This window comes from Salmo salar, chromosome 15 (assembly GCF_965601325.2).
Source record: "Salmo salar chromosome 15, fSalSal1, whole genome shotgun sequence".
Lineage (NCBI taxonomy): Eukaryota > Metazoa > Chordata > Actinopteri > Salmoniformes > Salmonidae > Salmo > Salmo salar.
In genome coordinates this window covers 78483080-78555168 of record NC_138305.1, presented here as the reverse complement: position 1 = coordinate 78555168, position 72089 = coordinate 78483080, and the positions used below count along the sequence as shown (strand labels likewise).

The 72089-nt window shown below is 44.1% G+C and overlaps 2 protein-coding genes and 2 pseudogenes across 4 annotated transcripts in view; 1 reads left to right on the top strand and 3 right to left on the bottom strand.

Moving 5' to 3' along the window:
• LOC106572145 (phosphatase and actin regulator 3) overlaps window positions 1-8681 on the bottom strand; it is a 57771-nt gene extending 49090 nt beyond the window's left edge. Inside the window, exon 1 of the mRNA XM_014146035.3 lies at window positions 8260-8681. Coding sequence (XP_014001510.2) covers window positions 8260-8371 — 112 coding nt within the window. The 5' untranslated portion in view covers window positions 8372-8681. The remainder of the gene's footprint in view (window positions 1-8259) is intronic.
• A 1222-nt stretch (window positions 8682-9903) lies between these two features.
• LOC106572291 (GPI-anchor transamidase component PIGT-like) lies at window positions 9904-17619 on the top strand (annotated as a pseudogene). The gene is made up of 9 exons (XR_014380540.1): window positions 9904-10258; window positions 11234-11411; window positions 11743-11871; window positions 12280-12390; window positions 12798-12871; window positions 13809-13896; window positions 15830-15927; window positions 16774-16933; window positions 17336-17619. The product of XR_014380540.1 is annotated as a GPI-anchor transamidase component PIGT-like (transcript).
• Window positions 17620-35653: 18034 nt separating this feature from the next.
• pwap (Perlwapin) lies at window positions 35654-40313 on the bottom strand. The gene is given in 5 exon segments (NM_001141474.1): window positions 35654-35966; window positions 37319-37455; window positions 38458-38595; window positions 39212-39343; window positions 40209-40313. Coding segments are annotated over 5 exon segments (492 nt in total). The 5' UTR covers window positions 40291-40313; the 3' UTR covers window positions 35654-35963.
• Window positions 40314-46406: 6093 nt separating this feature from the next.
• LOC106572149 (uncharacterized) lies at window positions 46407-69936 on the bottom strand (annotated as a pseudogene). The gene is made up of 6 exons (XR_014380667.1): window positions 69834-69936; window positions 69289-69404; window positions 67948-68094; window positions 49703-49834; window positions 48563-48699; window positions 46407-46755 (listed from the first exon to the last, which is right to left on the bottom strand). The product of XR_014380667.1 is annotated as an uncharacterized LOC106572149 (transcript).
• Window positions 69937-72089: the final 2153 nt, after the last annotated feature.

Sequence of the window (72089 nt, the reverse complement as noted above, 5' to 3'; positions counted from 1 at the left end):
CAAAACAGCTGAACAAAACAAAGCCAGATTTGACAGGCATGTCACAGAGTTCACCCTTGACGTTGTTGACAGAGTCCTTGTGAGAAATGTTAAACTGAGAGGGAAACATAAGTTGGCTGATAAGTAGGAAACCGACATTTATGTAGTCACCAAATGTTCAAGTGATATACCGGTGTATATACAGTCAAGCCTGAGAGCAAGGATGGTCCACTATGCACACTGCCCCATGACCTTTTACTGCCTTGTGAATTCTTGTCTGCGACTACACCTGAAAAACTTGTCACGTCGCAGCACATCTGAAAACCTCACACACACGCCTTCTTCCAGTTACTGAAGAAGATGAGACACATTCAGATTCTGATGATGACTTCTGGGTTGAAAACGCAAAAAGTCAAAAGCCTGTTAGGTTTACCAAGGTCTATGATAGGTCGTTCCAACGAGGCAGAGCCTGATGACGTTACAGCAGACCAAGAAGTCCTTGCAGAAGAAGTTAGAACAGTACATCAGACTGATAACTTACCTGAAGAACCTGAAACACCTGACAGTGAGACAAACAACTTACCTGAACATTCTGCAGATCCTCTCGAAGAAGTTTCTCTCATCATAGACAAAGAGTTACCCATTTTCCCTGACATGTCTGAAAGTGCTGAAGAGACATGACACAAGGGACAATGTCCCTATTGAACATGCTCCAGTTGACCCCCTCTGTGGAGGAAAATAATAGTAAGCAGCAACATGAGGAAACTGCCAGCGCTATCCGGCATTCTTTCAGGCAGTGAGAGAGACCAGAAAGGTACTCTGTCTGGAAACCCCCTAACCTTTGTTATTCAGTCCTTGTTCCAAGGGTTATGTGCAGCCCTCACAAGTTCACTGAATGGATTTGATCAATCAGAAGTTAAGTGTTTCCTGTGCAAGGTCATCCAGTGACCATATAGCCAACAAGATGCAACGGGACATGCGTACCTTCAAGAGGGGAGGTTGTAACGCAGGTCAACTAATGTTGAATATTAACATTACTTTTGAGATTCCAGTAACCAATCATATTGTGATCTGTTTAAGTTGACAGCTATTACAAATCAGCTGTCAGAAACTGCACGATGAGCAGTTTATTTTGAGCCAATCAAAACTCAATATTCTCTTAGTCCCTCTCCTAACCTCACGTTATACACCAGTTGGCGCCAACATGCTGAAAAAGAGCTAGAACAGAACGTGAAGAGCTACCGCTATTCCATAGAAGAAAAACAAACAAAGTTTCAAATTGTTGAGAAGTTGTATAAAACTGAACTAAAAAAAGAACTGGATATTAACACTCACTTATCTATACGAATGTGCTGTGAAGGGATTGAGGGAAAGATTGATGCTAGGATTTGGTGAGTTTTCGTATGGAGAACGAGCTGCTAGCGATTAGGCTAGCTAAGCTATTGCTAGCATTTTGTGCATGTTCATACTGAACCAAGCATACGCACAAGCCGTTAACATTTAGGCTAGCTCAGCTATCAATCAATTTAAATAGCAAATGTTAGTGATCATGCTAATCATGCAGGGAAAACTATTTTAGTGTGACTTTTATAAAATATGATTAGCTAGTACCATAATCCATTTTGGTACACTTATGTTTTATATTACTTTATAAGAAATTACATGTAGGTGTAAGCACTAGTACTTTTCATTTGCCCGGGCTAGTCTATTGTTCAGTCCACGTGAGCTTAGTGCTGTAGTTAAAGTGTAAAGCATTTTGACTAAGTTCTATTTTCTTAGTCCTGTAAGAGATTAAAGCTAAGCACTATATTAATGGTTATATGAAAGGAGATAGATAGATACTGCTCAAAAAAATAAAGGGAACACTTAAACAACACAATGTAACTCCAAGTCAATCACACTTCTGTGAAATCAAACTGTCCACTTAGGAAGCAACACTGAGACAATAAATTTCACATGCTGTTGTGCAAATGGAATAGACAACAGGTGGAAATTATAGGCAATTAGCAAGACACCCCCAATAAAGGAGTGGTTCTGCAGGTGGGGACCACAGACCACTTCTCATTTCCTATGCTTCCTGGCTGATGTTTTGGTCACTTTTGAATGCTGGCGGTGCTTTCACTCTAGTGGTAGCATGAGACGGAGTCTACAACCCACACAAGTGGCTCAGGTAGTGCAGCTCATCCAGGATGGCACAGCAATGCGAGCTGTGGCAAGAAGGTTTGCTGTGTCTGTCAGCATAGTGTCCAGAGAATGGAGGCGCTACCAGGAGACAGGCCAGTACATCAGGAGACGTGGAGGAGGCCGTAGGAGGGCAACAACCCAGCAGCAGGACCGCTACCTCCACCTTTGTGCAAGGAGGAGCAGGAGAAGCACTGCCAGAGCCCTGCAAAATGACCTCCAGCAGGCCACAAATGTGCATGTGTCTGCTCAAACGGTCAGAAACAGACTCCATGAGGGTGGCATGAGGGCACAACGTCCACAGGTGGGGGTTGTGCTTACAGCCCAACACCGTGCAGGACGTTTGGCATTTGCCAGAGAACACCAAGATTGGCAAATTCGCCACTGACGCCCTGTGCTCTTCACAGATGAAAGCAGGTTCACACTGAGCACGTGACAGACGTGACAGAGTCTGGAGACGCCGTGGAGAACGTTCTGCTGCCTGCAACATCCTCCAGCATGACCGGTTTGGCGATGGGTCAGTCATGGTGTGTGGTGGTATTTCTTTGGGGGGCCGCACAGCCCTCCATGTGCTCGCCAGAGGTAGCCTGACTGCCATTAGGTACCGAGATGAGATCCTCAGACCCCTTGTGAGACCATATGCTGGTGCGGTTGGCCCTGGGTTCCTCCTAATGCAAGACAATGCTAGACCTCATGTGGCTGGAGTGTGTCAGCAGTTCCTGCAAGAGGAAGGCATTGATGCTATGGACTGGCCCGTCCGTTCCCCAGACCTGAATCCAATTGAGCACATCTGGGACATCATGTCTCGCTCCATCCACCAACGCCACGTTGCACCACAGACTGTCCAGGAGTTGGCGGATGCTTTAGTCCAGGTCCTGGAGGAGATCCCTCAGGAGACCATCCGCCACCTCATCAGGAGCATGCCCAGGCGTTGTAGGGAGGTCATACAGGCACGTGGAGGCCACACACACACTACTGAGCCTCATTTTGACTTGTTTTAAGGACATTACGTCAAAGTTGGATCAGCCTGTAGTGTGGTTTTCCACTTTAATTTTGAGTGTGACTCCAAATCCAGACCTCCATGGGTTGATAAATTGGATTTCCATTGATTATTTGTGTGTGATTTTGTTGTCAGCACATTCAACTATGTAAAGAAAAAAAGTATTTAATAAGATTATTTCTTTCATTCAGATCTAGGATGTGTTGTTTAAGTGTTCCCTTTATTTTTTTGAGAATGTTAATATATTATATATATATATATATATGATCCTGTTTGTAAAACAGGTCAGGTTTTTTGAGTATGGATTCAGTTCCACCAAGGATGGCGAGCCGCCCGAACCCAGGACATCAATAAGGTTTGCATGCAAAGATTTATTTTCCTTGGAGAACACTGAATTTAGGATATAGGATTTTTGTAGGATTTTTCTTGAAAGAGATCATTGCATCATACATTGCAGTGGGACTGTTATAAGCAACTTAGTGTTTATTGACAGGCATAGTCACTCACATCTGATTCCATGTCATAGTGGTTTATACGTCAGTATTTGTGAATTGGGTTGTGTTTTTCTGAGGATTCATGTTTATTGTATTGCTACTGAACTTTGAAATCTGAGAGACCCTCAGATAGAGTTGGGTGCACCCTAGTAAACTATAGGCAGAATATTTGGCCAATATAAGTCGATTGTACTACTGATGTATTTTGCATTCATTTTGAGCTCAATGTACAAATTTCACTATTTCAATATTTACTAAAGGTGATTCATTTTTTGTAAGTATACTGCTCAAAAAATAAAGGGAACACTAAAATAACACATCCTAGATCTGAATGAATGAAATAATCTTATTAAATACTTTTTTCTAATACTTTTTTTCTAATTGCCTATAATTTCCACCTGTTGTCTATTCCACTTGCACAACAGCATGTGAAATGTATTGTCAATCAGTGTTGCTTCCTAAGTGGACAGTTTGATTTCACAGAAGTGTGATTGACTTGGAGTTACATTGTGTTGTTTAAGTGTTCCCTTTATTTTTTTGAGCAGTGTATTTTTATTTACAAAATACAAGCCGGCATTCTTTCCTAAATTATTCAGTTGTGCGGTTTTCATTTCTCCCTACTGCTCCAGTAGTGAACCAAACTGGTCCAATAGAGTTTAAGCTTAAACATACAGTAGCCCATAGTGTTAAGCAATTGTTACAAACATTTCACTGCACCTTTTAAACCTGCTGTAAACTGTGTACATGACAAATAAACTTTTATTTGATTTGAGCTTCACCTTACACCAATCAAGTCCTTCCAGATCTGAGTGTACTAGGACTTAATTACAGTGTAGGGGATGTAGGTAGGGATCCATTCTCGACCGGAGCACTGAACGCGCCTCCTGAGCTTTTGTTAATCCTTACCCCCTACACAGTATTCTCCTAGGGTGCAAAGCATCCCATGCTTCGCTGCCTCAATGGTCAGATGCTGCTAATAGACTACAGTAAGTGAGACTTTGCGCTAGTGACTCAGTATTAGCAGGAGTGGGTAAAGGACTTGTGCCTGAACAAACTGATTGAACGGTAGGGGCTTTAGGAAACCATTACCGTGTCAACCATGTGTGGTATTACATATACATTCTAAGTGGCGTATTTAAGACCCTGTAGTGTTTTTCCCAAATGTCTTCAGACTGGGTGCAAAACCCTTCAAAGTAACATCCTGGCAACAACATCTCAGGCTGTAAGTATTTGTTTAAGCCCGTTCATATCACCCATTGTGCTTAAAATAAAATAAAAAGCCCTTAAAAATAATGCAAATGTAGTGGTACAGTGCATTGCCTCAGCAAGGATGAAGGGTCAAATTGCCTTGAACGCTCTACAGCTAATGCGGTGTCTTTGTCCTCTTGTTTTGTCTTCTCTCTATGGCGTTAACGAAGTGGATGAATACTGTGTCAGTCTCTGCAGCTGCAAAGGCCACTGCGTAAAAGGCTTAGTAATCCTTTGGCAGAGACCGCGGGCCGAGAGTTCTGCGACGCTTACACAGTGACGATAAACTGAGGACGGACCATGTGTACTTTTGGTCACCAGACACTGCTACTGTTCTCTTGAATGAACTGTGTTGACAGTATGCTCCATTAGCTGTGCCCTGGGAATGGACGTAAGTCACATGTGTAGGCACATTAAAGTATAAGACCAGGTTCTCATAGTCACTGCTTCAATCCCTGTTCATGTGTGATGTTGTTTACTAAGGTGTAACTAGAGGGCATACTGTTACATTATCACTTACAGGTTTGTGACAATTAGATTAGCCATAAGCGGAGCAGTTTCATAAAACATTTGCTGTATACGGTTGATGAATGAAGATGGTAGAGACAGTTGTAAAAGTGCAAAAAAATAATAATAATCGAAACAGATAGCTGGTTGAAATATGAATAGACTTCAGTGGTTTTGTGAATCATGCATACTTGACCACCATGCTTCTGGTGCGTGTGTGTGTGTGTGTGTGTGTGTGTGTGTAAGGGACCAGTAAATGTTGAAGAAGAACCCACTCAATCCATAAATATGCCATAAACATACTGTCTTCTTCAACAGACACGGGCTGGCACCAACACTAAACTGTCCAATGAAATATTTTATGCAACTGTGTTAAAAATAGGCCCATCATCATAACAAAATGCCATTAGGCCTGTTGCCGTTGTCTAAAAGCACTTGAGAATAAAAACGCTTGGTTGATAAACATTCTAGGGAATGAGGGCATGTCTGTTTATGATAGGAAAGTGATTAATCAGCCATATAGGTGAAAACAGCTGAGAGGTATGTTAACTGAAAGGGGAATAGCCTAATGATTACTCAAGGTGCCCCGTGCACGCCTGCATGGTCCACGCCACAGTGAATCGATGTTCTATAGGGCTGCACAGATGTGGAAGTCTTTGATCCTATACATCATGTGGAACGCAGGGTCATTGATCATAGGACTGTTTGATCTGCTCAGCATGGGAACCAATTGATGCTGTCAAACGCAATGGCTGAGTTGGGATGGGCAAGGGTCCATGGAATGAGTGTCCAATATAGGCTACTATCCGAAACCCAGTGTTATGCTTAAGGAAATTGTTCAAATAATCATAATACATACACTATGTATACAAAAGTATGTGGACACCCCTTCAAATTAGTGGATTCGGCTATTTCAGCCACACCCATTGCTGACAGATGTATAAAATCGAGCACACAGACAGGCAATCTCCATAGACAAACATTGGCAGTAGAATGGCCTTACTGAGGAGCTCGGTCAGTTCGTCAAATTTCTCCCCTGCAAGAGCAGCTCCGGTCAACTAAGTGCTGTTATTGTGAAGTGGAAACGTCTAGGAGCAACAACGGCTCAGCCTCGAAGTGGTAAGCCACACAAGCTCACAGAACGGGAGCGCCGAGCGCTGAAGTGTGTAGCGCATAAAAATTGTCTGTCTTCGGTTGCAACACTCGCTACTGAGTTCCAAACTGCCTCTGGAAGCAATGTCAGCACAAGAACCTGTTCGTCGGGAGCTTCATGAAATGGGTTTCAATGGCCGATCAACTGCACACAAGCCTAAGATCACCATGCACAATGCCAAGTGTTGGTTGGAGTGGTGTACAGCTCGCCGCCATTGGACTCTGGAGCAGTGGAAACGCATTCTCTGGAGTGATGAATCATGCTTCACCATCTGGCAGTCCGACGGACTAATCTGGGTTTGGCGGATGCCAAGAGAACGCTACCTGCCCGAATGCATAGTGCAAGCTGTAAAGTTTGGTGGAAGAGGAATAATGGTCTGGGTCTGTTCTTCATGGTTCGGGCTAGGCCCCTTAGTTCCAGTGAAGGGAAATCTTAACGCTACAGCATACCGTGACATTCTAGACAATTCTGTGCTTCCAACTTTGTGGCAACAGTTTGGGGAAGGCCCTTTCCTGTTTCAGCATGACAATGCCCCTGTGCACAAAGCGAGGTCCATATAGAAATAGTTTGTTGAGATCGGTGTGGAAGAACTTGACTGGCCTGCAAAGAGCCCTGACCTCAACCCTATCAAAAAAACCTTTGGGATGAATTGGAACGCCGACTGCGAGCCAGGCCCAACATCAGGCCCCGACCTCACTAATGCGCTTGTGGCTGAATGGAAGCAAGTCCCTGCAGCAATGTTCCAACATCTAGTGGAAAGCTTTCCCCGAAGAGTGGAGGCTGTTATAGCAGCCAAGGGGGGACCAACTCCATATTAAATGCACATGATTTTGGAATGAGATGTTAGAGGAGCAGGTGTCCACATACTTTTGGTCATGTAGTGTAGTAATATTTTTTTTTTAATCAACCTTGTTCCGACATCATTTCAACCAAACAGAATGTATGTGTTGGTTGAATCAACTTGGAAAACGGATCGGATTTGCAAAAAGTCATCAATAAGGGAATTTTCACCCAACTTCTTACCTAAATCCAATGACTGGGTCACATGTTTGGTTGATTTCACGTTAGTTGACAACTCAACCAAATGTAAATAAAAACTAGACGTTGAACTAACATTTGTGCACAGTGGGAGTGTCTGTGCGCTCAATGTAACGAATCAAAATATAACCTAGCGACGAAAAAAAGCGTCTAGACATTTCGCCTAAAATGATTGACCACACCACATGCGCTTTCTTCACTGTAGGCTGTCATCTTCGCGTCCAATCTTATTAGGCCAATAAATAAATGTAGCAATGATTCAATTATGATTTAAATACTATGGGTTTGTGTAAAATAGTCTTTGCAGTATAGTATAGGCTAGCCTACAGTTAATTTCTAATCAGCACATTTACTGCAAAACCATGCGCGCATACGGCTCCAAATATTACGCACAAATAGCGTATTTTGGGAGAGCATCCATTCATTTGAAATAGAACTGGATGAAAATGGCAAACGCGTCAGGATATTTCTCTCTCTGAATTCTCAGAGAATCACTTTTATGAAATGTTTTGCTGTCAAATGGAAGCATGGGGTGCTTATTATTCCGATGTGGTCCTCATATCCCATTTAGCAATACCAAAGCGATTAGACTTATAATAAAACGCCAATATCATAGCCTATAGAATATCCTGACAATAAAATATGTAGGCCTATCTTACCTGTGTTGTGCACTAGATCGATGCCGGATTCGGTGAGTAGGTTTGGGTCACTTTGAGATTTGCCTCGTTGCAAAAGACAGCCGTCTATTCCATTTCCATCGGATGTAGCCATAGGGATAGAGCACAGGAATTCTGAATAAAATATTGAAAACCCTACCAGAGGCAGGCAACTTCAGAAGTAAACAGCAGTAGTGCAGATATAATTCGTTATGACAACAGCGGCTTTGAGCATCTAATGGGGGGCCATGGGTGCTGAGCAGAAATTCCTTGTATGTTGGAGCGCGTGTGGACGTGGGAGCGGTGATACGGATGTGCCCATCTATATTCCTGCGTTCATAACCAAGTGGGAATGTGGTAAATATCAGTTGGATGGATTCAAGTGCTTTGCTCGCAACATTGGCTAGGTTTATATGCTGGTTTATACAGACAGACCCTTAAAAAAAAAAATCCCCACTAATTGGTCTTTTGACCAATCACATCAGATCTTGTTCAGCTCTGATTGGCCAAAAGACCAATTAGTGAGAAACAGATATCAAAATTGGGCTTCCTGTGTGAATGCAGCCATTGTAGCCAGCAACACACATTTAGGCCTACATACAACATCTGAATTTATTAAAGTACTTTCTGTCACCACATCAATGTCAACAAAGCATTTATGATTTCTGAAGCTGGTTTGGCCAAAATAGAATTATCCTAATATCCACATACTATGAGCATGGATGGTGATGAGGTTGAATAGAGCAGAACATCAATTATTATAAGATTTCCCTAATATCGGTTTGTGACACAACAAGCAATTAGAGTGTAGAGAAACATGGTAACATCTAAACTGCTGTGAAATATATTTTCCTTAACCAAAAATATTGTATTTTCAGCTGTTTGAAGCTGGTGTACCATACCGAAAGTAAAAGACGCAAAAACTAAACTAGCAAGCGAGAAGCATAGAAATAACTTACATACGTTCTGCTTCTTAAACTTGCTTTCAATGAGAATGACAGATCTATAACTACGGTTCTATGTGAATTTGGTTGGGTCACACAAAAAGTTGCATACTGCAGCTTTAAGAAAAAACAGCTGGATAGGCCTAGTGTTATTGGCTGAAAGGAAATCAGTAGCCAAGGCCTATTGTCCATAAGTAGAGAGAGTAATAACAGAAATGAAGGGAAAATGTAGTATATCCATCAGTAGTCTAATAGGCTATTGGTTTAAAGGCCTGAGAAGCCACAATATAAAGCGTCCTGCTCGGCTTGACTGTGTAGCTATGAAAAACACAGATACATGAATTTATTATATTCTGTTACATCAACATATGATATGTTAAATGTATCAAACAATGAATCCGATGTAAATATTGCTGGTAACAAAGCAAGTTTAGATCAGTCACTATGCGCATATTTTGCGCAGTGATGATTGTCCATAATAAACTCAATTATTTTATCCTATTGGTCAACATGACACGCCGTTAAGGAAGTAGGCGCCGCCATTCAGCAGTCGGGAAAAATGACAGCGCACAGGTGCAATATTTATATGCTGGCGTTCGTTCTTTATGGATTAGTATACGTGTTTGTTACAGTAGACGTTCAAGAAACAAATCAGGTGAAAGATGCCGAGGGCCAAACCCATGCCGCGGAAGAGGAGAGATAATGGGAGGCTACCGAGGTCGAAACGAATCTATCGTTAACAGATACTCCAAGCGACAACGAAGGTGACCATGTTCAAACCTATGACATCCCTCCACCACCTCCCGCAAAAAAACAAATCCAAGAGGCCGCGGAAGAGGAGAGGCTGGACTCCCTCGAAACGAATCTAGTAGATGTTCCAAGCGACAAAGTTGACCATGTCTCTGACACCAAGAAAACCCTAGACGTCCCTCCACCACCGCCCGCAAAAGACCAGTTTCAGGAAGAGTTGGTAATCAGACCATTGCATTCTGGGGATACTTACGCCAGCTTCCAGTTCCAAACCTTGTGGGATACGGACTTCTTGCGAGGAAGTAAAGGTAAAGAGTTTGATTTGAAATTATATTTGGGTCAATCACATCATGTTCTAGTCATCTATCTAGTAGCCACACTGGGACACTAGCCATCAGTGCATCTTCAGTCAAGGTCCTGTAGTGTAGACCCTCAGTGCAGGCTTTTGTTCCAACCCAGCACTAAACATATTTGATTCAACCAACCAATCAATGGCTTGATGAGTTGAATAGTTGAACAAGGTGTTAGTGCTGGCAGGCAATGTTGACTGTTGCTTAGTCTGTCTAATCAGGCTTGTAATACACAATTAATTGATATATACAGTCAAACTAATGCCTGTAAAATTGTGTAAATGTTCCTTACAAGCCAGAATGTTGAATAAAATTTTAGTTTTTAAACTTACTCTACCGGTCGTCTGTGCCATTTGTCCTTCAGCTGCTCGAAAATTGACACAAAATATCCACAGGAAAGTATTGTTTACCCAACTTTAGTTAGGTTCTCTCGTTAATTGCTATTGAAACAAGCATGCCGTGACAATGGTATATTCTGAATCAGGGTAGGACGGAGAACAATCAACACTTTTTTTTTTTGTGTGTGTGATTTTTATTTTTGAAATGTTTTATTCCAATTTAAAAATAAAATGTGTGGATTGTTCTCCCTCCTCCCCTGATACAGAATATACCATTGTCATGGCATGCTTGTTTCAATTGCTATTAACGAGAGAACCTAACTAAAGTTGGGTAAACAATTTCAATAAGTTGAAATGTAATTTTATTAAACATTCTGGCTTGTAAGGAATATTTATACAATTTTGCAGGCATTAGTTCCAGGCTGTATATACCAATTAATTGTCTATTGCGAGCTGATTAATCAGACTAACTTGCTGTGCATTCACTGTCATCAGTACATAGGCCCCATGCCTAATTTGTATGACAGCTATGTCCAAGTCAACATACTAGTGTTATATGCAACTCACTGTTTTTCCCCAAAATGTATATTTTCAGTCTACCACTACCAACTCTTCCCGAAGTCTCTGGGCCAGGTGATTTCGAAGTTCTCTGTGCGTGAGCTCCACATCTCCTTCACTCAGGGCTACTGGAGGACCATGCAGTGGGGCCAGCCTTTCCTACCGTCGCCCCCTGGTGCCGAACTGTGGGTATGGTTTCAGGACGCTGTCACTGAGTGAGTGTGTATATACTGTATATTTAGCCACACATGTTCACTTTCCTTACTGTTGAAGATAACATAGCAGCTTTATATCTGTCATCATGGTTAGTAGTCAAATATATCCATATATATATATGTGTGGCGCTAGTCTCACCCATTTTGTAATGACAGCCTGCACCACTATCATTTGGCCTATTGAGTCTTTGACTAAGAATGTGTCACAACATTTCACAGCCATGTCTTTTTGTCCCTGGTGGCAGATACTGCCATTTTACCCACTGCCATTTCTCTATATATTAGCATTGAAATTCTATTGAATTCTATCGTTTCGTCCTTTGTCTTGTAGTGTGGACGTTGCCTGGAAGGAGCTGACCAACGTCCTCTCGGGGATCTTCTGCGCCTCGCTGAATTTCATTGACTCCACCAAAGACGGTGCAGCCCAGTGCCTCCTTCAAGCCTCTAGGCGTGGGCAATGGTAAGGCTCCTCACACTCCGCACCCAAGTCTCTACAGTAGCTAGCTTGCCTCTGAACAGAGAGCAGGCTCGTATTCGTAAGGGATCAAATGGAAGAAAACAATCTGAAATGGGGAGGTATCATGTGTAATTATCCAATAAGAAACACTTTTCTATGGTTTGCCTTAATGAATAAGACCACGTGCCAACCAATGCTTTGCAAAATGCACTCAAAGGAATCATGACGCAGTTACGGAATTAGATAGTACAGTATTATTAAAAATGTGAAACAATACTGTGTTGATGTGTGATTCTCCATAATACTAAGTGTTATGTCTGGTTCTGTGTTGTGATGTGACAAAATGTGTTGATGTGGACCTGTGTGTCATGCACCTGTATGTGTGTCCTGTATACGTCCTCTGCTATACAGTAACTGACCAGCGCTTTCTCCGCTATGCTGTGTTGCCACGGGAGATCGTTTGTACTGAGAATCTGACGCCGTGGAAGAAACTCCTTCCCTGCGGCTCCAAGGTACCAGTCCGTCTTATGTTGGATGGTCTTATGAATGTCACATTTACCAAAAGCGTAGTATTGTAGTATACTAAATCTGAAAAAGGGTGCGGAGGTTTCCTTCTTCATGTTCATTAGGCACTAAACAGGGGAGGGGAAAAAAACAGACTGAAAGAGGGAAGGACTACCTGGACTAAAATGCCCGTTCTCTTCATTTATTTTGCTACGGTGTGCCCTACTAAACCCTGATTTGTGGTTAGGTGATTATTTTAAAACCATTAGCATGAAGTGTTGTTCTTTTATTGGAATGGACTTCAAGTCTGTGTGTGTGTACGTGCATGTGTGTGTGTACGTGCATGTGTGTGTGTACGTGCATGTGTGTGTGTGTACGTGCATGCGTGTGTGGTGATTAACCATGTTCTTCATGTTGCCTGGCAGTCCTAATGAACTCTGAGAAACTCTTCCACAGCAGATTCCACTCCCAGGCTCTACACATCAGACCTGTCTGTCAGGTGAGGTGTATGTATATACAGTCTGCAGATATATGTATTACTATACTATGGGTGACATTTTCATAGTGCAAAAGAATTGGGCAAAGTGCAAAAATTACCGTAAACCTCATCTGGCAGTGTGACTTCATTTAAAACTTTCCTTCAATAATGTGCGTTTCACTACACTCTAGATAAATAATAGCCTCCTTGTAACGCACATACAGTTGAAGTCGGAAGTTAACATACACCTTAGCCAAATACATTTAAACACAGTTTTTCACAATTCCTGACATTTAATCCTCGTAAAAATGCCCTGTCTTAGGTCAGTTAGGATCACCACTTTATTTAAAAAATGTGGATTGTCAGAATAATAGTTGACCCAATGATTTATTTCTGCTTTTATTTCTTTCATCACATTCCCAGTGGGTCAGAAGTTTACATACACTCAATTAGTATTTGTAAGCATTGCCTTTAAATTGTTTAACTTTGGTCGAATATTTCAGGTAGCCTTCCACAAGCTTCCCACAATAAGTTGGGTGAATTTTGGCCCATTCCTCCTGACAGAGCTGGTGTAACCCACGTCAGGTTTGTAGGCCTCCTTGTTCGCACACACTTTTTCAGTTCTGCCCACAAATTTTCTATAGGATTGAGGTCAGGGCTTTGTGATGGCCACACCAAAGCTGAGTTTAAATGTATTTGGCTAAAGTGTATGTAAACTTCTGACTTCAACTGTATATTATAGCTACATAGGTATGAGGAATACTATTACCTTTTATCATGTGGTCAGCCATATCAAAGAAAAATAACCATACATTTTTTTTGTGTTGGCTTTTTAAAGTAATCCTGTAGAAAATACCAAGCCACTGATTTCACCTTCCATCCTACTTGTAATCCCGTTTGAAAACCTGTCACTGTTCAGTCCCAGCCTTTATATGACACTCGGCAACTGTTGTTTCAGGACTGGCAGTGCAAGTCCACAGTGTGGGAGCTGAGACAGACACTGAACGTGGTGTTTGACCTGCACTCCTCTGGCCAGGGCAAACGAGGTGAGAGAGGCCTCTCCTCATTCAGTATTATACCCCTTTCACAATACTGAGCTGAGCCAAGCTGTACTGCGCTGGCCTGGTTATGCCTCCACCATATAGTTGCTGGAAACGTGGACAGCGTGAATGGAAAATATCTGAGCCAGTACAGTTTAGGTCGACCTTGATAGTGTGAAAAGGGTATAACAAAAAATATAAACGCAACAGGTTGGTTTCATGAGCTGAAATAAAAGATCCCGGACATTTTTTTTCTCTAAAATGTTGTGCACAAATTTGTTTACATCACTGTTAGTGAGAATTTATTCTTTGCCAAGATAATCCAGCCACCTGACAGGTGTGGCATATCAAGAACCTGACTAAACAGCATGATCATTGCACAGGTGCACCTTGCGCTGGGGACAATAAAAGGCCACTCTAAAATGGGCAGTTTTGTCACACAAGACAATGCCACAGATGTTTTGAGGGAGTGTGCAATTGGCATGCTGATTGCAGGAATGTCCACCAGAGCTGTTGCCAGAGAACTGAATGTTAATTTCTTTACCATAAGCCGCCTCCAAAGTTGATTTAGAGAATTTGGCATTATGCCTCACAACTGCAGAAACTGCAGAAACTTTACGTGACCACATGTAATCACTCCAGCCCAGGAACTCCACATCTGGCTTCTTCACCTGCTGGATCGTCTGAGACCAACCACCCGGAGAGCTGATGAAACTGGGTTTGCACAAGCGAAGGATTTCTGCACAAACTGTCAGGAACCGTCTCAGGGAAGCTCATCTGCATGCTCATTGTCCTCAACAGGGTCTTGAGCTGACTGCAGTTTGGCGTCGTAACCGACTTCAGTGGGCAAATGCTCACCTTCGATGGAGACTGACACGGTAGAGATGTCTACTCTTTACGGATGAATCCCAGTTTCAAATGGCAGACGGCGTGTACCGCGTTGTGTGGGCGAGAGATTTGCAGATGTCAACGTTGTGAACAAAGTGCCCTGTGGTGGTGGGGGGGTTATGGTATGGGCAGGCATAAGCTACGGACAACGAAGACAATTGCATTTTATCGATGGCAATTTGAATGCACAGAGATACCGTGACGCGATCTCATGTTTCAGTATGATAATGCATCGCCCCATGTCGCAAGGATCTATGCACAATTCCCGGAAGCTGAAAATGTCTGTTCTTCCATGGCCTGCATACTCACCAGACATGTCACCCATTTGAGCAAGTTACGGATGCTCTGGATTGACGTCTATGACAGGGTGTTCCAGTTCCCGCCAATATCCAGCAACTTCGCACAGCCATTGAAGAGGAGTGGGACAACATTCCACAGACCACAATCCACTCTATGCGAAGGAGATGTCGTGCTGCATGAGGCAAATGGTGGTCACACCAGATACAGAGTGGTTTTCTGATCCACACCCCTACTTTTTTGTTGTTGTTGTGTGTCTGTGACCAACAGATGCATATCTGTATTCCCAGTCAAGTGAAACGCATAGATTAGGGCCTAATGCATTTATTTCAATTGACTGATTTCCTTATATGAACTGTAACTCAGTAAAAATGTTGCGTTTATTTTTGTTCAGTGTAGTATCACCACACTATTGCTAAAACATGCTGGTATTGCCAAGATGTACAGTATCTTCCGCTCTGACACTGCTTCATGTAGGTGCATTTGCATGCTAGCTATATTTTGCAAAGCGAAAATGGCACATTTTTCAAATTACCTTTATTTTAAGTGAATTTCAAATTGCAACACTTTACAGTAAAACAATAAAATGAAGGAGATAATGAACATAACTTTTAATGGAAAAGTAATTTCTTTCTACTGTGGTGTACAGACATTGCCCTTCTAAGCTCCATGAAAAAGACAGGTCACTGCATTTAGAAACATCCAAAATGGAGGACATGAACATGATGTGTTGGGTTACTGGGTGTTTCCACAGAGTGGTCCCTGTTCAAGATGTTCTCTCCTACCCTGACTGAAGCCTGCCCCCTGGCCTCCTCCAGTAAAGTGTACGTGGACGTCACAGACAACCCTCAGGTAAGAAACTTTACGTGACTAACATTACATGACCGCATACTTTACACAACTTTACATTACCTCAAACTTTATATTAATCCAAATTCTATTTAGTTAGCAGATGCTCTTACTCAGTATGACTTAGTTACTTCATACAGTCAAGGAACAGAGCTTCAGCATCAATTTGAGTTTCAAAAGCAAATTATTTTGAAGTAAGAAGAAATGTCAGCAGTCAGCACCAATAATACGTACCGAAATTCAAACCACTATCAACACTCCATGGTCTTCCTACTGAAATGAGCCTTTCTCAGACTGACCTCTTTGTGCATGCCAAGCTTTAGTCCAATCACTAACATACCTGCTACAATGGTGCATCGTGAAAGTAGTTGGCTGAGCATCATGTGTGTGTGTGCGCCTGCGTGTTTTGTTTATACTAAAACACCAGTCAACACTACCTGTATGGAGTAGTGCAATGGGGACTTGCTCTCAAGCTGTAGGGTTCAAACAAATTCTCCAGCTGGTTGTCACCTACAAGGGATCAGAGATCCAGAGTGAGGTTCACGTCAGGGCTGCAACTACGGCAGATCATATGTAACACGGAACACTACAAAGACAGGCCAATACCATCATTAGTTAGGCTTTTAAGCAGAACCTAGATGGGGTAGTTGTTCAAATTAAAATATGAATGAGTTTCTATTTTAATCATGTTCATGTTCTTCTGTAAGCTGGACTGCAATTCAGTTTTCTTTATTGTAAACTGCCAATGAGCGCCATTGTGGTACATGTATTTGTGGAAATAAACCTATTTATCTCTATCAATCCTATGGTAGTTGTGCAGGAATAGATTGTTGTTTTTCCCCTTTAAAGGGGGAGCTGTTTGAGTTGAGCACAGCCACTCCCCTGTTGAGCCAGGCTGTGGTGCTGGGGGATCGGAGAACCTACTCGGTCTACGACCTCACCAACCAGGCAACGTTCGGACAGACGCGCTCCCTCAACATGCTGCTGCGCTGGAGAGCAGCCGAGAGTGGTGAGTGAGTGACACAGGGCAAGGACACGACTCTGTATGTGGGCTGCGTTTCATTCCAGAAAAGATGTTCACTTCCCGTACACAAGTGGAATAAGAAACAGTCCCTATTCCTCTTGTGTATTCTTTTTTTTTTTTTAAACGGCTCAATCCAATTACAATGTCGTTACTAAGGTACTAAGAAACAGCATGTTAATACAATGTTGTTGGTAATAGTATAATTTGCAGTTACTACGAAGTATGATCATGTAATGTACATTACAGAAAAGGGAAGCTTTTCTGATATTAATTCATTTTCATGTAGGGTGTCTGTATAGAAATGACCATATAGAAATATAATTTCTATTTTAGTAATTCTATTTCTATTATTGACCATATGTACGCTCCCTCCTTTCCTCCCACCAGGAGACATGCTGCGCCCACTACTTCATGGAGAGCGCTACGTGGCGGGCTACGGGCTGCAGACGGAGGAGATCCGTACCGTGGTGTACAATCACCACCCATACCGGTCCTTCCCTGTGCTCCTGCTGGACACCGTGCCCTGTTACCTGCACCTCTAAATTAATACGCTCACTGTCACCAGCGAGGGTCGCGACAACAAACCCAGTGAGTACTGCTGCTGCTCACCTGCTGACACTGTTTCACCTATGCCTGGGTCTTGTTCATTAGGCACCAAACCGAAGAAATAGGACTAAAACAGGGAGGGACTACCTGGCCTTGTCTAATATGAAACGATGGTTTTCCGTTGCAAAACATTTTCTGTTGGGTCCCTTACTGAACATGACCCAGGTTCCTTTTTGATCAACTAACTTTTAGATTTGTGCACTTTGAAGAAGTAGGGCCGAGTGTTGATATGGATGTCAGCTACCTGTTGATAGACATTTCCCTCAAGAGTTATCTGCCCAAATTGGTAGAACATGCTTCAGTATCATAAATGTGTAACTAATAGATACGCACACTACATGTTAATGTTTTTAAATGTATCTTCTCTGTGTAATGTCTTTATTTTTAAGCCTTGAGACAATTGAGACATGGGCAAGACAAAAACATTTAAGTGCCTTTGAACAGGGTATGGTAGTAGGTGCCAGGCGCACCGGTTTGTGTCAAGAACTGCAACTCTGCTGGGATTTTCACGCTCAACAGTTTCCCGTGTGTATCAAGAATGGTCCACCACCCAAAGGACATCCAGCCAACTTGACACAACTGTGGGAAGCATCCCTGTGAAACGCTTTCGACACCTTGTAGAGTTCATGCCCTGACGAATTCAGGCTGTTCTGGGGGGTGCAACTTAACATTAGGATCACCTTCATGATATTTTGCGTATATTCTTACTTACTTGCTTGTCTTTCCTGGATGTGCAAATAAATACACGTTTCCTCTCTTCTTCTTTACATCCACTACCAGCCATCCAAAGACTGCCTTTAGCCCCACCTGCTGGAGATGTTGGTCCCGCTGCCTCCTAACTCTGTGACCGAGGTCACCGTGCAGTTTGAGAGGGCACTCCTGAACTGGACGGAGTACACCCCCGACCCCAACCACGGCTTCTACCTCGGGTATAACTTTGACTTTATTGAAGTCAACAGTCTACAGAAACAGAAGATATGCATTTGTCTATGCTACAGGTCAAGTTCTGTTTTTGTCTAAAGAAATGCCAATTGTAATGGAAACTTAGACACTTAATGTACCCATTGTCATAACTTTGAAGTGTTGTTTGCCTATAATTGCTGTCATAGCTTTTAGATTTGTGCTTCAGAACTGGGTTCAAATACAATTAGGAATCTTTCAAATTCCTTTAGCAATTTGCAGTTTTTCCACTATTGGTTCCATTGTCCCAAGCAAGCTCAATCAAGCCCAGCAGGTATGAAATTATTTTAAATATTTGTCTTGACTTTTGATTCTGACTGAAGATGGGGCCTTGGCTAAATTTGAGATACCACTACACGGAGCCTCTGCTGGTGAACCTGCCCACCCCTGATTTCAGCATGCCCTACAACGTCATCTGCCTCACTTGCACCGTGGTGGCCGTGGGTTACGGCTCCCTCTACAACCTCCTGACCCGCACCTTCCAGGTGGAGGAGCCCAGCCCGGGCCTGGCCAAACGGCTAGCCAACATCATCCGCAGGCTCAGGGGTGTGCCACTGCTGTGATGGGCCAGAATGCTATCATGCTAAAGCTAACAACATTATCTAGCACATTTTTGCGGTGGGGCAATGAGGTTAGTGATTACACCACTTGGGAAACGTGAAGGTAAGTTTCAGGGAGATGCTACTTTAAACATTGGAAGCTTCTGCAATAAAAAACTAAATTCTCAGTTCTGTTTTGTGGAGAACAAAGAAGTTAAACATGAGACTTTGAAGTGCCATGGATTCAATGGACGTTTAAGGCATTTTCTAGTTTCTTCAGTGCACTACTACTGTTGGTGTAGTTGAACAGAGAATAAGGCCTTTTTAATGTTTGTAACGAAGGAACCAAAGTGTTTGCTGCAGGTTTCAGTGGGGAGAGTTGGCTGCCAGACGTGACAGCAGATCACAGCAAGCTCTATATCTGTAACTGGAAAAAGTAATTGCACTGTTTGTGAAGCCATTGTTCTAAAAAGATCTGATGCATCTCTTCAATCTAAACAGAAATAATATTTGTACTTTAAGTTGATGTTGAAAAGTTAAGTGCACTGACTTACAGAACTTTCATAACCAGTTAGTTGGATTTCTATAAACGTTTTGTTAATTGCTCACAGAACCAGTCAACATGGTTGCACTTGAAGAAAACCCAACCATCTCTACAAGAAACGGCCATTGATTTGACCAGATTTCTCTTAGCCATCCATTGTCTGTTTCTTATTGATGTTTTAGTGTTATCAAAATGGCGGTAACTTTGGTAAGCCTTTCTAGCACAGATACTCAACTTTAAGAAGTTTGCCATGCATTATTTAAGAACTGATTTACCAAGAAAAATAGACCCTTAATACATTTTACTTTTTAAGACTGCTCATTTTTTGTGTACTAATACTGCTGTTGATGCTTCACATTTTACTGAACAGCATGAGAATGTTTGAAGATATGGGGTAACCTGGGCTATTTGTCTTTTTAATAAAATTGGCAACTGTCCAAACATTTTATAATTTTTTTTAAGTCCTACAGCTTTATAAAAAGAAATACATGGAGGCTTGTGGAGAACATAGATCAGAACATATAAAAAATGATTGCACACTTGAAGAATGATGTGGACTCTCTCATCCCAGTCCAAAACAGTACTTTTGGACTGATAGAGAACTCCTGGAGGAACACTTGGCTGCTGAGCATGGATTGGATCAACTGTACCGTAATCCAGTTTAGGAGTCTTCACGACATAACATGTCATAAGCAGTCATAACAGCTGATGTAATTCTACGATGAGCCATACAGTATGGACCTATTCAGGCAGATGTAATTTTCAAAATGTATTTTACCTTTATTTAACTAGGCAAGTCAGTTAAGAACAAATTCTTATTTTCAATGACTGCCTAGGAAAAGTGGGTTAACTGCCTTGTTCAGGGGCAGAACAACAGATTTGTACCATGTCAGCTCGCGTATGCAATCTTGCAACCTTTTGGTTATTAGTCCAACGCTCTAACCACTAGGCTACCTGCCGCCATTACAGAACATTCAGATAGAAATGTATCATGAACAGATATCATGGTCTACTTTATCAGATACAATGGAGCAGACACTTTCCCTAGTCTATTTTAATACAACCCAGGACCAGTTCACTTTCTGTATCCCATCTCACTTGCCTCAGCTGTGGAAGTGTGTATGTGAAGGGGAGGGAGCGGATTATTCTTTTCTCTAATAACAAGTTTGGCCTCACTCCTGCCAAGTTCCAACAGAACACAGACACACAGAGGTCTCTTTCTTTGCAAGTCAGCAATTTCCTCTCGCACGTGTTTGGCACTCTAGAGTGGGGGGAAAAAAGCCCTCAGCATTCCAAATAAAAAGCCTTGTTTATACCTGCCGCTAACAGGCGTGCTGTGTCCTGATCTTGTCCACATTCAGATTGTGCCCACATTTTCAGACATCTGTCTACACGTGGTATTAAAATGTGTCTCCTATCTGTCCAATGTGTACATATTGTGACCAGAATTCCTGGTCTATCCCTGTATGCAAATTAATTGACTGATATTCTTTCAAAACAATGTTTATTTAAATGTACATATTGATGCCACAAGTCTATTGTGTCGCCTGTAAATGATAGAGGGCAGGATAATGATGATTTGAATGGTTTCACTGTCCAGATCCGTCTACAAAAGCGTGCCTGACTACCTCAGGCGGTGGGCAGGATCAGGACAAAGGATGCATGTTAGAACCAGGTATAAACAGGGCTAATGAGGGTCATGTCCGGTTTAATAGCTCTGCTAAACTCAGTCCATTTAGACAGGGAAGTGGGTATACATTGGCAGGGAACACAGAAACTTTGTGCAGAGTTGGGGGAGGTGTAGTAACACTAGAAACCTGAGCACTCCAGACAAATCACTGACCAAATAGAAGAATAAGCACTGAATCTGGTGGACAGACAGACGTGTACATACTTGAGCAATTTCCATTCTTGGTGTGTTCCATCATTTGTCGTTGTAGCTCAGCGCCGGCATAAAAAGGCACCCTGGAAACTAAATTTCCACCAACAAGGTAATACATGTACTGGAATGTATATAAAGGCTGCACAGATCGCTTTATTGATCGGAATACAAACAAGTACACCCAACCCCCCCAAAAAAACAACAAGCATTCCTCTTCTTGAAGAAAGAGAACTCTTCTTTTTTTATTGAAATGATGTGAGGAGTCTATGAGTGTTGTGACTCCTCTCCAGACCCAAACCTTGCTGTCCTATGAGCATGGCTCACTGCAGGCGTGGCCGCAAGTTGTCCGGCAACACTTCTGTTCCTCGGGGCACTGGCCGTCATGGTAACAGTACTCAGCACACATGGGGGTCCCCTTAGGCAGGGCACAGCGACCAGGTTTCACTAAGGTAACAGAAAAAAAGGTGTTCCGTTATAAAGTAGCAACATACTGTAGATTTATGGTAGCAACAGCCTACACTGACTATTCCCATTAAAGTTTTACAATTACAATGACTTGGAATCTTTCTTATTCTATAACTGGAATGCTCAGGGTCATATATATAGACTCTATGTGCCTGCATGGATCTTAGAAATGTTCTTAATTGAGTGTCTCAGCTCTAAAGAGAGTGTATGTGAAATATATTGATCTATGTGTATGAAATGTACATTACAAGATCCAGCTTTCTTGTTTCCAGAGTAATGCAGCAGTAATGAATGCAATAGATGGGTGTATCTGTCACTCTGGGACCATATCCTACCTGTGTAAGGTGCAATGCACTCATGCCCACATCCATTGTGGCAGCATTTTTCATCATTGGGGCAGTTACTGTCATTGGAACAGAACTCGGCACACATCCCTGAGCCCCATCGTCTGCGAGGGCACACTCCAGGCTTTGCTTTGGAAACACAATTTGCGGAGCAGACGTGTCAGGGAAACCAACTTACCACAAAGAGACATGAACCACTTTCTGAAAATCTGTCATATTTGTGACTAGATATTTGGTCCCCATCATCAATGTTTCCCTCAAGCCTATGTTCTCTCAGCCCTATGTTCCCTCAGTAATCACTGAAACAATTTCAATCAAAACTGGCACAAATGCTTATTGTTATGAGGTTTTAAAAAAATGCTGATTATTTCAGCATCTACACAAATAGTTAAGTAATAATAGTTAAGGGTATATGGGACCTATTGAATATGTGCAATCACTGTGACCTTGACCTTTTGTCAATATTACAGACAAATTGTATTTTCTAAGATAGATTATTATTCGTATTTGTTTTGCGTCTACTTAAGTAAAAATAACATGTAATGCCTTATCGGAGAAGTTCTATGCAAGGTACAAACACATGCATCTGATCTGTAATTGGTGGTTCTTATTTACTCATTCATGCAACATTGGATCAACTCACCAAAAGACCTGTGTACATCAAGGATGTGAAAAATATACACAATGTAAAATATTTGTTTTCACATAAAGTTTTTGTCTATGTCATCTCCTCATCTGAAACACAGGTACATTCCTTGCTCCTCCAAAAAATACTAGATATTGAGAGATTTTGAAAAAAGGTTACTCCTCTCATTTGTGTTGCCGACTCCTGGTTTAGAAGATAGAAAGAACTGAGGGAATTTAGGGCTGAGGGAACATAGGGCTGAAGGAACATAGGGCTGAGGGAACATAGGGCTGAGGAAACAGAGCTGAGGGAACATAGGGCTGAAGGAACATAGGGCTGAGGGAACATAGGGCTGAGGAAACATAGGGCTGAGGGAACATAGGGCTGAAGGAACATAGGGCTGAGGGAACATAGGGCTGAGGAAACAGAGCTGAGGGAACATAGGGCTGTGGGAACTGAAGGAACAAAGGGCTGTAGGAACAGACATGGTCCCATACCAACCATTAGTCTGTGCGATTAACGGGGGCTGTGTTTGAGAGACGAGGGCGGATCCTGAAAACGGTTCTTCTCACAAAAACGTCTGTAAACTCCGAACGGTTTGAGCTACAAACTATTATGAACCCCACTATAAAAAAAAACTGAGACGCTCACGAACACGCACTGTTTTGCTTTACGAAGCTCACAAGCCACACAAAAGTCGATAGAAAGCAAAGGTTCTTCTACATAAAAGATCATAGGACACCCCCGAACATATGTCTATAATACTGTAATAAGCTCACATTGTTGCTGTCACAAACTCTAAAGTCCACACAGTTGTCACTGACTAGTTGGACATGCATTTCCTACTAAGCAAACCATTTCTGTAAAAAAAAATGTTTTATCAGGTTATTGTTTGGTGGACCTCATTTTTGGTTTTTGACATTAGTCAATAATACTCACTAAGGCAACTAATTTGTCAAATTCTTTTTCATTACAGTTCTACTAATAATTTCATTGTACTGAAAAGAAAATCGTAAAACACTTAATTGTGAGGCTAAATATGAAGGCTGTACATATAGATCAATAAAAGTAGTGAAAAAACAGATTTTTGCTAGGTATCGCTGGGCCTGATGAGGTTTTAAGCCAGTCAGGTTCTTCTTACTGAAGGCAGGTGGGACACACACTGCGCCGCAGTCAAATACGCAGCATTTGTCATCTCCAGGACAGTCCTCATCGCAAAAGCATCCCTTGTGTGATGGCACCACGTTCAGAAGCCGCGGGCACTGACCTGCCTTTGGGAGGATTGGCACTGTGAGAGAGCAGGAGGAATCGTTGGAGTGAACTTGGGCGACCTCAAATCCAGTTAATTAAGCTGTAATTACAAAGTAGGCTACTCTAGCAACATTACGGCAATGGATTACAAAAACAGAAGCTTTTTCGTTCATTTTCGGTACCCTGCACATTCAGTGTAGGCTATGCGTAAAATGGCCAAGTGTAAGGCTGGATTGTTTCAACCAGCACATTTAAATCATAATGGCTGGCTTGTGTTTTTAGTAAGTAAAACAACACAAAATATGCAAAATAGCCTAAACACAATTAGGCCTATATAGGCTAGTCACTTGTGTCTCACATCACATAGGTAGGCGTACATGTCAAATGGCTACTTAAAATAACGAATCAAATTGCCTTACTTTGTTTCATGATAAATAGTGACAAATAATGCAAAGTAATTTTAACAACTCACCTGTAGAATTGCCTCCAGTTTCTGCAGCAGAGATTATTTTCAAATCAAATGCTAACAGGACAATAACCAAAGCACAAAGCGCTGACGAATTCATTTCCATGCTGACTTCAAGACTATACTTGTTGGAGCAAAAAGTCCAAATAAATGTCATCGAAGAGAGACCTGGGCCGCGTTCATTATGAAAAAACGTTGTGCATCGTTCAATTTAACGGAAACGGGGCTGTTCTAAACGACCAGTTGAAAAACGCGGAGGGGTTGGGTTGTTGTTTCAGGCCAGGGTTGGGGAACGCTGTCAGCATAACTGATATATATGAACGCCAGCATGGCCGCTGCCCTTTAAATACGTCACTCATTGCTTCATGCCACCACACCTTATTATACCTCAGTGAGTGACACCCGCCACACCCACCAAACGGAGCAAACATACGTCAAAGTCTGTTCAAGAACGCTGAAAAACGTTTTGGGGAAACGTGTCGTTCAGTACAAACCGTCCGGCAACGTAGCACACGTTTAGTCGAACTGAACGCACCCCAAAGGAGAGCCCAACGCAAGGGGAACAATAGGCCTGCAGGGTCCCTATGTCCCTCATTTTACATTCCTAGTTCGGATCGAACACTTCCTTAGGTCACATCTAATAACAATTATTAAAAAGGCAATATGGAACTTTTTACGTGGGTTGCTCTTGATCCAAAAAGGGTGCCCCAAAGTGACAGGAACATTGCCCAGAAATTAGAACAGATATTCATAATTGGACAAAAAGGGGAACACCTCCCTAAACCCATCAGCAAAAGCAAATATTGTTAGCCTAAAAATAAGGATTTGTATGGTTTTGGATAATAAATTGATGAATATTACATGAACCATACAGCCAACATTTACATGGGTGTCAGGTAGCCTAAGGGCTAGAGTGTTCGGCCAGTAACCGAAAGGTTGTGAGATCGAATCTACAAGCCTACAAGGTGAAGAATCTGTCGACGTGCCCTTGAGCAAGGCCCTTAACCTTAATTGCTCCCGGCTTGCTGTTGATAATAGCAGACCCTGGCTGTGACACCACTCTCTGAAGGTGTATCAGGGAGAGTTGTGATATACAAAAAACACATTTCCATTCACACATGCATATTAAAACACACTTGAACATGTGTGAAATAGGACAAATATAAGCACCACCAAATTGTTATTAATAACAAACAAAAACCCACAAATTCTGACAAACTCCAAGCATTGATTATGCAAGAATGGGCTGCCTTCAGTCAGGATGTGGCCCAGAAGTTAATTGACAGCACACTTCAAATATTGACTCTTTGCATCAACTTCATGTCATTGTCAATAAAAGCCTTTGACACTTATGAAATGCTTGTAATTATACTTCAGTATTCCATAGTAACATCTGACAAAAATATCTAAAGACACTGAAGCAGCAAACTTTGTGGAAATTAATATTTGTGTCATTCTCAAAACCTTTGGCCACGACTGTAGACTTTACAGTGAAATGCTTACTTACAAGCCCTTAACCATCAATGCAGTTTTAAGAAAATACCCCCCCCCCAAAAAAAAAGTAAGAGATAAGATGTCATGGGCGTCGTAAGGATTGGACCAAGGCGCAGCGGGTAAAGTGCTCATCTTCTTAATTTATTTAAATGAAACACTTAAACAAAATAAACAAACCACAATAACAGTTCCATAAGGCTCCCAGGCTATACAGAAAAGAACCACCCACAAAAAACAAGTGAAAACAAACCCAACTAAATATGGCCTCCAATTAGAGACAACGACAACCAGCTGCCTCTAATTGGAGGTCATTGCCAAAAACCCAACATAGAAATAGAAAACTAGATATACACATAGAATAGAAAATATAGAATATAAACCAAAAACACCGAACCACACAAAACAAACACCCCCTGCCACGCCCTGACCAAACTACCATGACAAATAACCCCTTTTACAGGTCAGGACGTGACAGTACCCCCCCCCCCAAAGCTGCAGTCCCCGAATGCACCTCAAAAACAAAAAAACCCACAAAAACAACCCCAAACTTAAAGGGAGGGAAGGGAGGGTGGCCACGGTCAACAACGGTCCCTGTGCTACACCCCCCCTTCCCAATCCTCCCACTACGGAGGTGGCTCTGGCGTTGGGCGGAGCTCCCGTTCAGAAGACCCTAGGCTGGGATGCGTCGCCGGAGGCTCCCGGCTGAGGAGCGTCGCCGGAAGCTCCCGGCTGAGGAGCGTCGCCGGAGGCTCCCGGCTGAGGAGCGTCGCCGGAGGCTCAGGGCTGAGGAGCGTCGCTGGAGGCCCAGGGCTGAGGAGCGTCGCTGGAGGCCGAGTGCTTACAGCAGGCACTGGCTGTACCGGGTTATGGAAGCTCACTGGAGGATGAGTGTGGGGAACAGGAACAGGACGTACTAATGGCAGAGTGCTCACAGCAGGCACTGGCTGTACCGGGTTTTGGAGGCGCACTGGAGGGTGAGTGCGCGGAGCAGGAACAGGACGTACTGGACTGGGCAGGCGCACTGGAAGCCTGGTGCTGGCTTTGGAGGCGCCAGACTAGTAACACGCACCTCAGGGCGAGTGCGGGGAGCAGGAACAGGACGTACTGGACTGGGCAGGCGCACTAGAGGCCTGATGCGTGGGGCTGGCTTAGGAGGCGCTAGACTAGTAACACGCACCTCAGGGCTAGTGCGGGGAGCAGGAACAGGACGTACTGGACTGGGCAGGCGCACTAGAGGCCTGATGCGTGGGGCTGGCTTAGGAGGCGCCAGACTAGTAACACGCACCTCAGGGCTAGTGCGGGGAGCAGGAACAGGACGTACTGGACAGGGCAGGCGCCCTAGAGGCCTGGTGCGTGGGGCTGGCTTTGGAGGCGCCAGACTAGTAACACGCACCTCAGGGCTAGGAAGCGGAGCAGGAACAGGACGTACTGGACTGGGCAGGCGCACTTAGAGGCCTGATGCGTGGGGCTGGCTTTGGAGGCGCCAGACTAGTAACACGCACCTTAGGGCTAGTGCAGGGAGCATGAACAGGGCAAACTGGACCGAGGAGATGCACTGGTGGCCAGATGCGCTGTGCCGGCGCGTTTCTCCCTGGCTGCCGGCCAACTCTCGCCCGGCAACGCTGCGGAGCCCTTATTGACCGCACCGGACTGTGCGTGCGTATGGGCGACACAGTGCGTATCTCCGCATAACAAGGTGCTTGCTTGATCCGTCGCTCCCCATAATAAGCACGGGGAGTTGGCTCCGGTCTCCATCCTGACTCTGCAAAACTCCCAGTGTGCAAACGACGATAACAGTTCCATAAGGCTCCCAAACAATACAGAAAATAACCACCCACAAAACACAAGTGAAAACAGACCCAATTAAATATGGCCTCCAATTAGAGACAATGAGAACCAGCTGCCTCTAATTGGACGTCATTGCCAAAAACCCAACATAGAAATAGAAAACTAGATATACACATAGAAAAAAATATATAGAACATAAACTAAAAACACTGAACCACACAAAACAAACACCCCCTGCCACGCCCTGACCAAACTACCATGACAAATAACCTCTTTTACTGGTCAGGACGTGACATAAGAATAACAAATAATGAATGAGCAGCAGTAAATAACAATAACGGGGCTATATACAGGGGGTACCGGTAGAGAGTCAATTTGCTGGGGCACCAGTGTCAAGGTAATTTAGGTAATATGTACTGTACATGTAGGTAGAGTTATTCAAGGGACTATGCATAGATAATAACAGAGAGTAGCAGCAGCGTAAAGAGGGGGGGGGGGAAATGTAAATAGTGTTGGTAGCCATTTGATTAGATGTTCAGGATTTTTATAGTGGTCTGATTGAAACATGTTGGTATTACAGACTCAGACAGGGAGAGGTTGAAAATGTCAGTGAAGACACTTGCCAGTTGGTCAGCGCATGCTCGAAGTACACCTCCTGGTAATCCGTCTGGCCCTGCGGCCTTGTGAATGTTGACCTGTTTGAAGGTCTTACTCACATCGGCTGCGGAGAGCGCGATCACACAGTCGTCTGGAACAGCTGAGGCTCTCATGCATGTTTCAGTGTTACCTGCCTCGAAGCGAGCATAGAAGTTATTTATCACTGGGCAGCCCGCGGCTGTGCTTCCCTTTGTAGTCTGTAATAGTTTGCAGGCCCTGCCTCATCTGACGAGTGTCGGAGCCGGTGTAGTATGATTTAATGTTAGTCCTGTATTGGCACTTTGCCTGTTTGATGGTTCGTCGGAGGGCATAGCGGGATTTCTTATAAGATCTCTGGCGCTCTAGGTCGACAGGTTCCCGCTCCTTAGCAGAGGTGACCAGTCCGCTCCTGATCCCCAGGATCGTCATCTTGGTTGCGGCTGGAGCCATGCGTCAGGGAGGGGGTACTGTCACTTGTGCTCCCTCTCCGGCCTCTAGGTCACCAGGCTGCTCGTTATGGCGCACACCTGTCACCATCGTTACGGTCATCAGCACGTTATGACACTCACCTGGACTCCATCCCCTCCTTGATTACCTGCCCTATATATGTCACTCGCTTTGGTTCCTTCCTCAGGCGTCATTGTTTCTGTTTCAGTTTTGTCTGTGCGGTGTTTGTGTTTCTTGTTTTCTACTATGTTTTGTTTATTGATTAAATCACTCACTCCCTGAACTTGCTTCCCAACTCTCAGCGCACATCTTTACACAAATATTTATAAGACCATTACATAGTATATGTAATATAGGTCTGTATAAACTACTTTATTAATCATCAGTCAAGTCTTTTTGCGTGGCCTCATCTAAAGTGTGGGCTGCTTATACTTAAATACTAAATACTTTCTAAACAATAAGCACACAGTATTCCAAAACGTTCATGCTGTAACGGTTGTCGTACGTAGTGGACCAAGGCACAGCGGGTTGAGTGCTCATAGTGACTTTATTAGAACACTAAATAAACAAAACAAGAAAACGATCGAACGAACAGGATTGCAGGCTAAACACACAGCTATGCAACCACAACTTCCCACAAAGGGACAGGTGAAACAGGGCTACCTACGTATGACTTTCAATCAGCAACAACAATGTACAGCTGTTCCTGATTGAGAGCCATACCAGGCCACCACAAAGAAATACACCACATAGAAAACCATAGAAATACAAAACAAGAACATTACCCAAAAACCCCGGAACACATAAATCAAACACCCCTCTTACATAAATACATATCCCATTAAACCCCGAACCACATAATACAAATACCCCCTGCCACGTCCTGACCAAACTACAATAACCAATAACCCCTTATACTGGTCAGGACGTGACAGTACCCCCCCCAAAGATGCAGACCCCGGATGCACCTCAACACAAAAATAAACACAAAATAAACCCCCCAAACTAAAGGGAGGAAAGGGAGGGTGGCTGCCGTCACCGACGGTTCTCGTGCCCCAATCCTCCTACTGTGGAGGTGGCTCAGGCTCTGGCCTTAGTCCACCACCTAACCTGTCCATCCCCGCTGAATACCTCTGGCTGAGGCACGTCGCTGTAGACCTCGAGCTGAGGCACGTCGCTGTAGACCTCGAGCTGAGGCACGTCGCTGTAGACCTCGAGCTGAGGCACGTCGCTGTAGACCTCGAGCTGAGGCACTTCGCTGTAGACCTCAGGCAGAAGAACGATTCTGGGAGCTCCGGACTGTGGGCCGTCTCACTCGGTTCCGGACTGTGGGCCGTCTCACTCGGTTCCGGACTGTGGGCCGTCTCACTCGGTTCCGGACTGTGGGCCGTCTCACTCGGTTCCGGACTGTGGGCCATCTCACTCGGTTCCGGACTGTGGGCCGTCTCTAGACGGGGCACTGTTGCCGGAAGCTCTGGACGGAGCACTGTCGTTGGAAGCTCTGGACGGGGTACTGTCGTCGGAAGCTCTGGACGGGGTACTGTCGTCGGAAGCTCTGGACGGGGTACTGTCGTCGGAAGCTCTGGACGGGGTACTGTCGTCGGAAGCTCTGGACGGAGTACTGTCGTCGGAAGCTCTGGACGGGGTACTGTCGTCGGAAGCTCTGGACGGGGTACTGTCGTCGGAAGCTCTGGACGGGGTACTGTCGTCGGAAGCTCTGGACGGGGTACTGTCGTCGGAAGCTCTGGACGGGGTACTGTCGTCGGAAGCTCTGGACGGGGACTGCGCACTGAAAGCCTGATGCGTGGGGCTGGTAGTGGAGGTACCAGACTGGAGACACGCACCCCAAGGCTAGTGCGAGGAGCAGGAACAGGACGAGTTGGACTGGGCTGACGCACTGGAGGCCTGGTGCGTGGGGCTGGTACTGGAAATGCCAGACTGGATACACGCACCCCAAGGCTAGTGCGGGGAGCAGGAACAGGACGAGTTGGACTGGGCTGACGCAATGGAGGCCTGGTGCGTGGTGCGTGGTGCTGGCTTTGGATGTGCCAGACTGGAAACACGCACCTCAGGGCTAGTGCGAGGAGCAGGAACAGGACGAGTTGGACTGAGCTGACGCACTGGAGGCCTGGTGTGTGGTGCTGGCTTAGGAGACGCCAGACTGGATACACGCACCTCAGGGCTAGTGCGAGGAGCGGGAACCAGATACACTGGGCCGTGAAGATGCACTGGCGGTCTTGAGCGCAGTACTGGTACCACCCTTACTGGCTGGATGCCCACTTCCCCCTGGCAAATGCGGGGCGCTGGCACCGCGCACACCGGCCTGTGAATGCGCGTCACCCCATAGCACGGGGCCTGACCAGTAACAAGCTGCCTCCGATAAGCATGGGGAGTTGGCTTGGGGCTTAACCCTGGCCCAGCCAAACTACCCGTGTGCCCCCCCCAAAAAATGTATTGGGGCTGCCTCTACGTTGGGCCCGCTCTTCGCTCCACTTTCGCTGTTCCTCCCTCGTTGTCTCCACCTGTTTCCATGTCAGGGTCTTGTCCCCTGCCATTACCTCCTCCCATGTCCAAAATGTCCTCCACTCCCTTCTCTCCCTGGCCCAGGATCCTTCCTGGGCCCGCTGCTTGGTCCGTTGGTGGTGGGAAGTTCTGTAACGGTCGTCGTACGTAGTGGACCAAGGGGCAGCGGGTTGAGTGGTCATAGTGACTTTATTAAAACACTCAATAAACAAAACAAGAAAACGATCGAATGAACAGGATTGCAGGCTAAACACACAGCTAAGCAACCACAACTTCCCACAAAGGGACAGGTGAAACAGGGCTACCTAAGTATGACTCTCAATCAGCAACAACGATGTACAGCTGTTCCTGATTGAGAGCCATACCAGGCCAACACAAAGAAATACACCACATAGAAAACCATAGAAATACAAAACAAGAACATTACCCAAAAACCCCGTAACACATAAATCAAACACCCCTCTTACATAAATACATATCCCATTAAACCCCGAACCACATAACAAATACCCCCTGCCACGTCCTGACCAAACTACAATAACCAATAACCCCTTATACTGGTCAGGACGTGAAACACGCAGTTGTAATACTGTAATGTGTAACTTCAGACAAACTCTGTTGAGTAACATAATGTTTTTAGTCCACAAATGCTTTTCTTAATTACATAAATGCTTCAAAATTCCCAAAAAGTGACATTAGCTGTCACGATTCTCTAAAGCTGAACTCAGAAGCAGACCAGGACAAGGTGAGTAAAATGAAGGTGAGTATTTATTTACAGTCTCGAGGTATAGAATAATAGAATAATCCAGAAGACGGAGCGGCAGCGGAGGTGAGTTGATGAGAGTGAATAGGCAGATCCAATGACGTCACTGAAACCACCGACGGCCAGGCAAGGGAGTTGAATGTTCCGGGAGGATGACTGTAGACAGAGTAAACGGGAGTGAGTAACCGGCAAAAAGTACAGAACAACAAAACTAACTCTGGTAACATGAGGCTGATACGCTGACACAACATACTGTTCATTGCTAACGATCCGGCAGGGAATGGATGTCAGGTCAGGGCTTATGAAGAGAAGAGGTGATGATCAGGACCAGGTGTGCAGATGGCTGATGAGATGCAGGTGTGGGTAATCAAGAGTTCTCCCGCCTAGCTTCGTCGCTTATTTCAAAACTTATTTTGAAACTTATCCAAAAACCCGAAAAAACTCCATACATTTTCCCATAGGCTTTGTTCAAAGAACCATGGCGTAGTTAGTCTCTACAAAGAGACATCATTACTATTGCTCTCTTTACATGTTAGCAATTGGGAGTCTCCAACCCAAAAGTAACCTCACAGCCCAATCCCCCCACTCCCCCCTTCGCTAATTTCAACACCAGCAAACCATTCAACACCAGCAAACCATTTTCCAGCACTGTCACGTCCTGACCAGTAAAGGGGTTATTTGTTATTGTAGTTTGGTCAGGACGTGGCAGGGGGGTGTTTGTTTTATGTGGTTCGGGGTTTGTTGATATATGTGTTTATGTAGAGGGGTGTTTGTTTAGAGTATTCCGGGGTTTTGGTTATGTTCTATGTTTTGTATTTCTCTGCTCTATCTATGTTGTGATTTTCTTTGTGTTGGCCTGGTATGGCTCTCAATCAGGAACAGCTGTACATCGTTGTTGCTGATTGAGAGTCATACTTAGGTAGCCCTGTCCCACCTGTCCCTTTGTGGGAAGTTGTGGTTGCTTAGCTGTGTGTTTAGCCTGCAAGACTGTTCGTTCAATCGTTTTCTTGTTTTGTTTCGTATGTGTTCAAATAAAGTTAAGATGAGCACTCAACCCGCTGCGCCTTGGTCCACTACGTACGACGACCGTTACACTCACCCATCTACACACAATATCATTGTGTGCACCAATTAAGGTGCCACCAACCTCCTGTGCTAGAAGGCCATCTTCAAAAGGGGTCTCTTTGCTGTTATACAGATTAAAACCATCCATTTCTGGTGGATTGACAATGGAACTCAGTTTAAAGTATCATTTTTAAATGAAGCCAAACAGAGTAGGCTACTATTTAAATGTTATCCTCCAGAAGAAGGCAGAACATAGGCTATATTACAGCAAATAATATGTCTAATCTCGAAAGTACTGATAGAGGAAAATACATTTTCTTGTAGAGAATTTGTAAGGAAGGTATCATGTTAATGAATGACATTGTAAACAACAAAGGTAAAATGATGTCACACAAGCAATTAATCATGGTGTAAGGAAATGTATGCTCAATACAAAATTAGAACCAGTTCATCACAGCTCTGCCACAAAAATGGAAGAGGCAATTCCTTAAAAGAGAAAGGAATGAATTCATCGTAAATGGCTAAAAATTACCAATATAAATCGTAACATGTATCAGTTTCACTTATGGTCAAGAGGGTTGACAACTATACCGCATTAAATTCAACATAGTTGGGAACAGATTTTCGATATCCCAACACCATGGCATCAGATTTATGAAGTAATATACAAAGTAACAATTGAAGCATCAATCCTTTCTTTTAAATTTAAGCTATTATATTAAATTCCCGCTACATAAAGAATGCTCAGTATATGGGGCATTGAACAGAATCAATAGAGTATCTATTTTGGTACTGTCCATCGGTGGCTTGTTTTTAGAGTCAGGTTCAGGAATGGTTGTTGCCATGGGTACCACTGGGCGCACATTTGAGGGTTTTGCCCTAGCACTACACTGCTGATTCAAATAACCAACTCATCATCAAGCTTTGATTATTTTCATCAGCTGTGTAGCACTAGAGCAAAAAACAAAACGTGCACCCAGGAGGAGCCCCAGGACCGAGTTTGGGAAACCATGCCCTATAGTACTGCCCAGGGACACAGTGATTTAATGCAAAGTGTTGGATTGTGGGCATGCGCCTGCCACGGAGGAACATCCAAATCTTCCACTGTTTGATGTCAGAGTAACTCACCATTGTCCCAGGGAGCATTCGGACTACCTCCAAATCAGCTCGCATCTGACGCACCAGGGCTGTCCCATTTACATTTACATTTAAGTCATTTAGCAGACGCTCTTATCAAGAGCGACTTACAAATTGGTGCATTCACCTTATAATATCCAGTGGAACAACCACTTTACAATAGTGCATCTAAATCTTTTAAGGGGGGGGGGGGGGGGGGGGGGCTTAGAAGGATTACTTTATCCTATCCCAGGTATTCCTTAAAGAGGTGGGGTTTCAGGTGTCTCCGGAAGGTGGTGATTGACTCCGCTGTCCTGGCGTCGTGAGGGAGCTTGTTCCACCATTGGGGTGCCAGAGCAGCGAACAGTTTTGACTGGGCTGAGCGGGAACTGTGCTTCCTCAGAGGTAGGGTGTCCCAAGTTGTTTCCACCGAGATGGATGACTGTATTGGATGACTGTATTCACGGTCACAACTCGTCTCAGCGAGAGAGAATATTTCAGAACCCTTCCACTGAGAACTGCTCGGCCATATTTCTGGCTTGTGTAGTCATCTATCTAGCCAGCTACATTGTGTAATCGCATAGTAAATATTTGCTTCAGTCTTTGTTTCCTTGCGCTCGCCAATTTTCTATGAGCAATGATCAGTAGGATTATGAACAGGGATCTTATCAATAAATAAAACGTACAACATTGTGAAGATTCACAAGGAGGAGATGTTAAACTGTATTATAAAGTGGGTGGTTCGTGCCCCGATTGCTGATAGGCTGACAGCCATGGTGTATCAGAACGTATACCACTGGTATGACAAATAATTTATTTTTACTCCTTTAATTACGTTGGTAACCTATTTATAATAGCAATAAGGCTCCTTGGGGGTTTGTGGTGTATGGCCAATATACCACGGCTAAGGGCTGTATATCCAGGCACTCCGTTTTGCATCGTGGTAAGAACAGTCCTTAGCATGGTATATTGGCCATATACCACACATCCTCGTGCCTTATTGCTTAATTATAATGTTGTATAATAAGGTTGCATGATCACCTTCCGGTGTAAAACACATGGATATTAAAAACAAAAAACGATGTTTTAAGTGAAAATAGGCACTGGTCTGAAGCCGGAAAATTAAAGATATTCACATGAGCACCACATGAGTCTCAAATAAACCCCTAAAAAACCGAGCACAGGTGTTCAAAATCTTGTTTTATTCAAATTCAGCAGTCCACGTGAGTTTGTCCAGATTCCATAAAAGCTATGATTATTTTTCATTTTTATTATTGCATAAAGTCATCAGTTTTCATAGACATAATTGTACATGTAATAATTAGAATTTTCCAGTTATTTCTTATAACTAATAAGAATTTCCAATAAAGCTTCAATGGCTCACTGCAGGCGTAGAATCAACATTTCCGGAAACACTTCTGTTCCTCGGGGCACTGGCCATCTTTGTAACAGTACTCGGCACACATGTAGGTCCCCTTGGGCAGGACACAGCGACCGGGCTTCACTATGGTAACAGAGAAAAAGCGGTCAGTTATACAGTAGAAACATAGGTGTTATAGGAATTTCCAGGTTAACAATCGAGAAAAGCAGACGCAGGTAAAGTCAATCAATACTATCCATAACAAATCTATCCATATAAAATGTATATGTAAAATGTATATATATATGTATATGCAGCAGAAAAGCTGTAAAACCCCCAAAATATTTGTGTCCTCCAAAGAGGTGGATGGGTTAATAGTAATAATTTTTTATTTAGAAAAAAATTATATCCAGTTTATTACAAGTTGCAACAGGGAAACACTTCCAGCACAGAAGCAGAGAAAATGTCTAACTGGCATCTTGGAAACATGCCCTTTCTACTCTAATCAGACAGCACCAAATGTTCTGTAAACACCAGCTCTAGAGGCTTGTAGGAAGTCAAAACAAACAGGCAGTGACTTTGTCAGCTGCTACAGAATCACACAATGTTGACAGAATGTCATCAATACAATATAACAGTGAATAATCAGTGTGTCCTCGACCCTTGTACCTCAAGTCTGGCGTCAATCTCTATCAACAGATATGAGAACAATCCATAACATTCAGCATCAAGTCCAGTGACCATCAACTCACACCTTGAGTGTCACAAGTAGAACACTGGAAATCATCTGTACACTGATTCTTTCCATTAAGGTATTACTATTACAATGAGTTGGAATTCTGTTGGTGGCCCTTGACAAATTGTCAGCTTAATGTTCTGTGAATTGCTGTACCGTAAGAAACGTATGTTGCTACTCCTCTGAAGTCTCAGTCTGATATTCCCCAAATCCTTTTCCCTGAAATATACATTTGTATCACTTTATCAACAACAGCGTGTTACAAACTGACTGAACAAAACATTATGAACACATGCTCATTCCATGACAGAGACTGACCACTAGGCAACCCTGCCGCCAACGGTCCACCAACCAAAGGACATCCAGCCAACATCACACAACTGTGAGAAGCTCTGGAGTCAACATGGGCCAGCATCCCAATGGACTGCTTTCAACACCTTGTAGAGTCCATGCCCTGATGAGTTGAGGCTTTTCTGAGGGCAAAAGGGGTGTAACTCAAAAAAAGGAAAGTGTTCCTAATGTTTGGTATACTCAGAGTGTATAGATGTTGCACAACATTGGTATATACTCTAAAGGCCTGCATGGATCTTGGAAATCCTCTTAATTTAGTGTCTCAGCTCTAAAGAGAGTGTACGTGAAAAATATATATCTATGTGTATGAAATGTACATTACAAGCTCCATCTTTCTTGTTTCCAGAGTAATGCAGCAATAATGAATGCAATGAATGTGTGTATCTGTCACTCTGGGACCATATCCTACCTGTGTAGGTGCAAAGCAGTCATGCCCACATCCATTGTGGCAGCATTTTTCATCATTGGGGCAGTCACTGTCATTGGAACATAACTCTGCACATATCCCCATGCCCCATCGTCTACGAGGGCACACTCCAGGCTTGTCTTTGGGAGAACACAATTTGAGCAGACATGTCAGGGAACCCGACTTACCACAAAGAGAAATGAACATAGACAAAATTGGACTGAACCATTTTCTGAAAATCTGTCATATTTGTGTGGAGATGCTTACGATAAATGTTAGCTGCTACAGAATCAAACAGTGGTCACAGAATGTCATCAGTACAATACAACAGTGAATAATCAGTGTGTCCTCGGTCCTTGTACTTGGACATCCAGTCTGGCGTCAATCACTTTCAACAGATATGAGAACAATCCATAACATTCAGCATCAAGTCTAGTGACCGTCAACCCACACCTTGAGTGTCACAACTAGGATACTGGAAATACTGTGTATTACATAAACTGTATACACTAAATGTTTTGTTGATCACTCTAAACTAAATATGATCTTTAGCGATCTTACATTTCCCCATTACAAATAGGTTTATGGTAGCAACTTGTCAGCCTACTGTCACGCCCTGACCTGAGAGAGCCTTTTTATGTCTCTATTTAGGTTTGGTCAGGGTGTAATTTGGGTGGGCATTCTATGTCCGTGTTTATATGTTTGGGATTTCTTTGTTTCGGCTGGGTATGACTCTCAATCAGGAACAGCTGTATATTGTTGTTGCTGATTGGGAGTCATACTTAGGCAGCCTGTTTTCCTTTGGGGTTTGTGGGTAGATATTTTCTGTTTAGTGTTTTGCACCTGACGGAACTGTTCGGTTGTTCTTTTGTTTTGCTTGTTGCTTTAGTGTTCAGTTGTACATTAAAATGACGAACACTTACCACGCTGCATTTTGGTCTGATTTCTCTTCCCCTTCATCCGAGGACGACGAAGACCGTTACATCTACACTGACACTTCACATTGAAGTCTTTCTATTATGTGACTTCTTAATTGAGTGTCTTAGCTCTAAAGAGAGCTCCAGCATTCTTGTTTCCAGAGTAACGCAGCAGTAATGAATGCAATAGATGGGTGTATCTGTCACTCTGGGTACATATCCTACCTGTGTAAGGTGCAATGCAGACATGCCCACATCCATTGTGGCAGCATTTTTCATCATTGGGGCAGTCACTGTCATTGGAACATAACTCTGCACACATCCCCATGCCCCATCGTCTACGAGGGCACACTCCAGGCTTGTCTTTGGGAACACAATTTGAGCAGATGTCAAGGAACCCAACTTACCACAAAGAGACATGAACATGGACACAATTAGACTGAACCATTTTCTGAAAATCTGTCATATTTGTGTGGAGATGCTTACGATAAATGTTAGCTGCTACAGAATCAAACAGTGGTCACAGAATGTCATCAGTACAATACAACAGTGAATAATCAGTGTGTCCTCGGTCCTTGTACTTGGACATCCAGTCTGGTGTCAATCACTTTCAACAGATATGAGAACAATCTATAACATTCAGCATCAAGTCTAGTGACCGTCAACCCACACCTTGAGTGTCACAACTAGGATACTGGAAATATTGTGTATTACATAAACTGTATACACTAAATGTTTTGTTGATCACTCTAAACTAAATATGATCTTTAGCGATCTTACATTTCCCCATTACAAAAAGGTTCATGGTAGCAACTTGTCAGCCTACACTGACTCTTCCCATTGAAGTCTTACTATTATGTGACTTCTTAATTGAGTGTCTTAGCTCTAAAGAGAGCTCCAGCTTTCTTGTTTCCAGAGTAATGCAGCAGTAATGAATGCAATAGATGGGTGTATCTGTCACTCTGGGACCATATCCTACCTGTGTAAGGTGCAATGCAGACATGACCACATCCATTGAAGCAGCATTTTTCATCATTGGGGCAGTCACTGTCATTGGAACATGACTCTACACATATCCCTATGCCCCATCGAGGGCACACTCCAGGCTTGTCTTTGGTAACACAATTTGAGCAGATGTCAGGGAACCCAACTTACCACAAAGAGACATGAACATGGACACAATTAGACTGAACCAATTTATGAAAATCTATCATGTTTGTGTCGAGATGGATTTGACAAATAGGAATTTGCATCTCTGGAAAGTTTGTAGGCCATGCTCCAAGTAATTTAGTGTCTAATTAATAGTTTTGGAGACATTTGTCCCCAATCATCAATGTTTCCCCCATAACACCCATGAAAATGCATGACAGCCTTCTGAACACTCACAATCTATTGGTTCAAATATGTAGGTTGAAAACATTGTATGTTAACTAAAAAGGCTGTGCAACTGGTTACACACAGACACACAAATAGTGCTTTTATGATGCCCAAATAAAAATTTCGAGTTAAATGAACATATGACACAAGTTGACAAACACATCATTATATGTTGACTTAATTTTTGCATATGTTTTGTCAAGTTGGAGCTAAGTTTGGGCCAACTAAAAATGTTGAGTTCAGGTCACACTTTTATCTAGAAGTTGAATAAACTGAAAAAGGCTTTGGAACCACTTACTTCATAATAATTAGTTGAAACAACTAGAATTGTTTTTACAGTGTATGCGTAAAATGGCCAAGTGTAGGCTGGATTGTTTCAAAGTCATAATGACTGGCTTGTATTTTTAGTAAGGTAGCAACAAATTAGTTTTCAAAGGGGCTATGCACAATTATAGGCTATTGTTTATAACCACTTAGGTAGGCTATAACACCTAAGTCAAGTGTAGCAGGCTTCTTCAAAAAACTCAACAAATTGTCACAGTTTGTTTCATGACAAATAATGACAAATAATGCAAAGTAGGCAAATTAGAAGAACTCACCTGTAGCAGAGACTATTTTCAAATCTACAAATGCCAACAGAAAAAGAACCAAAGCACAACGCGCTGACAAATTCATGTCCATGCTGACTTCAAGACTGTTACAGCAAATGCAGTCCAAATCAATTTCATAGAAGAGGAGACCATAATATGTATTAACCTTAGATGACTGACAGGGGGCGCTGCTAAGACGCCACCGCACAGCCATTTTGGTACTCCTCCTTCATTGTAAAAAAAAGCTATAGAAATGCATTTATTAATATCTACATTTCTTTTTTTGACATTACAGACACCTTAATGTATACATGAAAATTATATTAATTGAACTGATCATGAACATTTTATATTTTGAGAGTGTTAATGTTACTGCCCCACCACAACAAAGAATGACTTAAATACATGAAATTGTGTCCTTGAAACATTTTATTGAAATATTGTAGAATTCCATTAATTCCTATGGAGTTCTGCTCATTCTGGGGTGTGCCAATGTGGCGGCCTGTGGCTTCAAAGCCTCTTTGGCCGTTACAAAGCATCAGCAATCCAGGGTTTATACACATCATTTGGGAGAGCCCATAGAAAAGATGAATGCACAAAAAACAATGCACCTGCAGGGTCCCTATGCCCATCAATTTACATTCCGAGTTCGGATCCAAACACTTGCTTAGGTCACATGTAATCAGAATAATTAAAGAGGATATATGGAACTTGTGCCTCTGGGGGTGCTCTTGATCCAAAAGTGGTCCCCCAAACGGAGAGTAATATTGTCCAGATATTAAGCCAAAATTTGATGTAAACAATTAACAACTAACCTCATTCTTCAACTGAGTTTATAGTTCAATGACTGAATGCATTTCTGTTAAACTGCAGGTGAAAATCCACAATGTATAATGATTCATAACGAAATGTTTCAAAGTACAGTATGTGGAGAGATAGCACACTGTTGATGGGTTGATTTTTCGACAACGGTTGGGCTCGCTCTGTTTACATGGTATATGATATTTACTTGTAATTCATCTTAAGAAATAGGCCTATACATGTCCCAAAATAACTTTTTTAATTTCTATCAAAGCTTTTCTCTCTCATCTGTCAAGTTCATGATGGGCAGACCTATACGCGTTTATCATTTTACTACGCTGATATCTTGTGGCGGACTAAATAAATTCTCAACATTGGATTTTCTTACATTATTCTCTCACAATAACTTTGTAGGACTATACACATTACATTCTATATGACTGACTGTTAACCTGTCTCCTACCCTTCATCTACACTGATTAAAGTGGTTTTAACAGGTGAAATTAATAAGGGATCGCAGCTTTCACCTGGTCAGTCTATATCAATCTATGTTCATAATGTTTTGTACAGTCAGTCTACAACACGTTGTGGTTGACAAAGTGATTAGCCATTTGATTCGCTGTTCAGAAGTCTTATGGCTTGGGGAAGAAGCTATTTAAGAGCCTCTTGGACCTAGACTTGTCGCTCCGGTACTGCTTGCCGTGCGGTAGCAGAGAGAACAGTCTATGACTAGGGTGGCTGGAGTCTTTGACAATTTTTAGGGCCTTCCTCTGACACCGCCTGGTATAGTGGTCCTGGATGGCAGGAAGCTTGGCCCCGGTGATGCACTGGGCTGTACGCCGTACGCACTACCCTCTGTAGTGCCTTGCAGTCAGAGGCCAAGCAGTTGCCATACCAGGCAGTGAACCAACCCGTCAGGATGCTCTCGATGGTGCAGCTGTAAAACCTTTGAGGATCTGAGGACCCATGCCAAATCTTTTCAGTCTACTGAGGGGGAATAGGTTTTGTCGTGCCCTCTTCACAACTGTCTTGGTGTGCTTGGACCATGTTAGTTTGTTGGTGATGTCGACGCCAAGGAACTTAAAGCTCTCATCCTGCTCCACTACAGCCCCGTCAATGAGAATGGGGGCGTGCTCGGTCCTCCTTTTCCTGCAGTCCACAATCTCCTCCCTATAGGCTGTCTCATCGTTGTCGGTGATCAGGCCTACCACTGTTGTGTCAACAGAAAACTTAATGATGGTGTTGGAGTCGTGCCTGGCCGTGCAGTAATGAGTGAACAGGGAGTACAGGAGGGGGCTGAGCACGCACCCCTACCCTTACCACCTGGGGGCGGCCCATCATGACGTCCAGGATCCAGTTACAGAGGGAGGTGTTTAGTCCCAGGGTCCTTAGCTTTAGTGATGAGCTTTGAGGGCACTCTGGTGTTGAACACTGAGCTGTAGTCAATGAAAAGCATTCTCACATAGGTGTTCCTTTTGTCCAGGTGTGGACCTTTTGGTGTGGTATGCAAATTGGAGTGGGTCTAGGGTTTCTGGGATAATGGTGTTGATGTGAGCCATGACCAGCCTTTCAAAGCAATTCATGGCTACAGACGTGAGTGCTACGGGTCGGTAGTCATTTACGCAGGTTATCTTAGTTTTTCTTGGGCACAGGGACTATGGTGGTCTGTTTGAAACATGTTGGTGTTACAGACTCAGACAGGGAGAGGTTGAAAATGTCCACCAAAAACTCTGAAATCTTCATCCCTAACTACAACGTTTTCAGACAAGATAGAACGGCCAAAGGGGGCGGTGTTGCAATCTACTGCAGAGATAGCCTGCAGAGTTCTGTCCTACTATCCAGGTCTGTACCCAAACAATTTGAACTTCTACTTTTAAAAATCCATCTCTCTAAAAACAAGTCTCTTACCGTTGCCGCCTGCTATAGACCACCCTCGGCCCCCAGCTGTGCTCTGGACACCATATGTGAACTGATTGCCCCCCATCTATCTTCAGAGCTCATGCTACTAGGTGACCTAAACTGGGACATGCTTAACACCCCAGCCATCCTACAATCCAAGCTTGATGCCCTCAATCTCACACAAATGATTAATGAACCCACCAGGTACCACCCCAAAGCCGTAAACACTGGCACCCTCATAGATATCATCCTAACAAACTTGCCCTCTAAATACACCTCTGCTGTTTTCAACCAAGATCTCAGTGATCACTGTCTCATTGCCTGCATCCGTAATGTATCAGCGGTCAAACGACCTACACTCATCACTGTCAAACGCTCCCTGAAACATTTCAGCGAGCAAGCCTTTCTAATCAACCTGGCCCTGGTATCCTGGAAGGATATTGACCTCATCCCGTCAGTAGAGGATGCCTGGTTATTTTTTTTAAATGCCTTCCTCACCATCTTAAATAAGCATGCCCCTTTCAAGAAATTTAGAACCAGGAACAGATATAGCCCTTGATTCTCCCCAGACCTGACTGCCCTTAACCAATACAAAAACATCCTGTGGCGTTCTGCATTAGCATCGAACAGCCCCCGTGATATGCAACTTTTCAGGGAAGTTAGAAACCAATATACACAGGCAGTTAGAAAAGCCAAGGCTAGCTTTTTCAAACAGAAATTTGCTTCCTGCAACACAAATTCAAAAAAGTTCTGGGACATTGTAAAGTCCATTGAGTATAAGAACACCTCCTCCCAACTACCCACTGCACTGAGGATAGGAAACTCTGTCACCACCGATAAACCCACTGTAATTGAGAATTTCAATATGCATTTTTCTACGGCTGGCCATGCTTTCCACCTGGCTACCCCTACTGCATTCAACAGCACTGCACCCCCCACAGCTACTCGCCCAAGCCTTCCCCATTTCTCCTTCTCACAAATCCATTCAGCTGATGTTCTGAAAGAGCTGCAAAATCTGGACCCCTACAAATCAGCCGGGCTAGACAATCTGGACCCTTTCTTTCTAAAATTATCTGCTGAAATTATTGCAACCCCTATTACTAGCCTGTTCAACCTCTCTTTCGTGTCGTCTGAGATTCCCATAGATTGGAAAGCAGCTGCTGTCATCCCCCTCTTCAAAGGAGGGGACACTCTTGACCCAAATTGCTACAGACCTATATCCATCCTACCCTGCCTTTCTAAGGTCTTCGAAAGCCAAGTCAACAAACAGATTACCGACCATTTCGAATCCCACCGCACCTTCTCCGCTATGCAATCTGGTTTCAGAGCTGGTCATGGGTGCACCTCAGCCACGCTCAAGGTCCTAAACGATATCGCAACCGCCATCGATAAGAAACAATACTGTGCTGCCGTATTCAGTGACCCGGCCAAAGCTTTCGACTCTGTCAATCACCACATCCTCATCGGCAGACTCAATAGCCTTGGCTTCTCAAATGATTGCATCGCCTGGTTCACCAACTACTTCTCTGATAGAGTTCAGTGTATCAAATCGGAGGGCCTGTTGTCCAGACCTCTGGCAGTCTCTATGGGGGTGCCACAGGGTTCAAATCTCGGGCCATCTCTTTTCTCTGTATACATCAATGATGTCGCTCTTGCTGCTGGTGAGTCTCTGATCCACCTCTACGCAGACGACACCATTCTGTATACTTCTGGCCCTTCTTTGGACACCGTGTTAATTAACAACCCTCCAGACGAGCTTCAATGCCATACAACTCTCCTTCCGTGGCCTCCAACTGCTCCTAAACACAAGTAAAACTAAATGCATGCTCTTCAACCGATCGCTGCCTGCACCTGCCCGCCTGTCCAGCATCACTACTCTGGACGGTTCTGACTTAGAATATGTGGACAACTACAAATACCTAGGTGTCTGGTTAGACTGTAAACTCTCCTTCCAGACTCACATCAAACATCTCCAAACCAAAGTGAAATCTAGAATTGGCTTCCTATTTCGCAACAAAGCATCCTTCACACATGCTGCCAAACACACCCTCGTAAAACTGACCATCCTACCGATCCTCGACTTCGGCAATGTCATTTACAAAATAGCCTCCAATACCCTACGCAACAAACTGCAGTCTATCACAGTGCCATCCGTTTTGTCACCAAAGCCCCATATACTACCCACCACTGCGACCTGTACGCTCTCGTTGGCTGGCCTTCGCTTCATAATCGTCGCCAAACCCACTGGCTTCAGGTCATCTACAAGACCCTGATAGGTAAAGTCCCCCCTTATCTCCGCTCACTGGTCACCATAGCAGCACCCACCTGTAGCACGCACTCCAGCAGGTATATCTCTCTGGTCACCCCCAAAGCCAATTCCTCCTTTGGCCGTCTCTCATTCGAGTTCTGTGCTGCCAATGACTGGAACGAACTACAAAAATCTCTGAAACTGGAAACACTTATCTCCCTCACTAGCTTTAAGCACCAGCTGTCAGCGCAGCTCACAGATCACTGCACCTGTACAGAGCCCCATCTATAATTTAGCCCAAACAACTACCTCTTCCCCTACTGTATTTATTTATTTTATTTTATTTTGCTCCTTTGTACCCCATTATTTATTTCTACTTTGCACTTTCTTCTACTACAAATCTACCATTCCAGTGTTTTACTTGCTATATTGTATTTACTTTGCCACCATGGCTTTTTTTTGCCTTTACCTCCCTTATCTCACCTCATTTGCTCACATTGTATATAGACTTATTTTTCTACTGTATTATTGACTGTATGTTTGTTTTACTCCATGTGTAACTCTGTGTTGTTGTATGTTGTCAAACTGCTTTGCTTTATCTTGGCCAGGTGACCGGTCCGCTCCTGATCCCTGGGATCTTCATCTTGGTTGCGGCTGGAGCCGTGCGTCAGGGAGGGGGTACTGTCACTTGTGCTCCTTCTCCGGCCTCTAGGTCACCAGGCTGCTCGTTATGGCGCACACCTGTCACCATCGTTACGGTCATCAGCACGTTATGACACTCACCTGGACTCCATCACCTCCTTGATTACCTGCCCTATATATGTCGCTCCCTTTGGTTCCTTCCTCAGGCGTCATTGTTTCTGTTTCAGTTTTGTCTGTGCGGTGTTTGTGTTTCTTGTTTTCTATTATGTTTCCTTTATTGATTAAATCACTCACTCCCTGAACTTGCTTCCCAACTCTCAGCGCACATCGTTCCACAAATATGTATAAGACCGTTACATAGTATATGTAGTATAGGTCTGTATAAACTACTTTACTAATCATCAGTTAAGTCTTTTTGCGTGGCCTCATCTAAAGTGTGGGCTACTTATACTTAAATACTAAATACTTTCTAAACAATATGTGTAAAACACATGGAAATTAAAAACAAAAAAAAAATGTTTTAAGTGAAAATTGGCACTGGTCTGAAGCCGGAATATTAAGGATATTCACATGAGCACCACATGAGTCTCAAATAAACCCCTAAAAAACCAAGCACAGGTGTTCAAAATCTGGTTTTATTCAAATTCAGCAATCCACGTGAGTTTGTCAATTCACAGAGCGTCCATGAAGTTTGTCCAGTTTCCATAAAAGCTATGATTATTTTTCATATTTATTATTGCATAAAGTCATCAGTTTTCATAGACATAATTGTACATGTAATAATTAGAATTTTCTAGTTATTTCTTATAACTAATAAGAATTTCCAATAAAGCTTCAATGGCTCACTGCAGGCGTAGAATCAACATTTCCGGAAACACTTCTGTTCCTCGGGGCACTGGCCATCTTTGTAACAGTACTCGGCACACATGTAGGTCCCCTTGGGCAGGACACAGCGACCGGGCTTCACTATGGTAACAGAGAAAAAGCGGTCAGTTATACAGTAGAAACATAGGTGTTATAGGAATTTCCAGGTTAACAATCAAGAAAAGCAGTCGCAGGTAAAGTCAATCAAATACTATCCATAACAAATCTATCCATATAAAATGTATATGTAAAATGTATATATATATGTATATGCAGCAGAAAAGCTGTAAAACCCCCAAAATGTTTGTGTCCTCCAAAGAGGTGGATGGGTTAATAGTAATTATTTTTTATTTAGAAAAAAATTATATCCAGTTTATTACAAGTTGCAACAGGGAAACACTTCCAGCACAGAAGCAGAGAAAATGTCTAACTGGCATCTTGGAAACATGCCCTTTCTACTCTAATCAGACAGCACCAAATGTTCTGTAAACACCAGCTCTAGAGGCTTGTAGGAAGTCAAAACAAACAGGCAGTGACTTTGTCAGCTGCTACAGAATCACACAATGTTGACAGAATGTCATCAATACAATATAACAGTGAATAATCAGTGTGTCCTCGACCCTTGTACCTCAAGTCTGGCGTCAATCTCTATCAACAGATATGAGAACAATCCATAACATTCAGCATCAAGTCCAGTGACCATCAACTCACACCTTGAGTGTCACAAGTAGAACACTGGAAATCATCTGTACACTGATTCTTTCCATTAAGGTATTACTATTACAATGAGTTGGAATTCTGTTGGTGGCCCTTGACAAATTGTCAGCTTAATGTTCTGTGAATTGCTGTACCGTAAGAAACGTATGTTGCTACTCCTCTGAAGTCTCAGCCTGATATTCCCAAAATCCTTTTCCCTGAAATATACATTTGTATCACTTGATCAACAACAGCGTGTTACACACTGACTGAACACAACATTATGAACACCTGCTCATTCCATGACAGAGACTGACCAGGTGAATCCAGGAAAAAGCTATGATCCCATTTTGATGTATCTTGTTAAATCCACTTCAATCAGTGTAGATGAAGGGGAGGAGACAGGTTAAATAAGGATGAAGGATTTTTAAGCCTTGAGACAATAGACACATGGATTATGTGTATGTGCCATTCAGGAGGGTGAATGGGCAAGACAACAGATGTAAGTGCCTTTGAACAGGGTATGGCAGTAGGTGCCAGGCGCACCAGTTTGACTGTGTCAAGAACTGCAACGCTACTGGGTTTTTCATGCTCAACAATTTCCTGTGTGTATCAAAGATTTTTTACATTTTTTATATATTTTACTTTTTTTAGCTAGGCAAGTCAGTTAATAAGAACAAATTCTTATTTTCAATGACGGCCTAGGAACAGTGGGTTAACTGCCTTGTTCTTAACGACAGATTTTTACCTTGTCAGCTCGGGGATTTGCTCTTGCAACCTTTTGATTACTAGTCCAACGCTCTAACCACTAGACAACCCTGCCGCCAACAGTCCACCAACCAAAGGACATCCAGCCAACATGACACAACTGTGAGAAGCTCTGGAGTCAACATGGGCCAGCATCCCAATGGACTGCTTTCAACACCTTGTAGAGTCCATGCCCTGATGAATTGAGGCTTTTCTGAGGGAAAACGTTTGGTATACTCAGAGTGTATAGATGTTGCACAACATTGGTATATACTCTAAAGACCTGCATGGATCTTGGAAATCTTATTAATTTAGTGTCTCAGCTCTAAAGAGAGTGTACGTGAAACATATATCTCTATGTGTATGAAATGTACATTACAAGCTCCATCTTTCTTGTTTCCAGAGTAATGCAGCAATAATGAATGCAATGAATGTGTGTATCTGTCACTCTGGGACCATATCCTACCTGTGTAGGTGCAAAGCAGTCATGCCCACATCCATTGTGGCAGCATTTTTCATCATTGGGGCAGTCACTGTCATTGGAACATAACTCTGCACATATCCCCATGCCCCATCGTCTACGAGGGCACACTCCAGGCTTGTCTTTGGGAGAACACAATTTGAGCAGACATGTCAGGGAACCCGACTTACCACAAAGAGACATGAACATGGACACAATTAGACTGAACCATTTTCTGAAAATCAGTCATATTTGTGTGGAGATGCTTACGATAAATGTTAGCTGCTACAGAATCAAACAGTGTTCACAGAATGTCATCAGTACAATACAACAGTGAATAATCAGTGTGTCCTCGGTCCTTGTACTTGGACATCCAGTCTGGCGTCATTCCCTTTCAACAGATATGAGAACAATCCATAACATTCAGCATCAAGTCTAGTGACCGTCAACCCACACCTTGAGTGTCACAACTAGGATACTGGAAATATTGTGTATTACATAAACTGTATACACTAAATGTTTTGTTAATCACTCTAAACTAAATATGATCTTTAGCGATCTTACATTTCCCCATTACAAATAGGTTTATGGTAGCAACTTGTCAGCCTACTGTCACGCCTTGACCTGAGAGAGCCTTTTTATGTCTCTATTTAGGTTTGGTCAGGGTGTGATTTGGGTGGGCATTCTATGTCCGTGTTTCTATGTTTGGGATTTCTTTGTTTCGGCCGGGTGTGACTCTCAATCAGGAACAGCTGTATATCGTTGTTGCTGATTGGGAGTCATACTTAGGCAGCCTGTTTTTCCTTTGGGGTTTGTGGGTAGATATTTTCTGTTTAGTGTTTTGCACTTGCCGGAACTGTTCGGTTGTTCTTTTGTTTTGCTTGTTGCTTTCGTGTTCAGTTGTACATTAAAATGACGAACACTTACCACGCTGCATTTTGGTCTGATTTCTCTTCCCCTTCATCCGAGGACGACGAAGACCGTTACACCTACACTGACACTTCCCATTGAAGTCTTTCTATTATGTGACTTCTTAATTGAGTGTCTTAGCTCTAAAGAGAGCTCCAGCATTCTTGTTTCCAGAGTAATGCAGCAGTAATGAATGCAATAGATGGGTGTATCTGTCACTCTGGGACCATATCCTACCTGTGTAAGGTGCAATGCAGACATGACCACATCCATTGAAGCAGCATTTTTCATCATTGGGGCAGTCACTGTCATTGGAACATGACTCTACACATATCCCTATGCCCCATCGAGGGCACACTCCAGGCTTGTCTTTGGGAACACAATTTGAGCAGATGTCAAGGAACTCAACTTACCACAAAGAGACATGAACATGGACACAATTAGACTGAACCAATTTATGAAAATCTATCATGTTTGTGTCGAGATGGATTTGACGAATAGGAATTTGCATCTCTGGAAAGTTTGTAGGCCATGCTCCAAGTAATGTAGTGTCTAATTAATAGTTTTGGAGACATTTGTCCCCAATCATCAATGTTTCCCCCATAACACCCATGAAAATGCATGACAGCCTTCTGAACACTCACAATCTATTGGTTCAAATATGTAGGTTGAAAACATTGTATGTTAACTAAAAAGGCTGTGCAACTGGTTACACACAGACACACAAATAGTGCTTTTATGATGCCCAAATTAAAATTTTGAGTTAAATGAACATATGACACAAGTTGACAAACACATCATTATATGTTGACTTAATTTTTGCATATGTTTTGTCAAGTTGGAGCTAAGTTTGGGCCAACTAAAAATGTTGAGTTCAGGTCACACTTTTATCTAGAAGTTGAATAAACTGAAAAAGGCTTTGGAACCACTTACTTCATAATAATTAGTTGAAACAACTAGAATTGTTTTTACAGTGTATGCGTAAAATGGCCAAGGGTAGGCTGGATTGTTTCAAAGTCATAAGGGTTGGCTTGTATCTCTTAGTAAGGTAGCAACAAAATAGTTTGCAAAGGGGCTATGCACAATTATAGGCTATTGTTTATAACCACTTAGGTAGGCTATAACACCTAAGTCAAGTGTAGCAGGCTTCTTCAAAAAACTAATCAAATTGTCACAGTTTGTTTCATGACAAATAATGACAAATAATGCAAAGTAGGCAAATTAGAAGAACTCACCTGTAGCAGAGACTATTTTCAAATCTACAAATGCCAACAGAAAAAGAACCAAAGCCCAACGCGCTGACAAATTCATGTCCATGCTGACTTCAAGACTGTTACAGCAAATGCAGTCCAAATCAATTTCATAGAAGAGGAGGAGACCATAATATGTATTAACCTTAGATGACTGACAGGGGGCCCTGCTTTGAAGCCACCGCACAGCCATTTTGGTACTCCTCCTTCATTGTAAAAAAAAAGCTAGAGAAATGCATTTATTAATGTCTACATTTGTTTTTTGACAAATATATTCTATTACAGACACCTTAGTGTATACATGAAAATGATATTCATTGAACTGAACATGAACATTTTATATTTTGAGAGTGTTAATGTTACTCCCCCACCACAACAAAGAATTACTTAAATACATGAAATTGTATCCTTGAAACATTTTATTGAAATATTGTAGAATTCCATTCATTCCTATGGAGTACTGCTCATTCTGGGGTGTGCCAATGTGGCGGCCTGTGGCTTCAAAGCCTCTCTTTCGCCATTACTGTCTCAGGGGTCGTAAAATGGAGACCAAGGCGCAGCGTGTAGAGGGCTCATTCTTACTTTATTTTAGGAGAACACTTAAACAAAATAACAAAACGACAGCCAACAGTTCTGTAAGGTACTCACAGAAAACGGAAAACAACTACCCACAAACCCCTGAGGAAAACAGGCTGCCTAAGTATGGCTTCCAATCAGAGACAACGAAAGACACCTGCCCCTGATTGGAAACCATACCCGGCCAAAACATGGAAAACAAAACATAGAAATAGAATACTAGAAAACCCACATAGAAACAGAAAACCCAAAATACATGCAAAACAAACCCCCCTGCCACGCCCTGACCATACTACTATGGCAAGTGACCTCTTTCACTGGTCAGGACGTGACAGTACCCCCCCCCCCCCCGAAGGTGCAGACCTCGACTGCACCCAAACAAAAACCCAACAAAAACAACCCCAAACACAAAGGGAGGGAAGGGAGGGTGACAAACGTCTATGGCGGCTCATGCGCTACACCCAGACCTCTCCTCTGCCTCCGATCCTTCAGCAATGGAGGTGGTTCCGGATCAGGGCGTAACCCCCGTTCCACCCGCAGATCCCACCGCTTCTGTAACCCTGGCCTGTGGATCATTATCGGAGGAATCGGACTTTAGATCCTTACCGGAAGCTCTGTGCTGTAGACCACCGCTGGAGGATATGGGCTGCAGGCCGCCGCTGGAGGATCTGGGCTGCAGGCCGCCGCTGGAGGATCTCGGCTGCAGGCCGCTGCTGGAGGATGCGGGCTGCAGGCCGTCGCTGGAGGCTCCGGGCTGCAGGCCGCCGCTGGAGGCTCCGGGCTGCAGGCCGCCGCTGAAGGCCCCGGGCTGAGAGGCGTCGCTGGAGGCCCCGGGCTGAAGGGCGTCGCTGGAGGCCCCGGGCTGAGGGGTGTTGCTGGAGGCCCCGGGCTGAGGGGCGTCGCTGGAGGATCTGGGCTGCAGGCCACCGCTGGAGGATCCGGGCTGCAGGCCGTCGCTGGAGGCTCCGGGCTGCAGGCCGCCGCTGAAGGCCCCGGGCTGAGAGGCGTCGCGGGAGGCCCCGGCCTGAGGGACGTCGCTGGAGGCCCCGGGCTGAGGAGCGTCGCTGGAGGCCCCGGGCTGAGGAGTGTCGCTGCAGGCTCCGTGGCATGGATCATCACTACTGGTTCCGGGCCATGGATCGTCACTGGAGGCTTTGTGCCATGCATCATCACTGGAGGCTCCGGGCCATGGATCATCACTGGAGGCTTCGTGCCATGGATCATCCCTACAGGCTCCGGGCCATGGATCATCACTGGAGGCTTCGTGCCATGGATCATCCCTACAGGCTCTGGGCCATGGATCATCACTGGAGGCTTCGTGCCATGGATCATCCCCCTACAGGCTCCGGGCCATGGATCATCACTGGAGGCTTAGTGCCATGGATTATTGCTGGAGGCTTCGGACCATTGAGCATCACTGGAGGCTTCCTACGGGGAGCTGGAACTGGTCTCACCAGACTGGGGAGACGCACTAAGGACCGTGTGCTCAAAGCAGGCACCGGCTGTACTGGGCTATGGAGGCGTACTGGAGGAAGAGTGCGAGAAGCAGGAACACGACGTAATGGGCAATGGTGGCGCACTGGAGGGAGAGTGCGCGGAGCAGGCACAGGACGTACTGGGCTATGGTGGCGCACAGGAGGGAGAGTGCGCGGAACAGGCACAGGGTACACTGGGCCTTGGAGGCGCACTGGAGGTCTGGCGCTTAGGGCTGGCACACCCCGTCCTGGCTGGATGGTCACTGCAGCCCAGCAAGGGCAGGGCGCTGGTACAGGACGAACTGTGCTGCGCTGGTGAACGGGGGGTACCGTGCGTAGAGCAGGCGCAGGATAACCTGGGCCGTAGAGACGCACTGGAGAGCAGATACGCTGAGCCGGCGCACTTCTTCCTGGCTGACGGCCCACTCTAGCACGGCAACGGTGAGGAGCTTGCACTGAGCGCACCGGGCTGTAAGTGCGCATGGGCGGCACCGTGTGCACTACCGCATAACACAGTGCTTCTACCGTCACTCGCTCCCCACGGTAAGCACGGGAAGTTGGCTCAGGTCTTAACCTCGCCTTCGCCAATCTGCCCATGTTTCCCCCCCAAAAAAATGTGGGGCCGCTGCCTCTCAGCCTCTTCTTGCCTGCCTAGCCGTTCCTCAAGGTATCGTCGTTCCGCCTTCGCTGCCTCTATCTCCCACTGCGGATGGCGATACTCCCCAGGGCTTGTCCAGCGTCCTGTCCCATCTAAGATCTCCTCCCAGGTCCACTCCTCTGAACCATACTGCTTGGTTCTGCTCTTCTTCCTCAAGAATGCACGCTGCTTGGTCCGTTGGTGGTGGGTAGTTCTGTCACAGGGGTCGTAAAATGGAGACCAATGCGCAGCGTGTAGAGTGCTCATTCTTACTTTATTTTAGGAGAACACTTAAACAAAGTAACAAAATGACAGCCAACAGTTCCGTAAGGTACTCAGACAAAATGGAAAAAAAACTACCCACAAACCCCAAAGGAAAACAGGCTGCCTAAGCATGGCTTCCAATCAGAGACGACGAAAGACACCTGCCTCTGATTGGAAACCATACCCGGCCAAAACATGGAAAACAAAACATAGAAATAGAATACTAGAAAAACCCACATAGAAACAGAAAACCCAAAATACATACAAACAAACCCCCCTGCCACGTCCTGACCATACTACTATGGCAAATGACGTCTTTCACTGGTCAGGACGTGACAATTACAAAGCATCAGCAATCCAGGGTTTATACACATCATTGGGGAGAGACCATAGAAAAGATGAATGCACAAGGAACAATGCACCTGCAGGGTCCCTATGCCCATCAATTTACATTCCGAGTTCGGATCCGAACACTTGCTTAGGTCACATCACATAAGAATAATTAAAGAGGATATATGGAACTTGTGCCTCTTGATCCAAAAGTGGTCCCCCAAATGGAGAGTCATATTGTCCAGAAATTAAGCCAAAATTTGATGTAAACAATTAACAACTAAATGTCCATAGTGTGTCTTCAACTGAGTTTATAGTTCAATGACTGAATGCATTTCTGTTAAACTGCAGGTGAAAATCCATAATGTATAATGATTCATAACGAAATGTTTCAAAGTACAGTATGTGGAGAGCTATAACACTGTTGATGGGTTGATTTTTCGACAACGGTTGGGCTCTGTTTACATGGTATATGATATTTACTTGTAATTCATCTTAAGAAATAGGCCTATACATGTTCCAAAGTAACTTTTTTAATTTCTTTCAATGCTTTTCTCTCTCATCTGTCAAGTTCATGATGGGCAGACCTATACGCGTTTATCATTTTACTACGCTGATATCTTGTGGCGGACTAAATAAATGCTCAACATTGGATTTTCTTACATTATTCTCTCACTATAACGTTGTAGGAATATACACATCTCAGTCTTTATGACTGACTGTTAACCTGTCTCCTACCCTTCATCTACACTGATTAAAGTGGTTTTAACAGGTGAAATTAATAAGGGATCGCAGCTTTCACCTGGTCAGTCTATACCAGTCTATGTTCATAATGTTTTGTACAGTCAGTCTACAACACGTTGTGGTTGACAAAGTGATTAGCCATTTGATTTGCTGTTCAGGAGTCTTATGACTTTTGGTAGAAGCTATTTAGGAGCCTCTTGGACCTAGACTTGGTGCTCAGGTACCGCTTGCCGTGCGGTAGCAGAGAGAACAGTCTATGGCTAGGGTGGCTGGAGTCTTTGACAATTTTTAGGGCCTTCCTCTGACACCGCCTTGTATAGAGGTCCTGGTTGGCAGGAAGCTTGGCCTCGGTGATGTACTGGGCTGTCAGCACTACCCTCTGTAGTGCCTTGCGGTCGGAGGCCAAGCAGTTGCCATACCAGGCAGTGAACCAACCCGTCAGGATGCTCTCGATGGTGCAGCTGTAAAACCTTTGAGGATCTGAGGAACCATGCCAAATCTTTTCAGTCTACTGAGGGGGAATAGGTTTTGTCGTGCCCTCTTCACAACTGTCTTGGTGTGCTTGGACCATGTTAGTTTGTTGGTGATGTGGACGCCAAGGAACTTGAAGCTCTCATCCTGCTCCACTAAAGCCCAGTCAATGAGAATGGGGGCGTGCTCGGTCCTCCTTTTCCTGCAGTCCACAATCATTTCCTTTGTCTTGATCACGTTGAGGGGGGTTGTTGTCCTTGCACCACACGGTCAGGTCTCTGACCTCCTCCCTATTGGCTGTCTCATCGTTGTCGGTGATCAGGCCTACCACTGTTGTGTCATCAGAAAACTTAATGATGGTGTTGGAGTCATGCCTGGCCGTGCAGTCATGAGTGAACAGGGAGTACAGGAGGGGGCTGAGCACGCACCCCTACCCTTACCACCTGGGGGCGGCCCATCATGAAGTCCAGGATCCAGTTACAGAGGGATGTGTTTAGTCCCAGGGTGATGAGCTTTGAGGGCACTATGGTGTTGAACACTGAGCTGTAGTCAATGAATTGCATTCTCACATAGGTGTTCCTTTTGTCCAGGTGTGACAAGGCAGTGTGGAGTGCAATAGAGATTGCATCATCTGTGGATCTTTTGGTGTGGTATGCAAATTGGAGTGGGTGTAGAGTTTCTGGGATAATGGTGTTGATGTGAGCCATGACCAGCCTTTCAAAGCATTTCATGGCTACAGATGTGAGTGCTACGGGTCGGTAGTCATTTAGGCAGGTTATCTTAGTTTTTCTTGGGCACAGGGACAATGGTGGTCTGGTTGAAACATGTTGGTGTTACAGACTCAGACAGGGAGAGGTTGAAAATGTCAGTGAAGACACTTGCCAGTTGGTCAGCGCATGCTCGGAGTACACGTCCTGGTAATCCGTCTGGCCCTGTGGCCTTGTGAATGTTGACCTGTTCGAAAGTCTTCCTCACATCGGCTGCGGAGAGCGTGATCACACAGTCGTCCGGAACAGCTGAGGCTCTCATGCATGTTTCAGTGTTACCTGCCTCGAAGCGAGCATAGAAGTTATTTAGCTCATCTGGAAGGCTCGTGTCACTGGGCAGCTCGCGGCTGCGCTTCCCTTTGTAGTCTGTAATAGTTTGTAGGCCCTGCCACATCTGACGAGCGTCGGAGCCGGTGTAGTACGATTTAATGTTAGTCCTGTATTGGCACTTTGCCTGTTTGATGGTTCGTCGGAGGTCATAGCGGGATTTCTTATAAGATATCTGGCGCTCTAGGTAGACAGGTTCCCACTCCTTAGCAGAGGTGTCCGGTCCGCTCCCGATCCCCGGGCTCGTCATCTTGGTGCGGCTGGAGCCGTGCGTCAGGGAGGGGGTACTGTCACTTGTGCTCCCTCTCCGGCCTCTACGTCACCAGGCTGCTCGTTATGGCGCACACCTGTCACCATCGTTACGGTCATCAGCAAGTTATTACAATCACCTGGACTCCATCACCTCCTTGATTACCTGCCCTATATATGTCACTCGCTTTGGTTCCTTCCCCAGGCGTCATTGTTTCTGTTTCAGTTTTGTCTGTGTGGCGTTTGTGTTTGTATTTCTTGTTTTCTATTATGTTTCGTTTATTGATTAAATCACTCACTCCCTGATCTTGATTCCCAACTCTCAGCGCACATCGTTACACAAATATTTATAAGACCATTACATAAGATATGTAATATAGGTCTTTATAAACTCCTTTACTAATCATCAGTTAAGTCTTTTTGCGTGGCCTCATCGAAAGTGTGGGCTACTTATACTTAAATACTAAATACTTTCTAAACAATAAGCACACAGTATTCCAAAACGTTCACGCAGTTGTAATACTGTGATGTGTAACTTCAGACAAACTCTATGTTGAGTAACATAATGTTTTTAGTCCACAAATGCTTTTCTTAATTACATAAATGCTTCAAAATTCCCAAAAAGTGACATTAGCTGATGGAGATTATCTCATAGAACAAAACGTATAAGATCTCCTAAACCTGTCTTCACCGCAAAACTTATTTTCGGCGTTTATCCAAAAACCCTACAAAACTCCATTCATTTTCCCATAGGCTTTGTTCAAAGAACCATGGCGGAGTTAGTCCCTACAAAGAGACATCATTACTATTGCTCTCTATACATGTTAGCAATTGGGAGTCTCCAACCCTTGCAAAAGTAACCTCACAGCCCAATCCCCCCACCCCACCCCTTCGCTAATTTCAACACCAGCAAACCATTGAAAAATAATCTCACCCATCAACACACAATATCTCATAAAACAGTGAAAACATGATTTTAGAAATGTTTGCTAATTTATTGAAAGTGAAATACAGAAATATCTAATTTACATTTTTTAATTTTTTTTATTTCACCTTTATTTAACCAGGTAGGCAAGTTGAGAACAAGTTCTCATTTACAATTGCGACCTGGCCAAGATAAAGCAAAGCAGTTCGACACATACAACAACACAGAGTTAAACATGGAGTAAAACAAACATACAGTAGAAAAATAAGTCTATATACAATGTGAGCAAATGAGGTGAGATAAGTGAGGTAAAGGCAAAAAAAAGCCATGGTGGCGAAGTAAATACAATATAGCAAGTAAAACACTGGAATGGTAGATTTGCAGTGGAAGAAAGTGCAAAGTAGACATATAAATAATGGGGTGCAAAAGAGCAAAATAAATAACTAAATACAGTATGGGCAGAGGTAGTTGTTTGGGCTAAATTATAGATGGCTATGTACAGGTGCAGTAATCTGTGAGCTGCTCTGACAGCTGGTGCTTAAAGCTAGTGAGGGAGATAAGTGTTTCCATACATACAGGACCAGTCAAACGTTCGGACACTCCTACTCATTCCTGACATCAAAACTATGAAATTTCACATATGGAATCATGTAGTAACCAAGAATGTGTTAAACAATTAAAAATATATTTTAAATTCTTCTTAGTAGCCACACATTATCATGATGACAGCTTTGCACACTCTTGGCATTCTCTCAACCAGCTTCACCTGGAATGCTTTTCCAGCAGTCTTGAAGGAGTTCCCGACATATGCTGAGCACTTGTTGGCCCTTCCTCCCCAATTAAGGTGCCACCAACCTCCTGTGCTAGACAGCCATTTTCAAAAGGGGTCTCTTTGCTGTTATGCAGATTAAAACCATCCATTTCTGGTGGATTGACAATGGAACTCTGTTTAAAGTATCATTTTTAAATGAAGCCAAACAGAGTAGGCTACTATTTAAATGTTATCCTCCAGAAGAGGCAGAACATAGGCCATATTACAGCAAAAAATATGACTAATCTCGAAAGTACTGATAGAGGAAAAAACATTTTCTTGTAGAGAATGTAAACGGAAGGTATCATGTTATTGAATGACATTGTAAACAACAAAGGTAAAATTATGTCACACAAGCAATTAATCATGGTGTAAGGAAATGTATGCTCAATACAAAATTATAACCAGTTCATCGCAGCTCTGCCACAAAAATGGAAGAGGCAATTCCTTAAAAGAGAAAGGAATGAATTCATCGTAAATGGCTAAAAATGACCAATATAAATCGTAACATGTATCAGTTTCACTTATGGTCAAGAGGGTTGACAACTATACCGCATTAAATTCAACATAGTTGGGAACAGATTTTCGATATCCCAATACCGTGGCATCAGATTTATGAAGTAATATACAAAGTAACAATTGAAGCATCAATCCTTTCTTTTCAATTTAAGCTATTATATTAAATTCCCGCTACATAAAGAATGCTCAGTATATGGGGCATTGAACAGAATCAATAGAGTATCTATTTTGGTACTGTCCATCGGTGGCTTGTTTTTAGAGTCAGGTTCAGGAATGGTTGATACCACTTGGCGCACATTTGGGGGTTTTGCCCTAGCACTACACTGCTGATTCAAATAACCAACTCATCATCAAGCTTTGATTATTTTCATCAGCTGTGTAGCGCTAGAGCAAAAACCAAAACGTGTACCCAGGAGGAGCCCCAGGACCGAGTTTGGGAAACCATGCCCTATAGTACTGTCCAGGGACACAGTGATTTAATGCAAAGTGTTGGATTGTGGGCATGCGCCTGCCACGGAGGAACATCCAAATCTTCCACTGTTTGATGTCAGAGTAGCTCACCATTGTCCCAGGGAGCATTCGGACTACCTCCAAATCAGCTCGCATCTGACGCATCAGAGCTGTCCCCTTTGTGTGTCCCAAGTTGTTTCCACCGAGATGGATGATTGTATTCACGGTCACAACTCGTCTCAGCGAGAGAGAATATTTCAGAACCCTTCCACTGAGAACTGCTCGGCCATATTTCTGGCTTGTGTAGTTATCTATCTAGCCAGCAACATTGTGTTATCGCATAGTAAATATTTACTTCAGTCTTTGTTTCCTTGCTCTCGCCATTTTAATATGAGCAGGGATCTTATCAAAACGTACAACATTGTGAATATTCACAAGGAGGGCATGTTAAACTGTGTTATAAAGTGGGTGGTTCGTGCCCCGAATGCTGATAGGCTGACAGCCGTGGTATATCAGGCCGTATACCACGGGTATGACAAAACATTTATTTTTACAGCTTCAATTACATTGGTAATCAGTTTAGAATAGGAATAAGGAACCTCGGGGGTTTGTGTATGTGGCCAATACACCAGCCACGCGCTAAGAACAGTCCTTAGCATGGTATATTGGCCGTTTACCACACATCCTCGTGCCTTATTGCTTAATTATAATGTTCTTTTATAAGGTTTCATAATCACCTTCCGGTGTAAAGAACTTGGAAATTAAAAACATAAAACGATGTTTTAAGTGAGAAAAGATATTGGTCTGAAGCCATAAAATTAAGGATATTCACATGAGCACCACATGAGTCTCAAATAAACCCCTAAATAACCAAGCACAGGTGTTCAAAATCTTATTTTATTCAAATTCAGCAGTCCACATGAGTTTGTCAATTCACATAGCGTCCATAAAATGTGTCCAGTTCCCATAGAAGCTATGATCATTTTTCATATTTATTGCTGCATAAAATCATCAGTTTTCAAAGACATAATTGTACATGAATAATTATATAGGAATTTCCAATAAAGCTTCAATGGCTCACTGCAGGCGTAGAATCAACATATCCGGAAACACTTCTGTTCCTCGGGGCACTGGCCATGTTTGTAACAGTACTTGGCACACATGTTGGTCCCCTTGGGCAGGACACAGCTACCGGACTTCACTATGGTAACAGAGAAAAAGCGGTCAGTTAAACAGTAGAAACATAGCTGTTATAGGAATTTCCAGATTAACAATCGAGAAAAGCAGTCGCAGGTAAAGTCAATCAAATCTATCCATAATATACTGCTCAAAAAAATAAAGGGAACACTTAAACAACACAATGTAACTCCAAGTCAATCACACTTCTGTGAAATCAAACTGTCCACTTAGGAAGCAACACTGATTGACAATAAATTTCACATGCTGTTGTGCAAATGGAATAGACAACAGGTGGAAATTATAGGCAATTAGCAAGACACCCCCAATAAAGGAGTGGTTCTGCAGGTGGCAACCACAGACCACTTCTCAGTTCCTATGCTTCCTGGCTGATGTTTTGGTCACTTTTGAATGCTGGCGGTAGTTTCACTCTAGTGGTAGCATGAGACGGAGTCTACAACCCACACAAGTGGCTCAGGTAGTACAGCTCATCCAGGATGGCACATTAATGCGAGCTGTGGCAAGAAGGTTTGCTGTGTCTGTCAGCGTAGTGTCCAGAGCATGGAGGCGCTACCAGGAGACAGGCCAGTACATCAGGAGACGTGGAGGAGGCCATAGGAGGGCAACAACCCAGCAGCAGGACCGCTACCTCCGCCTTTGTGCAAGGAGGAGCAGGAGAAGCACAGCCAGAGCCCTGCAAAATGACCTCCAGCAGGCCACAAATGTGCATGTCTCTGCTCAAACGGTCAGAAACAGACTCCATGAGGGTGGTATGAGGGCCCGACGTCCACAGGTGGGGGTTGTGCTTACAGCCCAATACCGTGCAGGACGTTTGGCATTTGCCAGAGAACACCAAGATTGGCAAATTCGCCACTGGTGCCCTGTGCTCTTCACAGATGAAAGCAGGTTCACACTGAGCACATGTGACAGACGTGACAGTCTGGAGACGCCGTGGAGAACGTTCTGCTGCCTGCAACATCCTCCAGCATGACCGGTTTGGCGGTGGGTCAGTCATGGTGTGGGGTGGCATTTATTTGGGGGGCTGCACAGCCCTCCATGTGCTCGCCAGAGGTAGCCTGACTGCCATTAGCTACCAAGATGAGATCCTCAGACCCCTTGTGAGACCATATGCTGGTGCGGTTGGCCCTGGGTTCCTCCTAATGCAAGACAATGCTAGACCTCATGTGGCTGGAGTGTGTCAGCAGTTCCTGCAAGAGGAAGGCATTGATGCTATGGACTGGCCCGCCCGTTCCCCAGACCTGAATCCAATTGAGCACATCTGGGACATCATGTCTCGCTCCATCCACCAACGCCACATTGCACCACAGACTGTCCAGGAGTTGGCAGATGCTTTAGTCCAGGTCTGGGAGGAGATCCCTCAGGAAACCATCCCCCACCTCATCAGGAGCATGCCCAGGCGTTGTAGGGAGGTCATACAGGCACGTGGAGGCCACACACACTACTGAGCCTCATTTTGACTTGTTTTGAGGACATTACATCAAAGTTGGATCAGCCTGTAGTGTGGTTTTCCACTTTAATTTTGAGTGTGACTCCAAATCCAGACCTCCATGGGTTGATAAATTGGATTTCCATTGATTATGTGATTTTGTTGTCAGCACATTCAACTATGTAAAGAAAAAAGTATTTAATAAGATTATTTCATTCATTCAGATCTAGGATGTGTTATTTTAGTGTTCCCTTTATTTTTTTGAGCAGTGTATATCGATACATGTAGAATGTATATGTACAATGTATGTGCATGTATATGAGGGAGAAAAGCTGTAAAAAAAAACCCAAAAGATATTTGACCTCCAAAGAGGTGGAGGACACAGTTTATTACAAGTTGCAACAGGGAGACACTTCCAGCACAGAAGCAGAGAAAATGTCCAACTGGCATCTTGGAGACATGCCCTTTCTACTCTAATCAGACAGCACCAAATGTTCTGTAAACACCAGCTCTAGAGGCTTGTAGGAAGTCAAAACAAACAGGCTGTCAGCTGCTACAGAATCACACAGTGTTCACAGAATGTCATCAGTACAATATAACAGTGAATAATCAGGGTGTCCTCGGCCCTTGTACATCAAGTCCGGTGTTAATCTCTATCAACAGATGTGAGGACAATCCATAACATTCAGCATCAAGTCTAGTGACCATCCACCCACACCTTGAGTGTCACAAGTAGAACACTGGAAATCATCCCTACACTGATTCTTTCCATTGAGCTCTTACTATTACAATGAGTTGGAATTTTGTTGGTGGCCCTTGACAAATTGTCAGCTTAATGTTCTGTGAATTGCTGTACAGTAATAAAGTATGTTGCTACTCCTCTGAAGTCTCAGCCTGATATTCCCAAATTCCCTTTCCCTTAGATATGCATTTGTATCACTTTATCAACAATAAAGTGTTATACACTGACTGTACAAAACATTTCATGACATGGAATGGGCATATATGATCCAAGATGGCGTAGCAGTCAGACGTCTTTGTCTTGTCTTGTCCCGTCCAGTGTATATATGATTTTCTTCATATATACTTTGTATACATTTTTTATCTCAATTTCAACATACTTTTCTCACCCAATGTAGTATGGATCTGCTATTTTTTATACTTTAGAACCGGAACCCTCATCAGAAGCTAGCCAGCTAACTAGCTACTAGCTAGTAGTCAGTTAGCCACTGCTAGCGGTCATTACCATTCACTAGGACATCAGCCAGCCTCAGCCTGGTCAATTCCTGCCAGTCTGCACAGCGTGATATCAACCCAGAGCATATCGGACTGTTTTTTCTCTACCGGATTCCGGATTTCTCTACCGGACTCCGGATTCCTACCGCAAGCTATGAACCTTTACACTTGATCATCACAGCTAGCTAGCTGCTATCCGAGTGGCTACTCCTGGCTATCATCTCTGTCCCGAAGTAAGCACCAGTTAGCCTGGAGCTAGGCTCGAGCTATGCCCATCTCCCGGCTAGCCAAAGAGATCCATCAGACAATTCCTGGGCTTCAATACCTCTTTTGCCAATTGGCCTGGACCCTTTGCTGCTGACACGGAGCCCCGCCAATCCATCACGACTGGTCTGCCGACGTAGCCGTTTGAGGGGGTTTCAACAGGCTCTTCCTTTGCGATGTCCCCCTGAGGCCCATCTGCTAGCCTGCTAGCCCCGGCCTGCTAGCTGTCTGAATCGCCATGTTTCCAGCTCACCTAGCTACTCACTGGACCCTATGATCACTCGGCTACACATGCCTCTCCCTAATTTCAATATGCCTTGTCTATTGCTGTTTTGGTTGGTGATTATTGTTTTATTTCACTGTAGAGTCTCCAGCCCTGCTCAATATGCCTTAGCTAGCCCTTTTGTTCCACCCCCCACTGATGCGGTGACTTCACCTGGCTTAAATGGTGCCTCTAGAGACAAAGCCCCTCTCATCGTCACTCAATGCTAGGTTTTACCTCCACTGTACTCACATCCTGCCATACCCTTGTCTGTACATTATGCCTTGAATATACACTTCCTTGCCCAGAAATCTGCTCCTTTTACTCTCTGTTCCGAACGCACTAGACAACCAGTTCTTATAGCCTTTAGCCTTACCCTTATCCTACTCCTCCTCTGTTCCTCTGGTGATGTAGAGGTTAACCCAGGCCCTGCAGCCCCCAGCATCACTCCCATTCCCCGGGCACTCTCATTTGTTGACTTCCGTAACTGTAAAAGCCTTGGTTTCATGCATGTTAACATTAGAAGCCTCCTCCCTAAGTTTGTTTTATTCAATGCTTTAGCACACTCTGCCAACCCAGATGACCTAGCCGTGTCTGAATCCTGGCTTAGGAAGTCCACCAAAAATCCAGAAATTTCCATCCCTAACTATAACATTTTCCGACAAGATAGAACAGCCAAAGGGGGCGGAGTTGCAATCTACTGCAGAGATAGCCTGCAGAGTTCTGTCATACTATCTAAGTCTGTGCCCAAACAATTCGAGCTTCAACTTTTAAAAATCCACCTTTCCAGAAACAAGTCTCTCACCATTGCCGCTTGCTATAGACCCCCTCAGCCCCCAGCTGTGCCCTGGACACCATATGTGAATTGATCAGCCCCCATCTATCTTCAGAGTTCGTACTGTTAGGTGACCTAAACTGGGACATGCTTAACACCCCGGCCATCCTACAATCTAAACTAGATGCTCTCAATCTCACACAAATTATTAAGGAATCAAACAGGTACAACCCCAAATTTCTAACCATGGGCACCCTCATAGATATCATCCTAACCAACCTACCCTCTAAATACACCTCTGCTGTCTTCAACCAGGATCTCAGTGATCACTGGCTCATTGCCTGCGTCCGTAATGGGTCTGCGGTCAAACGACCAACCCATCACTGTGAAACGCTCCCTAAAACACTTCAGCGAGCAGGCCTTTCTAATCGACCTCGCTCGGGTATCCTGGAAGGATATTGACCTCATCCCATCAGTAGAGGATGCCTGGTTGCTCTTCTAAAGTGCTTTCCTCACCATCTTAAATAAGCATGCCCCATTCCAAAAATGTGGAACTAAGAACAGATATAGCCCTTGGTTCATCCCAGACTTGACTGCCCTTGAGAAGCACATAAACATCCTGTGGCGTTCTGCGTTAGCATCGAATAGCCTCCGCGATATGCAACTTTTCGGGGAAGTCAGGAACCAGTATATTCAGTCAGTTAGGAAAGCTAAGGCTAGCTTTTTCAAACAGAAATTTGTTTCCTGTAGCACTAAAGCCAAAACTTTTTGGGACACTGTAAAGTCCATGGAAAATAAGAGCACCTCCTCCCAGCTACCCACTGTCCTGAGGATAGGAAACACTGTCACCACCGATAAATCTATGATAATCGATCATTTCAATAAGCATTTTTCTATGGCTGGCCTTGCTTTCCACCTGGCTACCCCTACCCCGGCCAACATCTCAGCAACCCCTGCAGCAACTTTCCCAAGCCCCCCTGTCTCTCCTTCACCCAAATCCAGATAGCTGATGTTCTGAAAGAGCTGCAAAATGTGGATCCTACAAATCAGCTGGGCTGGACTATCTGGACCATCACTTTCTAAAATTATCCGCCGGAATTGTTGCAACCCCTATTACTAGCCTATTCAACCTGTCTTTTGTATCGTCTGAGATCCCCAAAGATTGGAAAGCTGCCGCGGTCATCCCCCTCTTCAAAGGGGGAGACACTCTAGACCCAAACTGTTATAGACCAATATCCATCCTGCCCTGCCTTTCTAAAATCTTTGAAAGCCAAGTTAACAAACAGATCATCGACCATTTTGAATCCCACCGCACCTTCTCCACTATGCAATCTGGTTTCCGAGCTAGTCATGGGTGCACCTCAGCCACGCTCAAGGTCCTAAACGATATCATAACCGCTATTGATAAAAGACAGTACTGTGTAGCTGTCTTCATTGACCTGGCCAAGGCTTTCGACTCTGTCCATCACCACATTCTTATCGGCAGGCTCAATAGCCTTGGATTCTCAAATGACTGCCTCGCCTGGTTTACCAACTACTTCTCAGATAGAGTTCAGTGTGTCAAATCGGAGGGCCTGTTGTCCAGACCTCTGGCATCCACCTCTACGCAGACGACACCATTCTGTATACATCTGGCCCTTCTTTTGATACTGTGCTAACAAACCTCCAAACGAGCTTCAACGCCATACAACACTCCTTCCCTGGCCTCCAACTGCTTTTAAATGCTAGTAAAACTAACTGCATGCTCTTCAACCGATTGCTGCCCGCACCCTCCCGCCCAACTAGCATCACTACTCTGGATGCTTCTGACCTAGAATATGTGGACAACTACAAATACCTAGGTGTCTGGTTAGACTGTAAACTCTCCTTCCAGACTCACATAAAGCATCTCCAATCCCAAATTAAATCTAGAATCGGCTTACTATTTCTCAACAAAGCCTCCTTCACTCATGCTGCCAAACATACCCTCGTAAAACTGACTATACTACCCATCCCTGACTTCGGCAATGTCATTTACAAAATAGCCTCCAACACTCTACTCAGCAAACTGGATGTAGTCTATCACAGTGCCATGCATTTTGTCACCAAACCCCCATATACTACCCACCACTGCGACCTGTATGCTCTCGTTGCCCGGCCCTCACTACATATTCATCGCCAAACCCACTGGCTCCAGGTCATCTATAAGTCTTTGCTAGGTAAAGCCCCGCCTTATATCAGCTCACTGGTCACCATAGCAACACCCATCCGTAGCACGTGCTCCAGCAGGTATATTTCACTGGTCATCCCCAAAGCCAACACTTTCTTTGGCCGCCGTTCCTTCCAGTTCTCTGCTGCCATGACTGGAACGAATTGCAAAAATCACTGAAGCTGGAGTCTTATATCTCCCTCTCTAACTTTAAGCATCAGCTGTCAGAGCAGCTTACCGATCTCTGTACCTGTACACAGCCAATCTGTAAATAGCACACCCAACTACCTCATCCCCATATTATTACTTACCCACTTGCTCTTTTGCACCCCAGAATCCTTACTTGCACATCATCATCTGCACATCTATCACTCCAGTGTTAATGCTAAATTGGAATTATTTCGCCTCTATGGCCTATTTATTGCCTACCTCCCTACTCTTCTACATTTGCACACACTGTACATAGATTTTTTTCTATTGTGTTATTGACTGTATGTTTGTTTATGTGTAACTCTGTGTTGTTTTTGTCGCACTGCTTTGTTTTATCTTGACCAGGTCGCAGTTGTAAATGAGAACTTGTTCTCAACTGGCCTACCTAGTTAAATAAAGGTCAAATAAAATAAATAATAATAATAAACATAGACTGACCAGGTGAATCCAGGTGAAAACTATGATTCCTTATTGATGTAACTTGTTAAATCCACTTCAATCAGTGTAGATGAAGGGGAGGAGACAGGTTAAAGAAGGATTTTTAAGCCTTGAGAGAAAAGACACATGGATTGGTTATGTGTGCCATTCAAAGGGTGAACGATTTAAGTACCTTTGAACGGGCTATGTCAGTAGGTACCAGGCACACCGGTTTGACTGTGTCAAGAACTGCAAAGCTGCTGGGTTTTTCATGCTCAACAATTTCCTGTGTGTATCAAGAATGGTCCACCAACCAAAGGACATCCAGCCAACATGACACAACTGTGAGAAGCATTGGAGTCAACATGGGCCAGCATCCCTGTGGAATGCTTTTAACACCTTGTAGAGTCCATGCCCTGACAAATTGAGGCTTTTCTGAAGACAAAAGGGGGTGCAACTCAAAATAGGAAGGTGTTCCTAATGTTTGGTATACTCAGAGTGTATAGATGTTGCACAACATTGGTATATACTCTAAAGGCCTGCATGGATCTTGGAAATCTTCTTAATTGAGTGTCTCAGCTCTAAAGAGAGCATATGTGAAATATATTGATCCATGTGTATGAAATGTACATCACATGCTACAGCGTTCTTGTTTCCAGAGTAATGCAGCAATAATGAATGCAATGGATGGGTTTATCTGTCACTCTGGGACCATATTCTACCTGTGTCGGTGCAATGCAGTCATGCCCACATCCATTGTGGCAGCATTTTTCATTATTGGGGCAGTCACTGTCATTGGAACATAACTCCGCACAAGTCCCTACACCCCATCGTCTACGAGGGCACACTCCAGGCTTTGCTTTGGGAACACAATTTGAGCAGACATGTCAGGGAACCCAACTTACCACAAAGAGATATGAACATGGACACAATTGGACTGAACCATTTTCTGAAAATCTGTCATATTTGTGTGGAGATGCTTGCGATAAATAGGAATTTGTATTTGTGAAAAGATTGCACAGTATAGCCCTAATATTTTTGTGTTTGAATTAGTTTTGGAGACATTTGGCCACCATCATCAATGTTTCCCCCATAACACCAATGAAAACACATGGCAGCCTTCTGAACACTGTTAATAAACCAGTCAGGTTCTTACTGAAGTCAGGTGGGACACACAAGGCGTCAGAGTCAAAGACGCAGCATTTGTCATCTTTAGGACAGTCCTTATCGCGGACACATCCCTTGTGTGAAGGCACGACTTTCAGAAGCAGCGGGCACTGACCTGCCTTCGGGAGGATCGGCACTGTGAGAGAGCAGGAGGAATAGGAAACAATTGGACCAAACCATTTTCAGAAAATCTGTCATATTTGTGAGGAGATGGTTAAGATAAATAGGCATTTGCATTTGTAGGAAGTCAAAACAGAAAGGCGGCGACATTGTCAGCTGCTATAGAATCACACCGTGTTCCACAATGTCATCAGTACAATACAACAGTGAATAATCAGTGTGTCCTCGGTCCTTCTACTGGGACATCCAGTCTGGCATCAATCACAATCAACTGATATGAGAACAATCCATAACATTCAACATCAAGTCTTGTGACCATCAACCCACACCTTCAATGTCACAAGTAGAACAATGGAAATCATGTGTATTACAGAAACTCTATGCTAAACATTGTGTTGATCACTCTAAATTAAATATGAACTTTACTGCTCTTAAATGTCCCCATTACAAAATGTTTATGGTGGCAAACTGTCAGCCTACACAGACTCTTTCCATTGAAGTCTTACTATTACAATGACTTGGAATCTTTCATATTCTATAGCTGGAATGCTCAGGGTCATATATATATATAGACTTTATATGCCTGCACGGCTCATGGAAATTTTCTTAATTGAGTGTCTCAGCTCTAAAGAGAGTGTATGTGAAATATATTGAGCTATGTGTATGAAATGTACATTACAAGCTCCATCTTTCTTGTTTCCAGAGTAATGCAGCAATAATGAATGCAATAGATGGGTGTATCTGTCACTCTGGGACCATATCCTACCTGTGTAAGGTGCAATGCAGTCATGCCCACATCATTGGGGCAGTCACTGTCATTGGAACAAAACTCCGCACAATTCCCTACGCCCCATCGTCTACAAGGGCACACTCCAGGCTTTGCTTTGGGAACACAATTTGAGCCGTTTTTGTATTCGTTTTGTCAAGTTGGAGCTAAGTTTGGGCCAACTAAAAATGTTAAGTTCAGATAACACTTTTATCTAGAAGTTGAATAAACTGAAAAAGGCTTTGGAACCACTTACTTCATAGTAGTTAGTTGAAACAACTAGAATTTATTTGACAGTGTATGCGTAAAATGGCCAAGGGTAGGCTGGATTGTTTCAAAGTCATAAGGGTTGGCTTGTATCTCTTAGTAAGGTAGCAACAAAATAGTTTGCAAAGGGGCTATGCACAATTATAGGCTATTGTTTATAACCACTTAGGTAGGCTATAACACCTAAGTCAAGTGTTGCAGGCTTCTTCAAAATACTCAAATTGTCACAGTTTGTTTCATGACAAATAATGCAAAGTAGGCTAATTAGAAGATTTCACCTGTAGATGTGCCTCCCGTTTCTGCAGCAGAGACTATTTTCGAATCTACAAATGCCAACAGAAAAAGAACCAAAGCACAACGCGCTGACAAATTCATGTCCATGCTGACTTCAAGACTGTTAGAGCAAATGCAGTCCAAATCAATTTCATAGAAGAGGAGACCATAATATGTATTAACCTTAGATGACTAAGAGGAGGCGCTGCTTTGAAGCCACCGCACAGCCATTTTGGTACTCCTCCTTCATTGTATTTATTAATGGGGAGGCAGTGTAGCCTAGCGGTTAGAGTGTTGGACTAGTAACCGAAAGGTTGCAAGTTCAAATCCCTGAGCCGACAAGGTACAAATCTGTCGTTATGCCCCTGAATAAGGCCGTTAACCCACTGTTCCTAGGCTGTCTGTCATAAGCGTCGTAATGATCGGACCAAACTGCAGCGGGGATGTGAATCATCTTCTTGATTTATTAAAGAAATGAACACTGAACAAAAGAACAACAAAAAAACAGTCCTGTAAGGTACAATGACTATACATGGAACAACCACCCACAAACACAAGAGAAAATAAACCCACTTAAATATGGCCGGACTGTGGGCCGTCTGTCGGTTCCGGACTGTGGGCCGTCTCCAGAAGCACTGGACGGGGCACTGTCGCCGGAAGCTCTAGACGGGGCACTGTCGCCGGAAGCTCTAGACGGGGCACTGTCGCCGGAAGCTCTAGACGGGGCACTGTCGCCGGAAGCTCTAGACGGGGCACTGTCGCCGGAAGCTCTAGACGGGGCACTGCGCACTGAAGGCCTGATGCATGGGACTGGCTTTGGAGGCGCCAGACTAGTGACACGCACCACAGGGCTAGTGCGAGGAGCAGGAATAGGACGTACTGGACCGGGCAGGCGCACTAAAGGCCTGGTGCGTGGGGCTGGCTTTGGAGGCGCCAGACTAGGGACGCGCACCACAGGGCTAGTGCGAGGAGCAGGAACTGGATACACGGGGCCTTGACTACGCACTGGAGGTCTGGAGCGCACAGCCTGTACAACCTGTCCTGGCTGGATGTTTTCTGTAGCCCTGCACAGGGCGAACTGGGCTGTGCTGAGGCAAGATGGCTGCCGTACGTAGAGCAGGCGCAGGGTAGCCTGGGCCCAGGAGACGCACTGGTGGCCAGATGTATTGCGCAGGCATACTTCTCCCTGGCTGCCCACTCTAGCACGGCACCTGCTGGGGGCTGGTATCGCTCGCACCGGACTGTGCATGCGGATGGGCGAGACTTTGCACACTTCCGCATAGAACGGTGCGCTCACCGCCAAACACTCCCCATAATAAGCACGGGGAGTTGGCTCAGGTCTATTGCCTGACCTAGTTAATCTTCCCATGTGCCCCCCCAAAAAAACTTTTGTGGCTGCCTCTCAGGCACACACATACACAATTTTTTGTGCACAAATAGAAGTTCATCAAATTGTTTTAGTTTATTTGTAGGGGTTTAATGGCACATGCAGGGAGCCCCGCCAGCAGCGAGTTGCAGTAATCCAGACGGGAGATGATAAGTGCCTGGATTAGGACCTGCGCCGCTTCCTGTGTAAGGCAGGGTCGTACTCTGCGAATGTTGTAGAGCATGAACCTACAGGATCGGGTCACCACCTTGATGTTAGCGGAGAACGACAGGGTGTTGTCCAGGGTCACGCCAAGGCTCTTAGCACTCTGGGAGGAAGACACAATGGAGTTGTCAACTGTGATGGCGAGATCATGGAACGGGCAGTCCTTCCCCGGGAGGAAGAGCAGCTCCGTCTTGCCGAGGTTCAGCTTGAGGTGGTGATCCGTCATCCACACTGATATGTCTGCCAGACAGGCAGAGATGCGATTCGCCACCTGGTTATCAGAAGGGGGAAAGGAGAAGATTAATTGTGTGTCGTCTGCGTAGCAATGATAGGAGAGACTATGTGAGGATATGACAGAGCCAAGTGACTTGGTGTATAGCGAGAATAGGAGAGGGCCTAGAACTGAGCCCTGAGGGACACCAGTGGTGAGAGCACGTGGTGCGGAGACGGATTCTCGCCACGCCACCTGGTAGGAGCGACCTGTCAGGTAGGACGCAATCCAAGAGGGAGCCGCGCCGGAGATGCCCAACTCGGAGAGGGTGGAGAGGAGGATCTGATGGTTCACAGTGTCAAAGGCAGCAGATAGGTCTATAAAGATGGGAGCAGAGGAGAGAGAGTTAGCTTTAGCAGTGCAGAGAACCTCCGTGACACAAAGAAGAGCAGTCTCAGT